This window comes from Chroicocephalus ridibundus, chromosome 1 (assembly GCF_963924245.1).
Source record: "Chroicocephalus ridibundus chromosome 1, bChrRid1.1, whole genome shotgun sequence".
NCBI lineage: Eukaryota > Metazoa > Chordata > Aves > Charadriiformes > Laridae > Chroicocephalus > Chroicocephalus ridibundus.
In genome coordinates, this window is record NC_086284.1 from 503,232 (window position 1) to 575,320 (window position 72,089).

At 43.5% G+C, this 72,089-nt stretch overlaps 1 protein-coding gene and 1 pseudogene across 2 annotated transcripts; both read right to left on the minus strand.

Moving 5' to 3' along the window:
• The window catches only part of LOC134511276 (N-acetylated-alpha-linked acidic dipeptidase 2-like), a 25,539-nt pseudogene extending 17,088 nt beyond the window's left edge, over positions 1-8,451 (minus strand).
• Positions 8,452-17,900: 9,449 nt separating this feature from the next.
• On the minus strand, positions 17,901-45,878 carry LOC134511333 (putative N-acetylated-alpha-linked acidic dipeptidase). Of its 2 annotated transcripts, XM_063325105.1 has the most exons (19): positions 45,743-45,878; positions 44,219-44,327; positions 41,246-41,432; positions 40,356-40,457; positions 37,296-37,421; positions 35,239-35,425; positions 34,410-34,503; positions 32,165-32,263; positions 30,975-31,060; positions 29,859-29,978; positions 28,428-28,510; positions 28,072-28,135; positions 27,470-27,537; positions 25,368-25,459; positions 24,460-24,550; positions 23,400-23,664; positions 22,118-22,199; positions 20,293-20,385; positions 17,901-19,249 (listed from the first exon to the last, which is right to left on the minus strand). In XM_063325105.1, the coding sequence occupies exons 1-19, from the start codon at positions 45,858-45,860 to the stop codon at positions 19,060-19,062; spliced, it is 2,256 nt and encodes a 751-aa protein (XP_063181175.1). In that variant the 5' UTR covers positions 45,861-45,878; the 3' UTR covers positions 17,901-19,059. The 2 variants fall into 2 exon arrangements, with proteins under 2 accessions (XP_063181175.1, XP_063181184.1); XM_063325114.1 differs by lacking the exons at positions 24,460-24,550; positions 25,368-25,459.
• Positions 45,879-72,089: the final 26,211 nt, after the last annotated feature.

Consider the following 72,089-nt stretch of genomic DNA (forward strand, 5'->3'; position numbering starts at 1 on the left):
TATGATTCTATGATTTTATGACATACAGGTAGAATTTAGTCTTCAATAGGAAAATTAATAAAATAATTTTAAGCAGCTTTTTACTTTGCATCTCTACTGAAAATAGATTAATTTCTTGTGCCACAATAACTTTCAGCACCAATTTATAAAATGCTTGATGGCTCAGGGTACAGATCTTTCACTCACCTTTCGCAGGATAACCTGGCGTTAGAGGGTCCCCAGCTCCATTCTGGTTTAACACATTCCCACGCTGGGCTCCTCCACCTGGAAGGTTCCAGCCGTTTGGATAGGGATCTACTCCTGGGGCGCAATAGTCAGCAGGATCTGAATAAAGTATGATCCCTTGGACTCCTGCTAATATGGCATTTTTAACCTGTGAAAACACTTGCTTTTAAGAAAGGGCTTTTTTTTTATGCAAAAAGAAATCTGAATGTTGCAATTTACTTTCATGGGGATGTAGCTTTAGAAGTTGTATATGTGGAAGAGGGAAAATGACCACAGACTCAGCAGAAAATCAAACCACAGCAAAACACAGTATGTTCATTATTTGCATCACACCTTTCGTCATAGCTCAAGGCTATGAAATAAAGCACAGGGAATGAAACTGAGGCACAAAACCTGACCAATATCCCCACTGTCCCACTATCACCAATTTTGTCAGAATTGTCTAAAGTCAAAAGAATTAGTTATTCAATCTCTGTGCATCAGACTCCTTGTCAAATACTTACCTCTTCAAAATACTGCAGTTCCATGGATGAAAAGTATTAAAAGCCCTGGCTCTATGAAGTACTCAGTTCCCTAAACTAATCTCTTGCAAGAACTGCCTAAGGAGTTTGCAGTCATCTCAGTCTCGGGAGATTAATGCATTCATCTGTTTTTATTGTTTTGGAAGTTACTCTTAAAATGCAGCCACAATGGACACATTGCAGGTGTCCTTCTGCTCATGTGTTCCAACTTACAGCCTTCCCTAACTCCCACCGGCTCTACCTTGAGCCCTCTCTGACCCACAGAGGGAAAAATGAAACACAAGCCTTACTTTGTTTCCTCTGAAGATCTTCCCATATCTGGCAATGACAATCTTTCCTGTACAGTTAATTCCCATTTCATGCTCCAGCTTAAAAAAATCTTCAGTGCGGCCATAATTCACATATACCAGATCTGCCTGCAGAGAAAAGCAGTTTCACGGCAGCTGGCCGTTCAACCAACAATATACCTGTTCTCAGAAATACACAGTTTTATTCACTATGTATGATATAGTTATTTTTTTGCATTTCCATAAATGAGAACCAGTGCCCATAACAACAATAGCAAAAGATTTCCTTAATATTCTATAGGATGCATTGGCTCAAACTCCTTACCTTTCTATGTTACCCTTCACTTAACAGCAACCCTATAAACCGAGGTTGGAAATGAAGCCAATGCACTTTGCTAAACTGACAAACTTCTGTGGCCATGAAAAAATAGTGGTATCTCTTGCATACACAAACACTATTATATGATTTCATTCATCTGCGCAATGCAAAGTTGTCTCTGACTCGCTCTTCCGTGATGAATGATCAGATTAAGTGAGTGACTTTTGTAGCCTTTGAAGACATTCACTTAGTCCAAAATGTCTTCCAAATTGATTTATATATTGCTATTTCTACTTGTGACTTCAGCAAGTCCTCTCCATACGATTGAGTAATATGGAGTAACCTGAGGTGTACCCAACATTTTCCATAAAGATAAAAGCTTTTCACTGGTTATGTGATTTGCTCTTTTTGAGCTCTTTTTCTAATAGGAGACTTCTAACCTTCACACAATATGCGGCCTAGCTGTCCTTACGTGTTTTCTTATACTAATAGTTAATTAAAACTACTACAAGAAATCTTTTGAGAAGTTGGAGCAATCCATCCCAGCAAGTGTTTTGCAATAGATGACTTCAGCTAATAATACTCTTACATAATTTGTTTTTTCTTACCTCTAGCACACCTTGTGCTGAAAAAGCATTATAAGGTGGCAGTATATCAGTAACATTTTCATACCTCTGTGGAGGTGGTTCAAACAACAACGTATTGAAAATCTATCAACAAATAACAGAAGTCTTTGGTCAAAGACTCTACCTCCAGGCACGAGTTCATACACTAAGCTTAGTTATTGCCAATGATATGCTAGTTTCCATAAATTGTTAGTAAAAAATATAATTCTAACTAGCGCACATAAGTTCAAACAAAAAACCAGCTAGGGATACATAGCTGAATTGTTATAACAGAGCGCAGGTATGAATACAGAGATAGATCACTTGTCAGAAGGCACTGCCTGAACCTAAGCAAAGAAGTGGCTGAAAATTGCCAAGAGGTGGTAACAGTAAAAAGACACCTAGTTCATGCATGCCATCACAGGTGTTTTTTGTGATTACTCTCGCCTGTATTATAATTCCCCTCTTCACCTCTTTGCTAGTTACGCCCCAGTTAAACACGCTGCCTTTCATCACTATCACTCATGTAACACTCCTGTTGCCTCAAGGTTCACGTCCACTTTCTCACCTTTTGAGATTATAGCTGAGAGACTGTGTTAGGGAGTTTCTGGAATAACTTCTCCATTCTTTCACCTCTAAGCTCACGTCATCCCCAAGCACACATTCCTTAGCTTCTACCAGGGTTCTTCATCCCTACCTATGCTTCTCTAGCAGTCCCATCTCCTCTCCTCGCTCAGGCGCCATGTCAGATTTTATATTTACTTCTTTATTCCCATGAGTATACAAAACGGAGAAGGTGACTCTAGACCGCCTGTACATTATTACTTCCAACACTAACTTAGGAGACACCACTGGAAGCCAGTAGGATCAGGTTCAGATGAAACAAGGCAGTGCTTCCTACAATGGATAGCATCCGTGTGGCATTCCTTACCTCTCAGCATGTTGTGGAAGCAAAAATTATACACGTGTTCAAGCAGAGTTTGGACAGGTAGTTGGAAGAGAGATCTAACAAGGGTCACTAACTGCATAAATACCTGGAAAAGAGGTCTAAGGAGGATTCTTAAAGAGACTAATTGCACCAAGTTCAGAGAACCCCTGACCCGAAAACAGCTGGACACTGGAAGGATTGCATGCCTTACATGCCTTTATTTGTTCTTAAACTTCCCTGTGCAGCCACTCACGGCTGTTTATGGCAAGAGGATATTAGCCTAGATGTATCCTTAAGCTGAACCAGTAGGGCCAGTCTTACACCTTATAATCTGTTGGTGTTAATTGCAGCCTCTCCACACATCCGCTTTCTGCTGTGTGAGACACTGAGATTTCAGCCACTCTGCTGTTCTGTTACACAGTCTGCAAAATCATTTCTAAAAATGCGTTCCCTTTGCACTGGATTTTTTATCATATTATAAAACACATGCTGGGATGAGTGGATGGTAAAACAGAGGAAGACACTCTTTCTTTAGAGAAGTCTTAGATAAACGTAGTTTAACCATTAAAAAGGTCACCTCATTCCCTTGACCGTCAATTACTGAGATGTAGTTTGGCTGCTTTTCATTTGGATATGAAAGCAGCACATCATAATGAACGAGTTCTGCTGAATCCAGTCCAAAACCCTTCCACTGGCCTTGAATTTGTTCGGCAAGTAGAAGATTCTGTTCAGTTCCTGCGAGGTGAGGCAACTGCGTAAACGAGCTAAAATAAAATAGAAAAACGCAAGTAAGCAGCAAATGCAGAGAAGCACAACAGTGAACTCTGATCAGTGTGTATAAAGCTTATCTTCAAGCTACACACGTGGAAAGTAAGGTTTTATACTGAAAGTCTGAGCTGTATAACATGATCGTTTATCAGGGTCTGCACCAGCATAAGCACAAAATGTAGTCAGAGCAGAGGATCTTTCCTGAGGCCTTAAGATAAGTCAGCTGAACCTTTCTCTTTGCATAACAGAAATAGCCACATCTACACACAAGCAATGAAAATCAGTGCCAAAGACATTCAGCTAAATAATATGAACAGTGTGCAAGGAGCAGAAACAGAGAGAAAAAAGCTACACATTCAGAAAGCAATCCTCCAAATAACTCTGGTATCTGATTATGGGTTTGTCCATTTTTGGCATAACATGTCCTAATAAGTTTAACTTGAAAATCATTATGTCAAATTATCTGCACAGATTTGTTCTTTTTTTCTTAATCAAAAGCCTGAATAATAAAAGCTTTCTTAATAACATTTACATCCAGATCAGATGTAACAAATAATGGTCATAAATAGTCAGAAACAATATCCAGCCCCTCTGGGCTACCCTACAGAAATCTGACTACAATTTGTTTGGCCCGCTGAACAACAGTTATGGTGAACGCTGATCAGTCAGCTGGGTACCACGCACCAGCTTCGAATTCCCAACAGGCTACTTGTTAATGGCTGCCCCACAGATGTCAGATACCGTTAATTACCATTAATTAGCGGTACCAAGTACCATTAGTACCACTTCAACTTGTCAGTTCAGACTGTTTTCAACCAGTGTAACAACTTGTTCTTCAGTATGCGCTTCTTCAGCTTCCAAATGGGAATGCTGCAGGAGACGATGTCCAAAGCCTCGTTAAAGTCAAGGATGTTTCAGCCACTGTAACATCTCCACGGATACATATAGACAGTCATTTCCTTACAGAAGACCATCACCCTGGATCAGGGTGATCATATAAACACATAATAAAAAAACGCTGACTGTTCCTAACTGTCCTTTGTGTTTGGAAACAGATTGTAGAAGGATGTTTGGTCACCCTTCCACGGATTGAAGTAAAACTGACCTACCCATAGTGTCCCCAGATTGTCCTTCTTGCCTTACTTAAGGATGGGCACAACATCAGCTTTTTTCAGCCACCAGAACTTCAATCACCAGAACTTCTCATAGACAGCAGCCTTGCAGTCATAACATCCAGCTCTTTCACGTGAATCCAACCTGGCCTCCTGGATTTGAATGAATCTAGGTTCTTGATGTAGACCACGACCTTCTGCTCTCTGCTTTTGTCTTTCCTTCTCTTTAAACTGTGTGGGTATGCACCAGGGTTCGGAAGCAACCTTTGACAAAGCTTGTTACCTGTCGTCTTCTTGCCTTTTAATTGTCTAGAGTATTCTAAGTACCTTTTAATTCCTTAAGTACCCTAGCTTAAAAACTACATATGCCACCAGGAAAAATAGACTGAACAACGTGTGATGCCTTTTTTCAATTTTTCCCTTCCAGTTTCATCCTTTCCAGAGCTACAATTCAATATCAAGGTGTCTGCACTTTCTGAGACTCAAAGTTTGTTTTCCCCACTTGATAAAAACAGATTTAGTAGTCTAAATAACTAAGAATGGGGATCAAAAATTCTTAAGTTCACATTTTTTATGCTTTTAACAAACTTTCTGGATAGTGTATTAGGATAATTTTTCTGCAGTTCCTGCTTTTTATTTGAATTTAGGGGGGAAAAAAGACCAAACCAGTATAAAACATGTGGCCCATCATCAAAGCAAGCAGACAAACCAGAGACCATACATACCCTATGGCCAAGAAACTTTAGCATAATTGCAGAGCTATTTCATGCTGCCATCAATCTCCGTGTTGCCTGGACTCTCACTCAAACATTATCTTCAGAAACTCTCAAGCTACTGAGAGGAACAAGTACAAAATAAGATAAGGCCTATAGACTTAAAAAGCTAATTGATATTAGAAATGAAACCTTTTAGTTTAAGAATAAATGTACAGAGATAAAATTTGTCAGCAGTCCTTTGATGTTTATGATGCAGTTGCTGACTTACATACTGAATATCTGCATGTTACTAACCAGAGGTTTTATTTGTTTACCTTTTGTGTGAATATATTTGTTCCTCTGTAGAAGATATAAATATGCACAAGAATGATTCTTTTTTCATTTCCAGTGAAATACACGGCAAAACAAGAAGGTATTTCTCTATCCCTAGCATTTTAGATGATTTGAAAGAACCACGTGGATGCACTAGGATGCTAAAAAAGCGTATTTAATAACAATTGCATCATGCAAGACTTAACCAACCATACACACACATTGCACTGGGACAGGGCCCGTCACCACCTGAAACAGAAGACAGGGAATAACGGGACCTCAAGCACCCAATTAACAGGACATTATCCAGCCTGGCCACACTAAAGGAATTATCAGTTGTAACTATACATGCAACTCAGCGCCAGGCAAACTTTGAAGCATTTTGAATATATTCATTTTCTACTTCGACTAATTGGGTTATTAGCTACTCAAACTGAAAGTCTAAGTGGACGCTGGACAGATTATCAATCAAATGTAATTAATAGCAATCAGCATACCCCAACCACAGCAAAATCATCTCGGTCTGAGACAAAGCAAAGTTATGTGATGTTAGAGTTTCGGACGCTTGTGAAGAAAAACCAGACACTTACACGGCATTAAATCAGGACTACAGAAAATCATACTAAAAAGCATGATACGCACTGGCAGTAACGCCCCTTGAGGGAAGCACTCTTAAGAGTACAACCACTCCAAAAGGTAACTGCAAAAATAGGGAGAGGAGGACAGAAGGGTTGTGAGTCTCTCCCTTCTTGTACAAACCAAATACTTCCAAAGCATCTAAAGAGCTCTGCTCTCACAGGCCGTTCCTTGGAGCTGATGTTATCACTTTCTGGCTTTTGCAACTGACAAAATTATTCCAAAACCAAGCTGCGCAGGACTTACCGGAGGAATTGCTAGGTGTTTTCTGCTTCCATTTCAGCCACAAGTTTCTGTCTCACATTTTAACAGACATCGGATGAGTCGGGTGTTTTCTCGGTCAGTTTTGTAAACCATCCTGAAAATTTGAAAAGTTTGAATTTGAAAAGCTTGCTGCTTAGGAAGAACCTCGGTCCTCAAATATTTGAGCCCATGTGCAACCTAAAGTACTGAACAGTCTCCCTAAAACCACGACAACGAACAGGGCTTAGAGCACCCTCTGTCAGCGTTTGCTGGTTCAAACATAGAAGTGAAACAGAGAAGTTAAATACAGTTCATTGACTGAACTGTCAAAAAAGGGACATATTAAGAAGAGCACACCCTAAATATCTGGTAAATACAGTCCCCCTTTTAAGGCAGATTCACCTCTCATTAATTTTAAACTATAGTTTAAATTCTCAGTTAACTGTTTGCAGTGGAAAGATTGAACTCCTGATACTCATGATGAAATTCCCTTATTTAATTTATACGTATATTTAAAAATACGTGCATAAGAATGTTTAAGGTGAAGGTCTAAGACTCAACAGCCGCCCTGCCAGTTACACATCTGGGGAACGGTGGGGTTAGTCTATTTAATAACTAAAGGAATAAAGCTAACTGTGACCCTTGTCAGTTTGAAAAAGTTAAAGATTTTTCATTTGCCATAAATCTGAGAGAGCATACCAACTACATGAATTTGTCTTTAAAAAAAAAAATAAAATCCTTTTACAATTCTAGCTAGAAAAATCCCAAACTGTGCAAACTGTAATCACAAAGCCGAGTGTATGTGCTGTCACATGCACAATACATATGATCCGTTAGACTTAAATGCAATTGTAGGAACACTCGGAACATAACAGTGATACTGGATGGGACCAAAGGTCCATCTTTCCCAGGATTCTGTTTTGGAGCACGGCCAAAAGATGATGTTCAGGGAAAAGGGTAAGAATAGCTCAAGTATCAGAAATTTGCAGCTCAGGGATCTCCTAAATCAAATTAATAGTTTTCATATTTAATAACCTTCATGGATTTTTCTTTCATGCTTTAGCCTTAGGTGTGTGCTACAACACAAGTTTAAAAAGCACAGATGCAGACATGCAATTTTAGACTCAAAATCAAATGCTGCAAGTGAGTGCAGAAAAGAATCTAGTGTTCCAGTGAAGTTCACTGCACATAATGGAAAATTCAGCAACTCCACTCTTGGCTGTCAGTCAAAACTCCTCCTCCTCTACGTTCTGCCTTTTAATTTCTGAAATAGCAACTGAACAGGAGCATTTAAACCCATCTTCAGCAAAAATCAGGAAATACAAACAACAAAAAAATAATCCTGGAGGTTTTACAGTCACAGAAGTCTCAGACTCTTCTATTAATCTCTCCTTTTTGAATGTCTGACTACCCATTAGACTGGTAATTACCCATTACCCATCTGACTACCATTGGACGCTGTCAGTTCACCAGGGCTCTTCTTGGGCCGAAGCACGCAGCCGTAATATTCCTCACTCCTTAAAGACCAAAACTGCTCGGGAGAACAACCCTTTAGAAAAACAGTGGGACGAGTATTTTACAACACCCCTGAGAAGCAGGAAAAGCTCCCCGATGGGGAGTTAATCACAACAGGAGTCACACGTAAGTATCTGTAGAGGGCAAAGCTGCGGGTGGAGCCCTGGGCTCTCCGTACTCACCTGCAAGAAAGCCCAGCAGGAATCAGCCCAGCAGCCCGCGGCAGCCCAGCCACGTGCAGAGGGTGCCCCTGCTCCTGGCCATATGGGCACCGGTGGCCGTCAGCTCTGCAACCTGCACAGAGGGCAGGCAAGCAGCTGCCTTCCTCCTCCTCCTCCTCCTCCTCCTCCTCCTCCTCCTCCCTCCCACAGCCTCAGGGCTGCCCCGGCTTCAGCGATTCTCAGCTCTCCTCCTGCCCAACCAGCCGTAGGCCTTGGATGATGATGATTTGATTTTCTGAGTGCAATAAAACACGCCCGTTTCTTTGTCTCACTCCCAAGACAGCTTGTTTGTAGCTGTATGTGTATCTCAGCATCAAATATGCATCTAGCCTGTACACCAAGCAATGCATAAGGGCTAATTTCTCCTAATTATCAGGACTTTCTGGTTTTGAAAGTTCCTGTTTTAGGCTTAATCACAATCAGTATTTGTTCCAGTGGAAGCGGCCAAGAGATGAAATGGAGGAAGGGAAAAGTTGTTTTCTCTTTACCAAGGAAGCACTGAATTGCTCCCCTTTGTAATCCGTGGTTACATTCATCCTTGGCAAGTGATGAATACTTAGAGCAGGTCAGAATATAATTGAGATTAGCCAATGGAGCCACTTCAGACGTCATCCAATTTGCTACTGAGAGAAGCTGCAAAATTATTTCTTGCATTTTCTAGCTTTTTGCATTTTGGATTACAAGGTTTTTAGGATTAAGTTTCCCTTGTCTAATTCAGCCAAATCCAGCACCCCATGGGAAAGGACACATCTTCAGCCCAGGGAAGAGTCAAGATACCTTCACAGAATCATAGAATCATCGTGTTTTGTACAAACTTACCCTGGCCCTGCACATCACTCCCTGCTGGTGAGTTCCTGCACAGCTACACGGAAGCCAAGCCTGATCTTTCTGGAACTGAGGACCTGCCCATTTGAGACCAGTTATCTGGCTGAAGGGAGGACAGCTTTTCTGGGAGCCTGGACATGCTCTGAGTTCTTACCACTCACTCCAAAAAGAGTCCAAATTAGATACATCTTGCCAAAGAAATGGCAGTGCTCCGAGTATCAAAACTCTCTTAAATAGACTAGGTTGAGCTGAAAATATTCAGAAACAGCTGAAAAGACTGGTTAACGTCCTAATTACTTCATTAAGGTTTTTCAGAGATCAGAGAAGAATTACACCACTTGGGCATTCTGCACCAGTCACAGACACTGTCTTAAGCGTACATCTGGATGGTTTTGTTCAGACCCCCCATGCCCCCCAGGTGCCCGTACAGAACAGATATGGCCCTCTGGAGGTAGATGAGGAGGGAACTAAGGATACTGATAAAGCCCCATCCAGGGAGTCGCCAAAGCAGCCAGCTCCACGCATTAAGACTGCTGCTGTGAAGAGCAGGAGGAGGGCAATAGTCATAGGGGGGTCCATTCTGAGGGGAACTGAGGGTCCCGTATGCAGGCCGGACCCTTCCCACAGGGAGCTCTGCTGCCTCCCTGGGGCCCGTGTTAAGGATACAGCCAGGAAGCTTCCTGGCCTGATACGGCCCTCCGATTATTACCCTCTTTTGATCGTACAGGCAGACAGTGAGGAGCTGGAGAGCAGAAGTCTGAGGGCAATGAAAAAAGATTTCATGGCCTTGGGACGGCTTGTCAAGGGTTCGGGAGCACAAACTGTGTTCTCCTCTGCCCTTCCAGTTGTGGGGACTGATGAACGGGTGAACAAGAAAATCGGACGGATCAACACCTGGCTCCGAAACTGGTGCTACGAGCAGGGCTTTGGGTTCAGTGATCATAGTTTGATCTGCAGGACGCCGGGCCTGCTCGCTAAGAATGGGAAAACCCTATCCCAAAAGGGGAAAAGGGCACTAGGCTGAGAGTTAGCAAGGCTCATGGACAGGGCTTTAAACTAGAAATGAAGGGGGAAGGGGATAAAACCAGGCCCACTAGTAATGATCCTAGGGATAAGGGGCCAAGGATGGGGGTGAAAGCGGTAGCCCACGTCAAGTGCATCTACATGAATGCACGTAGCATGGGCAACAAACAGGACGAGCTGGAAGCCGTTGTGCATCAGGACAGCTATGAGGTAGTTGCCATCACGGAAACGTGGTGGGATGACTGTCACGACTGGCATGCTGCGATGGATGGCTATAAGCTCTTCAGAAGGGACAGGCAAGGAAGGAGAGGTGGGGGCGTGGCTCTGTACATTAGGGAATGTTTTGATTGTATAGAGCTAGATTCCAGTGATGGTAAAGTCGAGTGTTTATGGGTAAGGATGAAGGGGAAGGGAAATAAGGGAGATGCTGTGCTGGGAGTATGCTACAGAACACCCAACCAGGATGCGGAGACAGATGAAGTATTCTATAAGCAGCTGGCTGAAGTCTTGCAATCGCCAGCCCTTGTTCTGGTTGGGGACTTCAGCCGGCCGGGTATCTGCTGGAAATATAACACAGCAGAGAGCAGGCAGGCTAGGAGGTTCCTCGAGTGCACGGAAGATAACTTCCTGACACAACTGGTAGGTGAGCCTACCAGGGGAGGTGCCTTGCTAGACCTACTGTTGATAAACACAGAAGGACTAGTGGGAGATGTGGTGGTCGGAGGTCGTCTTGGGTTTAGTGATCATGAAATGGTCAAGTTTTCAATTCGTAGTGATGTAAGGAGGGGGGTTAGCAAAACCTCCACCTTGGGCTTCCAGAGGGCGGACTTTGACTTGTTCAGGACACTGGTTGAGAGAGTCCCTTGGGAGACGGTCCTGAAGGGCAAAGGGGTCCAGGAAGGCTGGACGCTCTTCAAGAAGGAAATCTTAAAGGCCCAGGAGCAGGCTGTCCCCAAGTGTCACAAGTCTATAGGGCAGGGAAAATGGCCAGTCTGGATGAACAAGGAACTTCTGATGGGACTTAGGAATAAAAGGAGGGTTTACCACCTTTGGAAGAAGGGACAGGCAACTCAGGAGTAGTACAGAGATCTCGTTAGGTTATACAGAGAGAAAATTAGGAAGGCAAAAGCCCAGCTGGAGCTCAACTTGGCCGCTAACATTAAAGACAACAAAAATAGCTTTTATAAATACATCAACAGAAAGAAAGCCAGGGAGAATCTCCATCCCTTACTGGATGCTGGGGGGAAAGTTGCAACCAAAGACGAGGAGAAGGCTGAGATACTTAACGCCTTCTTCACCTCTGTCTTCAATAGTCAGACCAGCTATCCCCAGGGTGCTCAGCCTCCTGAGCTGGAAGATAAGGATGGAGAGCAGAACAGCCCACCCATAATCCAGGAGGAAGCAGTCAATGATCTGCTTCTGTACCTAGACGTACATAAGTCTATGGGGCCGGATGGGATTCACCCAAGAGTACTCAGGGAGCTGGCGGGAGAGCTCACCAAGCCTCTCTCCATCATTTATCAACAATCCTGGTCAACAGGGCAGGTGCCAGATAATTCGAGGGTGGCTAACGTGACGCCCATCTACAAGAAGGGTCAGAAGGAGGATCCGGGGAACTACAGGCCTATCAGCCTGACCTCGGTACCAGGAAAGATCATGGAGAGGATCACCTTGAGTGAGCTCTCACGGCAAGTGCAGGGCAGCCAAGGGATCAGGGCCAGCCAGCATGGGTTTAGGAAGGGGAAGTCCTGCTTAACCAACCTGATCTCCTTCTATGACCATGTCACCCGCCTTCTGGATGCGGGGAAGGCAGTGGACGTTGTCTATCTGGACTTTGGTAAGGCCTTTGACACCGTCCCCCACAGCACTCTCCTGGAGAAGCTGGTGAATCATGGCATAGACAAGTTTACTCTTTGCTGGGTAAAAACTGGCTGGACGGCCGTGCCCAGAGAGTCGTGATTAATGGGGTGAAATCCTCTTGGCGGCCGGTCACCAGTGGTGTCCCTCAGGGCTCAGTTTTGGGGACAGTTTTGTTTAATATCTTTATCGATGATCTGGATGAGGGGATTGAGTGCACCCTCAGTAAGTTTGCAGATGACACCAAACTAGGTGGGAGTGTTGATCTGCTGGAGGGTAGGAAGGCTCTACAGAGGGCCCTGGACAGGATGGATCGATGGGCCACGGCCAACTGTAGGAGGTTTAATAAGGCCAAGTGCCGGGTCCTGCATTTCGGTCACAACAACCCCAAGCAGCGCTACAGGCTTGGGGCAGAGTGGCTGGAAAGCTGCCTGGCAGAAAAGGACCTGGGCGTGCTGGTGGAGCCAGCTTAATGTGAGCAAGCAGTGTGCCCAGGTGGCCAAGAAGGCCAACAGCATCCTGGCGTGTATCAGGAACAGTGTGGCCAGTAGGAGCAGGGAAGTGATGGTGCCTCTGTACCCGGCACTGGTGAGGCCTCACCTCGAGTGCTGTGTTCAGTTCTGGGCCCCTCTGTACAGGAGGGACATTGAGGTGCTGGAGCGTGTCCAGAGGAGAGCGACCAGGCTGGTGAGGGGTCTGGAGACCAGGGCATATGAGGAGAGGCTGAGGGAGCTGGGCATGTTTAGCTTGGAGAAGAGGAGGCTGAGCGGAGACCTCATTGCCCTCTACAACTCCCTGAAAGGAGGGTGGAGAGAGGTGGGTGTTGGCCTCTTCTCCCAGGGGAATAATGACAGGACCAGAGGAAATGGTCTGAAGTTGTGGCAGCGGAGGTTTAGACTAGATATTCGGAAGAATTACTTTACTGCAAGAGTGGTCAGGCACTGGGACAGCCTGCCCAGGGAGGGGGTTGAGTCACCATCCCCAGAGGTATTTAAGAAACGTCTAGATGTGGCACTTCATCTGAAGGGCAGAGATTGTAGGTTGTTTGGTTGGACTCGATGATCTTAGGGGTCCTTTCCAACCATGAAGATTCTGTGATTCTGTGAAATGATAAGCATGTCCAGGTCTGTGATTTTTTTTTCCTGTCATTTCCCAACTGCTCATAAGCCATCACAAATTCTGAACAGCAAGGACTTTCACACCAACATATCACTTGACATGTACAAACCAGATGGAATTCCGCCTACAGAATTTATAAAGAACGAGCATATTGGTGTATTATTAGCATTTCTATAGCACCACAGGTGTATGACTGGCACACAATAGACAGTAAAGTGACAAGGGCTTTTGCAGATTACTATCTAAATCAGACCTCACATGATGATAACATCAGTGGAGGAAGAAGGTAAGAATAGCAACAGTGAGAAAGTATAAAATGTATTTATTTCTATGCCTACATCTTTTTAAAATGATAAGGGCATCAGCTATGCTGAGGTTAAACAATAGCAGCAACCAAGCAGCTTCTACCACTTAAAATACAGTGCTAGTACTCTTAGTTATTGGTTGTGGCATGTTCTTACATTCCATGGATTGACCACCAGTGGAATATATTATGTTCTGTCTAAAGGCAAGTATAACACACAGTATAAATCTATGCCTTGAATTATGCGCCCTCCACAACAGGACAGGGGCAGGAAATAACATAAAAAGCTCATGTGTTGAGATAAAGACAGGGACATCAATTGCCAATTACCATCACGCTCTTCGTCAGGCGTAGAACGTCACATATGTATTGCTTGAACAGATTACTAAACAACTGCGCAATCAACTGTTTTAAAGCAAGCTGCTCTCCTTCTCACAAATTGTTGTAGGCCTACTCCAGTGTTGAATAAAGCCACATTCTGAAAACTCCTACTTTCATAAATTGGAAATTTGGGGTTCTTTCCAGCCCTGAATTCTTGAAACATTTATTCTTCTCTCTTAGCTGAATAAGGGATTACTTGCTGCTCCTTCCATGAACCTGCTGTAGCAGGTCCAGAGGAGGCCACGAAGATGATCAGAGGGCTGGAGCCCCTCTGCTGTGAGGACAGGCAGAGAGAGCTGGGGTGGTCAGCCTGGAGAAGAGAAGGCTCTGGGGAGACCTTACTGTGGCCTTTCAGTACTTAAAGGGGGCTTATAAGAAAGACGGGGCCAGACTTTTTAGTAAGGCCTGCTGTGATAGGACAAGGGGTAATGGCTTTAAACTAAAAGAGGGTAGATTTAGACTAGATACAAGGAAGAAATTTTTCACGATGAGGGTGGTGAAACACTGGCCGAGGTTGCCCAGAGAGGTGGTGGGTGCCCCATCCCTGGAAACATTTAAAGTCAGGTGGGACGGGGCTCTGAGCAACCTGATCTAGGTGAAGATGTTCCTGCTCACTGCAGGGCATTTAGACTAGATGATCTCTAATGTCCCTTCCAACCCAAACTATTCTATTCTATTCTATTCTATTCTATTCTATTCTATTCTATTCTATTCTATTCTATTCTATTCTATTCTATTCTAGAGTCAGCTTGATCTACTGTGGAGGCCAGTGCAAGGAATGACATTACTACACAAGAATTTTTGTTGTCCCTCTTGGATCATATCTATTTTATAGATAGATATTTGAAATTGCTTACTGATACATTGCAAAAGTACCCCTGAGCTATCTCATCTACACACTTCCTAGGAAGATGAGAAAAACAGGATATAAAGGCTAAATAAATACCATTCACCCAGGCAAAACCGAAGCTTTGGCCTGATAACAGAGTTTATAGATGCTGCTGGCTTCCCTTTTGGAAGGGGGAACAGGATGGAGCAATCCAGACGCTTCTTAAAGAATGTGGGGAGAGAGCAGCTAGAATTAATTTTTCCAAAAGAAGGGAGGAGGAATAAAGCCACTTCCTCCTATTCTGGCCTCCATTTTCCTCAGTGCCCGGGCTGTAAGTGGGGGTTCTCTTTAGCATTGTTTTGCTGCTCCTTTCTTGTCCCTCTCTTTTTGTTCCTGTACCTCCTTTGTTTTCTCCCCTTTGCTGGTACTACCTGTTCCAACATATGCAGCACAAGGAATGCAGCATCTATCCTGCATGTTCACTGTTTTCTGAGGCTTGGGACATGGCCTAAATAACCCACTATACACACTACAAAATCACAAAGCCAACATTGCCGTATCATGTCTTACAAACGCTCCTCAGAATAACTGGAGCCAGAGAAAAAGGAGCCTGACACGGTGAGATCTGAAGTACAGCATGCCTGGTATGGAAAGTCACCTCTGTGAGGAGGTGGAAGAAGCTGCTCCAAACCAAACCTCACCTCATTCTTCGCTGTCAATGAGCATCTCACTTAGCAGCCCAGGAGAGAGCTCGGAGCTGTAAAGACCATCAGTATCCCGTAAGACTCATCTCTCTCTCAGTCACTTCCCGACCAAGTCGAAACCACATCCATCAGCCACCCTATTCTTTCACAGGGCTTTTTTCCTGCTAGAACTAAGGTATTATCCGTGTGGGATGCTGCTAAGACTGCTTCTCTGACAATAGCTGGGTATTTTCTTCAATGCTGAAAATACCAACCTTAGCCTAAATTTAATCAAAGTTAATACTTGAGGCTGATGGGAGATAAAACCAGTTCTAAGTAGGCACAAAAATTATGCAAGACAAGCACTGTGAAAAGATTACTAGGAAAAGAGACTTCTTTTTTCTGACCAGGTGACAAAACTGAAAAAAGGTCCAAAACACAAACTCCTGAACATACAGTACTTCTTCAAATTAATATCACTATTAAAATTAGCAAGAAAATGATGATTTACTGCATAGGCCTTATATTGAGCTCCAGAAGGGTGAGAACTGCATATGTTGAGAGTGAAAACAAGAGTGAGGTTCATCTGAAGACAGCAGAACTTGAAGATAGCTAGATATATTCCACTTAGTTTAAAAAAAAAAAAAAAAGTATCCCTGGTAAACTCAAAAAGCTCCAGAAATGGCGAAGATGCACATGCCAAATGCAAAACTAGCACGCTTCCGTGGAATGCATAATTACGTTAGGCAGCCAATTAGCAAAACCAGCAACAGTACATAAAAATACGTAATACACAGAACGAGGGCTTGCAAACTGTAGGTTGTAGCTGCTCAGCCACTGGGCCCCAAAGGTTATTATCTGCAGCAGGAAAGATATGCTGCTGTTGTGCTGCTTGACCTATTGTTTGACTAAAGGTTGAACCTGTGGCTTGAGAGATCAAAGGGCCCTGGTTTGTGGGAAAGGCAGCTCTTGCAGGAAAAATGGTAAAAGGGGAATGCTCAACCACAATTTCAAATCAGTAGATTCCTTCTGACTCTGCCAGCTGCACAGTCCCCCCAGAACTCTCTCACGGCCTCTGCCGTCTATCTGACTACCAGATTAAAAGGGTAGTCGATTTTGATGCTTTGAGTTGGAGCCTCTGTTATCTTGAACTTCAAGAGTCCATTATCAGATTCCAGCTAAAATGAAGTTTACATTGCTGGCAGCTGACAAATTCAGTAACATCCAAGATGATGCTGGACAAGCTAAGGATAAGAATCATAGGGGCTGTCTCAAGAGAAGTCAGCTCCAAGTGTCAGACTTCTCAGAATGGAGATCAGAAAAGCTTTGTGCTGGCAAGTGAGGGGTAAACACTCCCACCGATAGCATGGAGTGTAACGTCTTTGACTCAAATCCCTTTGATAAACGACTGGGTTAGGTCTTGGGGGAAGAGCTGGACTGAGTCCATCCGAGGATCTTCTTCTCTCAAAGTATTAAACAAAGCTCCATTTGCTTTTAAAATCCAACTGCTACAGATTGTGGTTTGCACTGAACAAGGATGGGTCAAAAAGCAGGCACAAATCTGGGAAAAGTCACTGGGCAATTTGAATCCCACCTTACCAAAACATCACGTAAGCCATGGTGTTACAGCCAAACTTACGGGTGCTTCCTCTCTCTGGACCAGTTAGCCCTGAATTTTGTGTGCACAGGAGAACAGACTCAATAGGAGAGAGAGAACGTCTGTCCCCGTACCCTACTGCCTGCAGTGGTTAGGGGACAGCCCACTGATTATTTTCTTTTAAATGGGTGTTGCTGTGGTTTAAGAGCGTAACTATCTCTACATTTTTTGCGGTGCTGGATCCTAACATTGTATATTATCTGCCAGCTATTGCCAAAAAGGGCCCTAAATAAACTTAAAGGAAACAATGCTATGGTTAGGCCAGAGAGTAAAAAATTATGTCTTCTGGACTGAGAGAAAAAGTTGCTGAGGAAGCTTACAGGTCATTTAGGGAAAGATCTCAACAGTTTTGCAGACTGGTGCTTCAGTTCTGGATACTTCTTCCTCAGCAATAGAAAAATATTATTTTTGTATCCCACCTGGTCAACAGAAGCTGTTTATCGCTGCCCCCCTCTGCATGGTGGATGCGTGTTATCATTCCCTTGATTGCTGCAGACAAAATCCTCTAGGTTAGCTGAAGATCTAAACCGACGATCTAAACTAACCTGACCAATTTTTTCAGAGGTGGATTCGCCATTGGCAAAAGGAGCAGTGGAACAGCCAGAAGCAATGGCAATGTCTCCCATCAGCACAAGTAGATTTGGGGGAAGACATGTCTCCGTGGTTTTACCCCAATCGCTTTCATAAAAATGTGAAAATAACTGAGCAGTAACTGTGGGTGTAAGAGCACTTCCCATTATCTAGAAAACTGGATTATTTTATGAGAAAGATCAACAGTTAAGTAAAACAACGACTTAATTTGTAACTTGCCTAAAGCGTTTTAATGTAAAGAGTACAAATATTTATGAATAAATGAGGTTTTATAGAAAAGAAAATATCTACCATGACATTGAAATCCATTAGATCGTGGGACCCTCTTCTAAGGCATGGCGGAGGCCTCAGCTGAAATGACAGATTCAAACTACCCAAAATATTTGCTGTGCAAGAGGTTAGTAATCCTGTAGTGGCAGAGTGGCAGATGAAGAGATCTGATTTTTTGATTCTTCTCTGTCTGATCTCGGTCGTCCCATTGTAGTCTTTTGAGCAGACTGTCATAAGAGTAAGCTGCACACCCAAATCAGAAATATAGACCCTACTAAGATGCTAATAATTTCTTATCCTTTCAAACTAAGGACATGACAAATTTTCTTTGCTTCTCATTGTCTTCGTATTAAAAATACCTTGATACAGACGAGGTATAGCAGGGGTAGATTTTGGGTAAAAGAATAAAAGTAGGTCTTCTTCTCGAAAGACATGATTTGTGAGATGATTATACGTCTGACAAGAGGTATCACCTTGTTTTTCCCCCAGTGACTAGAAGGCTTCTTGCTTAGTTTTATTTGCAAACAGCTGCAAGACTCAGCATGTGAAGAGAAGAACGTCATGGATGAGTATTCTGGGCTGGCTGCCCAAAACTTGTTATGATCATTACACATCTCTCACACAGTATGTGACGGTTTTCCCATCTTCATACGTGATTCTTTGTGTAAAAGGAGAGCTGAAAGGGCTATCTATAATTACACAACTCCAAGGCAAATAATAAAAAGTCAACAACAAAATTAGAAACCGATAGAAACATGAAATGACTTCTGGTTTCCTAACGCACTATGAGTAGTGCTATAATAATTGAGCTAGAAAAATTCTGAAAATAAATCCAGTAGTTAGCAATTCGTAAAATATGAAGCTGAGAGAAAACATGAAACTTTTGCACTCTCACTTCAGAGGTTATCCAAAGCCTGATCTCTCTGAATGGAGTACATTACCTCGTTAACATTGCCAAATGCATTCCGCTTGGGCTTATTATTTGCAAAGAAAAAGATTTTTTGGATTATGTGTTCTTTGTAATAATCTGCATAGTGTTTTTAAATGCTCCATTTTCAAGGCTTCTGCGAACTGTCATACGTAGTCTTCGTTGATGATTACGTTGTTGATATTTATGCTACTTCTTTCAGTGTCCCTGCTGCTGCCTGTACAGTGAAGGCTGCAATGGAAATCTGCCTCTTAACTTCTTCCCAGGCTTCATGTTGGTCAGCTTTGTTTTTAATGTCAAACATGGCATCATAGATCCCTGGGAATGATTCTCCTGCATACTTGTTATGGCTGCTTGGAGCAAAGATGACATGTCTGTGGGGAAGTTGGGGGAAAAAAATAACAATATTCTACATTAGGAAAATAAAACATATTATTTTCTGAATAAAACTAATCTGTTTCTGTATCATCAGTTAAATTCTTGACACTGAAGATCTAAATAAATAAGATTATTGTAGCAATAGTACCTACAATCTATGAAGCAAGAAAATAACATAAGCTAAATTATTCCATGTGAATTCCAGAACTTTATAGATAAGAAGAGTTGAGATAGAAGTTGACTAATGTATTCTCCTTTCCCTCATTTTAGATGAAATAGAGAGATAAAAAACCAGCCAGCTTCTTTTCTCACAGATATACACAATCTCCAACAGATACAGGCACGCTTTGAGGTAGGAAAGCTGATGCTTTAACAGAAGACTGTTCTCAACAGATTTTTAATCAGAAGCTACGAGGGGAACAAGGACTTTACATCGTAGAGTTCTCTTTCTACAGTTATTTTTTAGTGGAACTTTTCAGTGGAAAGATTCCTGTTCTGAATTATGCAGAGTGGTAGGAGGGCCAAAAAGCTAGACTTGGCTTGACTATTCTGCCTCTCAAACAACATTTACTTCTTGAACTGGATGAGAGAACTACTGAATTCACTTCACTGCTGTTGAAGTACTGCCCTCTACACTGTATTTGCTAGCATGACTGTTCTGCTACAATCAATCAAATTGTAGATACTTCAATTATACCCTATTTCACTTTCAAATCGTAGTAACGATCCTTTACCACTGAAATGACTTGAACTGAGTCCGGGGTGAAACTTTTAGATCTGTTTAGAAGCCCACAGAAATCAGTGGTAATAGGTTTACTGATCTGAATAGGCTTCCAACAAGACTTTTCCTCATTCTGCATAGTGTACCTCACTGAAGTTTTCCCTAATGTTGTCTTCCCTTTTCAATTTTATTTGTCCTGTTTAATCTACTTTTACCACGTTGAATAAAATCATTACAATTCCATTTAGAGACCTGTAAATCTTAAAGGAATTCTTATATGGTACTCAAGGCGGAAAGTGAAAAATAAGCCCTTCTTACCTATAGAATGGCCTGCCAGGTAATCCAAGGGGATCAATAAAAGCCCTTTCTAGAAACATGAGCTGATCATTTAGCGATCTGACAGCAAGTAGGCTAAAAAGAAAACGGAGGAATATGTTAGCTACAAAGTGTTTGGCCCACTCTCACCCCGTGCCTCCATGTACACAGCTCGGGATTTGTGAAGGACAGTAGATCCAGGATGTTGAACTTAAAGTGTAGGCCACGAGACAGCCCAAGTCAGATAACCTGCAAAACAGAATTATGCTGTTCTGTACTGTGAGACAGTCTGAAAGTCTCTTAAAGCTGTTTTTAAAGGCCAAGGAATAGTGTCAAAGAAGACAGAGACTTTCAGGCATTTTCTCTCATGTTGCACCTTATTCCTTTAGCTCGTTTTCATTAGGATGCTTAGGCAGACCATTCTCTTCTTTTGTACCACAGTTTTCTAAAGAACCTATTTTCCACAAGGCCAACCAGCTGCAAATTACTTCAATAAAATAATTTATTTTTATGTAAAACCACAACATCTGAGAAACAGGAACCTTGTGATGTTAGAATCATCTTTTGAATCATCCAAGAACCGTGTTTTTCCAACGTCAGATTGTAAATTCCCTAGAGCAGAGACCGTCTGTGTGCTTTGAATAGCTCTGAGCATACTACTGATGCTTAACAAATACAAGAACTGTGAAGAAGATTATACTGAATATATGTGGGTTTGGTAGTTTACATCCGAAGGAACTTATTGTAGCACTTCAAAGGCACTCACTAAGGAAAATGGTGACATTTATATCGCTGTAAGCCTGGAGTAACTACCATCAAGGAAACTTTTTCAAGTTTACATTGGTGTAAATGAAAATTGAAACTGGTTCGTTGGATTAAAGCTTAGATTTAGGCCATCCATCAATTAAACCATTTTGAAAATGCCACATACATGTCATATGTCATAAATGTCATATTTTACAGAAGAAATTTTTGTTAACTCATTTATCTTGAAAGTTGCTGCCATTAAAAAGATGGCTTTTATTCTCACTTAGTCTTCCATAAGGGTAAGCGTATGGCTAAATTATATTCTTCCCAAGAAATGTAACATACACATATGGATGTGTATGTTAATGGATAAAGGAATATGTTAATGTTAATGTTAATGTTAATGAATAAAAGGAAATGTGATTTCTCATTCTGGGCATGGCCTACAAAGAATAAATTAACAATTAAGTCAAGTGCCAATTAGACCCTTTGGCATAGGTGGTGCATAGAAATTTTGGGAAAGCTCATCAAAAAGCTTGCCACAACTACAATCACGGTACTTCATTGGTGTATTGTTTTTTTTCATTAAGTATTACCATTATCTTGAAAACTAGAGTGCTGGCAAAGGAAGAGCACAAGTCAACATTTGTTCTTTAATGGTAATCCAGTGACAAAATCCTAGGATGTGTTTCTACTTGGAGGGAGTTACACACCTGAGCTGGCTCTGCTCATGCTAACCAGCATTCTAGGCACATCCATGTACCATCCTGGCACTGCTCCTCAATTAAAACCTGACAAGAATTGACATTAATTACCTTGGACACTTTTCAAAGCTAATATGGCTAGATTCCCAGGCTCTGCAGTGTCTCTGATGTCCAGTAATTCAACATTTCTAGACTTTGTTTCCTAGAGTAACCAGATCCTTAGAGACAGGAACCCGTAAGGACCTATGAAACAAATGACTGACGTCATTTGTCGCCAAGGTTATTGGGGGGACTAAATGCAAGGGAAGACCATGCCCTCTGAGCCCAGAGGACTACATGGAGTATTTTACTGGAAGAAGAAAAAGAGTTAAACTTACTTATTGATATCTATTTGTTGCAGTCTCTCATGAAACCTAGCCGCAACTTCTGTAAAATTCTTCACAGCTGAAAACAGAGCATCTGGAGGGAGCAAGAAGGAAGCATTTAACTTCAAATTCTGAAGAAATCAAATTTCAAAATTCTTCAAATTTCAAAAAGCAAATTCTTCAAATTAAAGCTTTATCTTTCCCTGTGATCATGATCTGCCAATTCTCACTGAATAAAAATCAGATGACCCCCTATTCCTACATTAAAAACTATGTAATTCTGTGAAAATGTGCCTTGGAGACAATAGAAATCAGTATTGTTGTGAATACTGCTTATTGCTTGCTACCTAAAGAATGTACATAAATACCAAAAACTAGAGCATGTATTGCCAGAATCAGACTGTTTGGGTAGGTCTGAGATTTTATAAATCCCCAAACCTATGTTTTATTGGTATGTCCCTCCACACAAACATTTTTGAGAAAGTCTGAGTGTACGTGTCTATGTGTGTGTGCATGCACGCACACGTATCCGATATTGGTCATAAGCAGCCAAGTCCTAAACTGAATAGTATGTAATGTTGCCAATAAAATAAAGGCTTCTCAGGCAGGAGGCATATTGTGAATCCCTATAACATGAAATAATATTTCACATGCCAGCACAAGATCCCTATTGTTGCATAGGGATGAACCATTCCTGCGCGACCAAGCCCCGAGGCAAACTTCTCATGATGCTTGCGCTTCCCATCACATGCCCATAAACTGAAACAAGAGAACTTTTGACTGGAGATAACGAGAATAGTTTTAATCCTGAGAACAGTCAAGGACTGTGGTCCAGAGAGGTTCTGTAGTCTCTGTCCTTGGAGGTTTTCAAGACCAGATGGCATAAAGCTCTGAGCAACCTGGTCTGACCTCACAGCCGACCTGCCTTGGGCAGGTTCACCTAGAGACCTTCTGAGGTTCCTTCTAACATGTTATTATCCTATGATCAGTGTTGCACAGAGAACTACCCAACGCTTTTTTTTCAGGGACCAAGACAAAGATATTTTGTTGGCAACACTGGTGAACCGTGCACAGATCAAGAACATTCGACTCTAAGCGTTGGCAGTGGCATAGTCTCTAGACAGGCACGCTAGTGACAAAATATTCAAATTTCAAATTATTAGAGGGTGTGGCTCTTGTTTTATTTTCTGTTCATGCAGCACAAGGTAAATACCAGGTCACGACTAAGACATACATTGAGATAGAACATTGGTAGCATTAACAGAGGAAGAGTGTGATGAAAGACTGTACGTACCAAAGGATACATTGTATGTTGCCAGTTCCTCTTCATGGTTCCTTGACAAATTATAGATGATGTGAGCATAGGTGCTCACAGCTGATGCATAATCTCTACAGTCAAACGGAAGCACAACGGAGTTGGCCAATTCAAACACCAGCCCTCCCCGTACCTGAGCTACTGTCAGATGATTCTTGAAACTGGGATCATAAAACCTCTCCACAATTTCATAGGTTTCATAGACACTGTGGTAAACTGGATAGCTGCTATATTTTTCTACATTCTGAAACAAACCCAAACAAAACCATTACTCAGTTGTAACTTCCGCTTTGCTTGAAAACCTTTGCTGTGGGATTCAAGGCACTGTAGAGTTAAGTTTCAGGTCGCACTAATCCTATGCAGCCACTACAGACAGTCAAATGAGAAGAACTGCGCAGTGGTGGCTCTCTTAGATATCAACCTGTGGAAGATGAACAGTCATTTGGAGATGCCCCTCTCCACTGACCATGTGCAGAGCCTAAGAAGATAGCTAAGAACAGACACATAACCTTTAACCGGCTAAACAGAGGTGAGACTGCCCTGCCTCTCTTTGCTTGGATCTCAACAGTCGTTTCTCTTTGTGCCTTTGAATATGCCTCTTCAGAGGAAAAGGCCACATTGAGTAGATTGCTCCTCAAACATTTCTCAATTAGCCTCACCTCACAGTATGCTCCAGAGTCAAACCCATACTTTCCATAAAACACAAACCATTTTGAATTCAAAGCTCCATAAGTTATTACAAATCATTCAAAAGTCATCATAAGCCATTCATAAGCCTTCAAGAACCACAGGTAATTTTGAGCACATCCATGTACCCCGAGCAAAGTTCCTTTTGTCTGACTGACACCAAGTTGACCATTCCTATTTATTAAATATTTGTGTTGTAGTAGCACAGAGTTCTACTAATGAACTGGGACTCTACTCTGACACACTAAACTGAACTACTCCAAAAAGCTGGCAGTCTAAATGGCTCAATTACAGGTGACGTTATTCAGGCAGTTACAGGGGGGAGACAAAATTACTTAAGACACAGACTTACCCAATTTTTACTGTAGCGTGCTCTGCCTGAAGCAATGCCAAGACGTTGAAAAAAGACTTCAAAGTCATTGCCAGAACCCAGTTTATTTATTCTTTTAACAAGAAAGAGGAAAATTCCTTGAGCGACAATACTTAAAGTATAATTTTAGTTCACTTCCTAGTACTGTGGTAATTATTTATTCTGCAGTCGCAGTCACTAGTCTTTCCCTAGCACTCTCGTTTTATCAATATACCACGAATTGCCTGTGACCCCTACATTACATGCACCTCACCAACTGCATTCTCGGAGGAGCAGAGTCATCATTCTCAGGGGCAGAGAAATCAAACTCTCAAAAAAAGAATTTAACTCACTGTCTTTAATCATTGAGAAGACCCAATGACCTTCCTCTTATTGAACTTCCACTATCCGAAGCTCTCAACTCAGAGAAAACACAACTGTACTGGCATGGCTCCACGGAATAGAATCAGTCTTTGAGCTTCCATAGAGAAACTCTGGTAATTTTGAAGGACAGTGTTGTAAAACCTGTCTGATGTGCTCCCCAGCCACCCAAACTCAGAGGTGTTCCAGGAGGCTGGAGGCGAGTGCAAGGGAAAGCTGCTGTGATTAGCACCTTGTGTGCCTGCCGCTGGGTTGTGCATACAACCCTTATTTGTCTAAATCTCTGTAAACTACATAAGCACTTTACTTTTCATACATAAAGCTTCCTGTTCGTGCTACAAAGGCAGGTTCACAAAACTGTAGTACAATAGCGTATCAGCTGCAATCAATAAAACCCTGAAATTTTTACCAGCTGAGGATCACACCATTTCTTTTAGGAGCTCAGTTTTTCAAGTGGTATTTCTTTAAAAACCACACTCTGCAAGTTACAGTAACTTTTGGCATATCGTTTATTTTCTTTTGTCACTGACCTGGGGACGTCTTTGTATTCTCTTGATGGATTTTTTTTATACCAGCTCTCATAAAGAGTTTTTCCCTCAAACCCCTCATCAGGACTTGGTATCTAGAAAAAGTTTATTGTAAAAAAAGACAAAGGGTACAATTTCAAATGTTACCAATAATCAGGTAAAGTATACGGCTTAGGGCAATTAATAAGTCACAGTCTTAAGTCCCTTAACCTTTCTGCATTTCCACTGTAACATTTCAAATGCATAGCATTTTTCAGAGGAATAGTTTATTGGCTAAAAATAGGTAATTTTCAATGGAAGAAAACACAGGGAAATCAAAACATTTCAAGTCAATATCTACATTCTGATATTTCTTCATGAGATTTTCAGCCATTTAATTTAAATATCCAACATTAAAAAAAACCTCTCAAAACCAAAACTTTTTGTTTCACTTTGCCAGGAAATATCAAACAATTTTGTCTTGGTTTGATTCAAAATTGTTTCTACCATTTTAATTCACAAAAATTATTTTCATGGGTGCAGCAGTAACCTTAGAAGGGTAAAGCGTATAGTGCTTGGTGTTAATGTCATCATAGCTGCTACAGAGCTATCCATACCATAACCATCCTAAAGTTCATTCCTATCACCCTAACTACCTTCCAGATTACTGAGCAGGTTAAACAACGTGGGTATTTTATTTTTTCATCTTTCCTTTTTATTGGTCAGCTGCTGAGGTTTTATTATCTTTAATCTATTAAAGATTATTAATATCTATTCTATTATTAATATCTAAATCTACTATCTAAGAATCCGCAATAGAAATAAAAAATCAAACTAACATATTTGGTGTTTTGGTCATGAAGCTAACTGTTCATAGAACAGCGTTAACACTTTTTGCCACAGATTAACCTTGGATGGGATCACACAGGACCTCCTTCCCGATCAGCATTCTCTTCAGACATCAGCCACCAACAAGCTGCAATTACGCGCATTCTTCAGCCTTTGTCGCTGCTTCCCAGCTCCAGGATGGGTTATGAAACCATGTATACTGGTATTTAGGCCAACATTTGGTGCCCAAACTAAGACTTTGCTGACCTGACTTTCTGACTGTTCTGAATACCTGCACTTAGCACAGGTTACCACGGGAACTGCAGGTGATCTGCTCTTCTGCAGTTCAGGGCAGAAATATCTTTATCTGAGCACCTAATTTCAACAGAGTTAAATTTTATTTGTTGCTTTTCAATTGCCAGCAAATTATTACACTGAATTACTACATATCCTTTACCATTTACCATTACCATTTACCACCTACCATCCTGTACCAGTACAATGGCAGCTTCCAAGAGACAACAAATTAACAACCTTGGAAAAGACAGATGACTGAACATATACAAGCAGATGAAGACAGATCTAGTAGATTCACAGAATATATACAGTAGCTGAATGTACATTATATATATGTATATAAAACACCAACACAGAAAACTAATTAAATGTTCATGCTTTAATGCAGATGAACAGAAAAAAAAACCAACCAGAACTAAAAAGCCTTTTAGTGCCAGCCTCTAAGACTCACTCTCGAAGCAAGGAACATCTTACATCTAAGACGGTGAGGTTATTTCCTGAGAAAGGTCCCTACCTTTTAATTTTGTGTGCCACAAAAATATGTGTGAGAGCATTGTGTTCAGAGCCAGTGAAGCACATTGATCAAACCTGTCACATTATGCTAAAAACAACACTGTGGCAAGCCTTATTTCTTCCCCTGCCTAAAGGGAGTCAGAATCTCTCACTGCCATGGGCACCGTAGTAGTTGGACTGGGCAGCCAGGTTTGTGCTTGTTTCTGTCATCTGGCTCATGGCATTTTTTTATTCTTTTGTTCTTAGAAAGAATACTTTGATAGGAGGAGTGGAAAAATCCCCTAATCCTGAATAACTAATAATTTAAAGGTGTAAACTTGAAATCCCTTTGCTGCCCCTGGGAAAAAGCTCCAGTCACTTAACTATTGACTTACAAGGGGTACTGCAGTCAGAAAAGAAAGAAACATCTGACACTGTATTTTATACACAGAGCCCCATCCAGTAAGTGAGCACTGAACATGCTGGCTAGAAATTTCAAGCGGTATTACCTCTTTAGTAAGACTGTACACCAGTCTGTACATCAGTGGTGTGCAATCCACTCGTAGGGTGTAGTTTCCTGAAAAAAAGGAAAAATCATTTATTTGAAGAAGCAAGTTCTACTGATGCCATTATTTGTTAATAAGAAAGTGACTAGAGAACTACACTCTCTACAAGGAACAAGCTGATTCTCCCCGTAGAAGAGTTCTGGGATCTTGGCAGTGCATTTGGATTGGTGAAGATGAATTACAGCCCAGCTTTTGGGGCAACCTTAAGAGCTTTTCTTATGTCCCTATGTTTATTACGCATGTTCTAAGAGGAGAACCTGACTCTAAAGAGTTCCACAGAAATGCTGACAGGGATTCAACAGTTCTTGTCCCTCCCCATGACTTCCCAAATAGTGTAGCTACTGTAATGGACTTCTCCCCTGAAGCACCAGGAATATCTGAAGGATACTTTATGATTCTGGATCAGTTTCCCCCCACATCTACTCCCAGACTAATGCAACAACACTATCACATGGAAGCTTTTATGGATCTCCAAGCCAAAGTGCCTCCAAGTCACCTATATATACCATCACTACTCCGGTCAAAAACCAGTCAAAGCTATGTACCTTCGATGGAGGAATCTGCATTGATATACGCCACTCCTCGTGCTTGCAATACTTTGGCATTTTCCTATGAGAAGAAAAAGAGGAAGAAAATGCTGTGGAACACTTTTTTTTCCTAAGAACTATTTTCCCATCCACAGAAGTAAGAGCCGTTTCAGGGAAAGACATCACGTACTGCAGGGAAACATATATTCTTGGTAGTTCAAAAGGAAACTTATGAGTGTGTGTGCGTGAGTGTGTGTGAGTGCGTGTGTGTGTAAGGAAGAGAGAGGGAGGGAGGGACGAAGTGCTGCTTTCTGGTACAGACTTCTCAAGGATCTGCCACAGTGAAAGTTTCTCTTTGAACACTATTGGTTTACCTCAGCCCACTCTGTCGATCCTAACAAGCCAAATTCCTCTGCATCCCAGCTTGCAAATATCACTGTTCTCCTTGGCCTCCATCCTGCAACAAAAGACCATGAAAACTGTATTCCAGAAATAAAGACTGCTTGTTACATGGTGACTAACATGACAACAAATGTCATTTGGGGGGAGTTCATCTTTTATCCCCATCTGTGGGGAAAGAGGTGTGTTTAAGGAACTTTAACACCAACTTTTTCACTATCTAATCTAATAATGGTTTGCTAATTTTGTAGCAATCTCACTTCTGCTTCAATATTGTGCCAAATAATGTATTCTTTTTCACTTCTCAGCTTTAACGGCAAGAAAATTTTCTAAAATTTAAAACTCTGAACAAGCAAAAATAATTGTTGAAGAAAAGCTTTTCTACTGGTTTTGCTCTGTCCAATTTAGTGGACGCTGCATACCAGTGTCTACTTTGACAGAAAAGTGTCTGACATCTTTTCATATCTATTACTGAACTTCTTCGACCTGTCTCACAAATGCTGGATTTCAAAACTTAAGGAATTCCCTGTAACTTTGACAGATCACCTTCAAAACAAAGATCTTTCACTTGAAGTGAAATCTGCATCCCATTTAAACTCAGGCCAAATGAAACACATTCTATTGCCCTGCCTCTGTAACCGCCCAAAGTTTTCTTTGAGGCTACTGGAATCTTCGTCTTTTGCTCCCTTGCATTCCAAGGGCAGTTTCCCCTAATACCCAATAAGTGGGAGGGAATGGAAAGAAAACTAAATGTCAATAGGTTTTAAGTGCAATGGTTAGGCAAAGAAAGCTCCTTTAGCATAGTACGTGAGCTGTCAGAGCTTCTTTGCGTGGGATGTGAGATAGGGAAATGGCATTTGCACTGACAGCAGCAGAAACTTGGTACAGCTGGCATTTGTTCTTATTCTAATGTAACTAGGCGTGAGGTATTTTTAACCGTTACCTCCTCCTATGTTTGCACAGCTCATTCTCTGCATTCCACAGACACGCTTTATATATTCTTGGGTCTGTCTCCAAACCACAGTCAAGTGCTGAGAGGGTTCTCGATGTTGCCTCGATGAAACTTTGATCAGTCCACCGCTGTATTGCTTTTACAGGGACACTGAAACATCCAGTCTGACCAGCCTCAAATACACAGCCATCAATTGTACTTAAATGTCATATTTATTTCAGTAGCCCCAATTTTGTGTTTTGTCTTCCTTTACGTGTACCTTCTCTTGAGTAGAAGTACCTCACAGATACGGAAGTTGTAACTGGAGCTAATTAACAACTGCAGAGCAGCGTGCTTATTCAAGAGATCAGAGATACAGCTGTTTAATTTTAAGCATGTGCTTAAATCCCAGAGAAATCAATAGGCACTGCTGAGAGCATTGATTTTGGTGTGCTTTATTCTTTCATTACATTACCTTTCCTTTTCAGTTTTCCAAAGCTCCTCACAATCTCGTGAACCACAGCTGCCCCACTCTGAGGATCAATGCCACCAAATACCCACGAGTCGCGGTGGCCTCCCAGGATGACATATCTGTCTAGAGAAATTAATGATGGAGGTTTACCTAGAAAAACTTTTTTCCTGCCATAGAAATGCTAATTGTAAGTAATTTCTAATTTTCCATGTAGGTATCAGGCAACAAAGCTTAACAGTTTATAATAACATGATAGGCAAAAGACATCTTAAATCTCCAAAGACGTTCTTCTGCATTTTCAGCCAGTGCTAAAGAATTTGTCAAACACAATAACTTGATCTCATAAAACCTAAAACCTCTTAAATTCCATGTTACTTCTGTTATTAGAAATACTGCACCTGTCCTCTAAAGATAGAAGCATCTTTCCATATTTTACAATAGTGTGCTTCATAGTGAAGTTGATCCACTAATTATATTATACAGCATGCCAACTCGCAACATTAAGGTGTGCTGAATGCAGTATTTCTCTGAATATATACATTGTCAATCATAAAAAGAGTTGTCCAATCACGATAGAGATGTGATTAATAAGGTGAAAGTCAGACTAGATCTCTGTGCTACCATAACATGGTTAAAGTTGTGTGTCAGGCAACAGGGAAGTGCTGCAGTTACAAGTTAAATGATGTTATCATCATCCTAAGGATGTCTGTATGTCTGGGCTTTCAGACTGTAAAATCACCCTGGTTACAAGAGAGTGTAAGACAGACAAAAAGTCAGTAGTGGTGGATGTGATGTCTTCAGACGGAATGCAAAATCCATTCCCCTGTGTTAGCAGGGAAGAATATCCACTTAAGAATATTCTTTCAATTGCGAAGTCACTTGCCTGAAGACAAATATTTCCATCTTGGTTATGACTCCCCATTGAAAATCAGCATTTACAGTGAAACTGCTGACATACCCTGAACCACACGAAAGCTGGTGCAATAAATATTTCAACTCCAATGATCATGTAGTGCAATATTTCAGAGAAAACTATGTTCTCCATTTCCCCCTTGTAACTATGAAGTGCGTGTAGAGGTCACTGGACGCTCGCATCACACTGAAGACAAATGACTTTACCTGGTTCCACTGTGCCTCTGATGGTACCGATCACATTGTAAATCCTCCTTACTTCGTTGTTGCTATGAATGTGCATTTTCACCTTTCTAGTGCATTGGGAAGAAAACCCAAAGAGAAAATCCACCAGATTAGATAAGAAAACATCTTGACGCCTTTCAAAAGTGTACAATATAAATTGTAAGGAAAGCATTTTGGCCAAATTTATCCTCCGTTAAACCAAAGTAAATCTGAAAAGATTTCAGTGTAGTTTTTTTCTGGATTTATACTTGTGCAATTGAGAACAGCTTTAGCCCTTGAAAGCTATGTATTGTTATTGATGTCAATAGGATTTACAAGGGTAACAGGCTCAGAACTCCAAATTCAAAGATTTTTTGCTAGCAGATAGTTTTTAAATTTGGAGAAGTGAAAGAAAAATGAAAACCATCTAATGTTAGAAAGATAAATAGTTCTCATCATCTAGAGGTTGGTGCAAATTAGAACTGACCCCAGCACAGGCAATATTGATGTGGCAGCTCAGGCAGCAGAAAATCAGACAACCTGAGTTGCAACAAGAGAATTTGTTTGTTTATCTACAACACGGCTGGAGGTGCAACAACTCATCCTCAAGGGCTGTCTGTATATTTTTCAGAAAGAATTTTTCATGTGGTATGACTAAGCCACAGGGAGGTCAAACGGTTCATATGAAGTCAGTACAATAGCTCAGCCAATATTGAAACACCTGGACTTTAGTCCTAGACTGTAATTACTAAATCAGGTTAAAAAAATCGGAAGCAATAAAAATGACATTGTAGTTAAAGCTTTTTTTCTGGAAAACTTGACTCGTAGGTTAATACTGTTTTATATAAGGCAATAGGTAAGACCGGAAGCTGGACCTACATGAATTTTAAGAAGACAACAAATTCAGTTCTCAAAAAAATAATCAGTTTCATCAAATAGTTTGTCAAAGGTTAGATGCTTTTCAAATGTCACTGGTTAAAGACTATCTGGAAACTAAAGCAGTTCAGTCATATCCCTCCAATCGAGATGTACTTCTACTGAAGCTTTGCCGTGAGTGCAGTTCAGCCAAGGAAATGGTCATAATCAAAGGAATGACGCAAATAACCCCAACTACTCTACCTTTCGTCAAATTCTATTGCTCTACCTGTTCTTCTCTGATCCCAAGCATGCTTTCCTTATGAAACAAAACTGACCTTGTGGAATAATCTGTTGTGAAGCCAGGACCCACGCTGTAAGATACATTCAAATTTCCTTTCCAGCTACTATGCGGCGGTGCGTGTCCTCCCATATTACTATTATGAAAAAAAAATTATCATTATTAGCTACAGACATCTTACAATAGCACCAAACACGAATGAGGAACCAGGAATCACACTTTGTCAGGTCCCATGCACACCAGTCATCGTCTTTGTCTCATACAATTTATACTACAAGTTTCCACAGGAGAATAATCTGTCTTTTTAGCTACATTAATACTAATAAATTAACATAGAGGAATAGTCCTGGGCATTGAGATCAGCCTGGAATGGCCTACAGCTATCCTGTTAGCCTCCAAAGGTTTTGCATACAATCTGCCTCTTGCAAACGCTCCCTGGAATCTCCTGCTACGTTGAACTGGATTTGCTTTCGAATAAGCAGAGAGTAACTTGGGCCATTCTAACCGTTTAACAACATAGACAGTTTCTGTGCCTGGATACTGTTCGATCTGTCAGCACAGACAGAGTTGATGTGTTTCAAAGGTGTCTAAAACTGCAGAAATGTGACCAGTCCAAGCCACCTCTTCTTGTTCCATTGTCAAAGGTGAGATGTTTTTTTCTCAGTTAACAAAACTGGAAATGCAATAATTCAGTGGATCGCAATCACCCATACTTATTCACCTATTCTAAAGGATTTATATTTTTGACACGAACTTGTGAGAAACAAAAATATTAAAAAGTATGTTGGATGTTCTGGTTCTTATTGGGCAAAATATATTTATTGTAAATAAAAGCATGTCCTTTACTGCAAATGCATATTTTAGTCAAGCTTTACTCCACAGAACACTTCAGCATGTCTTTAAGTCCTTGGTTTATTTTCTTACATAAAAATGTGATAGCAGGAATAACCAGAAGTTATGATTTCTCAAGACAAAAGTTAAAAAAAAGACACAGTATTTTTAGAGGATTTAGATTTCATTTCTAATTATGAAAACCAATTTCTAGAATTATTTACAAGTTATTGAAGAGAAATATCTAGCTACCTCATATTTATATATATTATTCTGCTCTACCACTACCAGTTGGCAGTGGAAAAAAGAGTTTTTTAACTTATACCTTTATCATTATGAACAGTTATCCTCATAACAGAGATGACCATAAAGCTTTAAAGAAAAGACAGTTTGGACATATATTAGTCCGTAAAAGCTTGGGAGGAAATAGGAAAAACACTAGAACAGTGCTAATGAACATCAGGTATGCAAAGACACAAATATAGTAAAATTCTGCCTCATATAAAAATATCTAGCTTTAATACTTCAGAGGAAACCTGCACTGAGAGACAAGATAGAATTAATTTTTTTTTTTTACTCCGTATTCAAACAGAGGCATCAAACAGAGCAGAATGATTGCTCATGTGATTTAGATGTAAAATTCCTACACAAATACACACGCAAGATTAAATTCACTTATTGCCCTAAACACTTACGCGCGGTGCTGTTGCCAGCCCAGGCGTTTCCTGCTCTGTACCTCTGCAGTTGACAAAGATGATTATTGCTACATTTTTAGGGGAACGATACACTTGACAACTCAATCACATCTTAGTTTTTTCAGAGAACTTCTTTGGTTTGTTGAGATAATTACGAATTCTAATGCTGCCCGCTGGCAAGCTGGTAGCCTGTCGTCATGTCACTTGCATGTTTTGTAAGCACACTCAGCTACATGTCTACTAAATCCCCCATAACACTCCAGAGTTTCCTCAGTGTCCTTATATTAGTTTGCTAGCATCGCTTCATATTTCTGCAGCACAATACACCTGATGAGAGAAAGCACACGCCTTCATCTAACGGAGGACAGTGTAGATACTGTCCTATCAAACACACACGGCAAGCATTTCCCTGGACAAATGAATGACTTAATTTGCGGTCTTTTTCACAGGATGGGTATCATGCCATCCTCAAAACTTATGCCTTTATTCAAACTGAGAGGCACTTTATAACTTCAGTATACCTGACTGATCATGATATATTGCAAATGATCCTGATATGACATCATTGCAAACGATATCCGATATGTAGTAATAGACAACATGTTTGCCTTCTATGGAGGACCTAATGGGAAACACACACTATTTCAACAGCTACGACAGAAGCACAGTGCAAGTCTTCTCCCTGTCTTTTCAAATACTCTCATAACTTTCAAAAAACAGTCTGCTTAAAATTCTTCATGTCTCCAGTACACTTACCGCAGCAATGACTCAGCATCATGATAGCCAATGGGATGAACTGGAATTTTTGGGAGACCTACAGCACTGTCTTTGTCTAATCGATAGGTGTATTCTGAAAGCAAAAGACAGTTATTTTCATATTTACAACTCTCAGAAGGAATCTGTACAATTCATAGCACAGTCCTAACGCTGGAGTCAGGGATAATCATTTCACTTTCCTCAAAGTCAGGCTGACAGTTCTTCAGTGATTTCCTTCTTTATCAACATGTTTTCAGAGAAACACTAAAAATGTTCTCCAATAGTGTCTTCAGTCATGCATTTAGAGCGTTAGGTGAAGGTGATGAACCAGTGGGAAACAGTCATCTTCTCAGGAGCCTCAGCTGCAGCCAGGTGACGAGTCCCAGTATGAAAGATCTCCGCGTTGCCAGTGGGGGCTCTTGTGGAGGGAAAGCAGCCCAAATCCTGCAGAACAGGAAACTACAGAAGCAAAGCAACCTGTGGGCTGTGTAGGCTGGCTCCTTGCTGACTGACTGATGAGAAACAGGAAGAGAAGACTAGGGCTTCAGCTGTCCAACGCTTGTGTCACGATCTCTGGGCTAACTTGGGTATGTCTGTGAAGTTAAGCAGACCAGCACTGCACTGTGTAACTCCCTTAACATACCCTCGCTTTCTCTGATGCACCTTTTGCAGAAGTGGCCTACTGATGTGAAGCCCAATCTGCCTCTTCTGAGCAACAGAAAGACCAAGAAAAAATGTGGTTTTTTCCAAGGGAACGAACATCCCCATTACCTTCCCATCCCTTCCTGAAAGCAGACCCTCAGAGTATGACTTCTTCAGTGTCACTCACCTTTTGCAGGATAACCTGGTGTCAGAGGATCCCCTGCCCCGTTCAGGTTTAACACATTCCCACGCTGGGCTCCTCCGCCTGGAAGGTTCCAGCCGTTTGGATAGGGATCTACTCCTGGGGCGCAGTAGTCAGCAGGGTCAGAGTACAGAATAACTCCCTTGGCACCTGCCAGTTCAGCATTCTTCACCTGCAAAGCACATCTCCGGTCCCTATCCAGTCCTTTATAGCTTCACACAAGAGTTCAAGGGGCAAAAGAAAGTCGTATAAATTACAGTGATTATTCCTCAGGGCCTTTTACAGTGCCTGGGCTAAGTAAAGGGCCCATTACTGTCTCATAGCAAAAATTTCCTGAAAATATATATGTGGATATCAGGTTCCATAAGAAAGTAAAAGGTTTTCTGTTGCTCTGCATTTTAGTTAGGAGATAACTGCATTAACGTGGAACGCATCCTTCACACTACTACTACATAACCTGAGTTTATATTCTGTCATCCAGACAAATACAATCAACTGACTATCGAAAGGTACCCATCAGGGATGGAAAAAGCTGTATCACATGGATGCAATCTTATCTTTCAGTTAGTCATGTATTTACCTTGTTTACCTAAACGATCTCCTGAGATACCTCAGGCTTCAGACTACACAGAAACATTATTATTGGAGAGCTTGAAACTGTCTTTGGCTGTGAACAAGCCTAACTCCAAAGGGGCCTCTTCACGAGGCTTAGGTTTATTACAGCAGAAGCACGGACCTGCACGCTATTTTGGTTTTTAAAAGTGTTCTCACACGACTTTATTATTGTATAATCCTGGCTGGTAGAGAGTGAAAGAAAATATATGTCATTCTGACATCCCAATCTGTTTTGCCACTAGATAAGACAATGATGTATAGTGACTGAGTGACAACTAATCCTCAACAGTTTTAAATTTGCATATTTTAATTCAGAAACACTATAGCTTTTTTTCAGGAAATACAGTACTTGCCTTAATCCTCTATCCTATTCTTGCATACCATTCGGAAGTTGGAAAATCACAGTACAGTTCTCCAGATTTTATACAAGCTACCGAATTCTTCAGTATATAAACAGTCATTAGAAATGAATGAACAGATCATCCCTTTGTGTCAATGAGGGCATGTAATTTCTAAACCACAGGACAACTGCCCCTCTAGATACTAATAACTCTGAGGTGTTTGTATTTAATTTTAATAGAAGATTCATAGCCAGCAATACCTTCTTCAATTTTTAAGTCTTTTCCATTCAGATAGTATCTTTAAGAGTGGTAAACAATTTAGTGAAAATATTGTCTGAGCTAGAGTGTGAGTTACATGTCACTTTTCACTGGTGTGTGTACGTACGTATGTAAACCAGTGAGTTACCCACTTAAAAGCTCACAGGAGATTACCCAAGAGCATATAATAAGAGCTGGCATTCCAGCGAGGAGATTCAGTGTTTGATACCCTTAGGTAACTGAAAAATGCAAACTATAGTCCTGCCACAATTAGGGTCAAACTAATTTTTGTACAAGAGCCAAACACATTTAAATAACTTGAGCATAAGTATGCACATGATTATGTACTTTCCTATCAGGCCATGGAAACATGCAGAAATTTGTAGCTTAAAAATATTTATATGATAGGGACATTGAATAAACACATATAGAATTTAAAATAACCTCCGTATAGTTACAGTCTCTGCCTGGTGTACAGAAACCACTATGAAGAAACATAATATAGGCATCTTAAGGCACAGATGAACCAATAGGGAAGAACAGCCCAGTTCAGAGCTACAGTGCGCTTCCCAAGAATGTTAGTAATATTTTGGAACTCTTTCTAGTATGCAAATACGGAACATTTTCCAACTTATTAACTTTTATCCTATAGATGTATTATATGCGTATTAAATATATACTTTATGTCTTCTAAGAAAGAACCATCTTTGAGCACAGCGCTATGAAAAACCGTTAGGCTAAATTTTCCAGAACACTTTAGTAAGTGTTTCAGTCTCGTGAAATCAACTGAAGGACAGCACAAGTAACGTTTTCACAGAGAGGCATTACCTTATTTCCTCTGAAGATCTTCCCATATCTGGCAATAACAATCTTTCCTGTACAGTTAATTCCCATTTCACGCTCTAGCTTAAAGAAGTCCTCGGTGCGGCCATAATTCACATACACTAACTCACCCTGATCGGAAGAGGTAGAATTTGAAACAAGAATGTCAATGAGCATGTCAAAAGGAGGATGTGATCTAGTAAGAGAATCAGATGGGAACAACGACCTCTGGGACTGGCTCTGGTACGAATTCTTTTTTGATCATGAGACGATTAGGTAGGCAAGTGACTTCTAACGAGTTTATAGACTCCTACCATCCAAAGCTGCCAGACTCTGTCCTTAACGGAGAGTTAAGATAGGACTGCTGAAACAGAAACTTCGAGTAAGCACTCAGAGTGCAGCAATTACTTCTCTTCGTAGTCTGTTTAAGCTGTAGTCCGTCTTGGACAGATGGAGGTAATTCAGACCCAGAGGCCACAGTAAATATTTTATGCAGTAAACTAAATGATGCCAATATCCTATGAAATTCTCAGGACTCGATTATCATTCAATACAGCAGAAGCTACAGGACTGTCAAAATAAATACAACTTGCACATGAAAAAAGTATTCTTCACGATTGTGTTTCAAGCCTGTTATTCAGTACTTGATGCCTGATTCATCTTCCTTAATGTCAGTTACCTAAAGGTTGTGTGCATTGTCTAAGAAGGTCCTGTAGTGCACTCCATAGCCAATGAAGAGCTGGGAAGTCCTCTGAAAACTCACCCTTTCCAGGAGAACTCACCTCAATCCTGTTTCAAACACCTATTTTAGGAAGGAATAAACTGCCCTCTGGATATACCTCTCCTTGATTACACCTGAAAGACTGTTTTAGAGAAAATGCCTATAATAAGCCTCAAAGACTGATTAAGGGAAAATGCCTTTGATACCAGACAACTAAAATTAGGTGACAGGACACTTTTCCTTAGTGCATTTCTCCATATCACCAGAGACCTCCAGAGAGATCTTCAATTTAATTTCAAAAAGGTATAAACTTAAATCTCTTATACCGATAAAAATCGCTGACTAGATATTCAGGCGGTCTCACATTAAGAGCATTCAAATGTTACCATATATAGTCTCATATAACAGATTCTGGTCCTCTGTGTTCAGAGAATAATTCAAAAACACAAGGATTATTCTTGGGGAGGTTTTTCTGAATTTATGGAGTAGTTTTCCTTCTCAGTAAAGTCAAGTATAGCTCTATAGAAGTAGAGCTCTCAAGCTCTAAGTAAGTAAGCAAGTAAGTAAGCAAGCTCTACTTACTTAGAAGTATAGCTCTCAAGAACTTTGATCCATTTCTACCGCTTTCCAGGAAGTTGCCTACTTGCGAGACTACAGTTAGCCTGTGATGCGGGTACTTTACATCCTTCTCCCTTCATTGAACTCGGAGCTTTACGCAGGAATTGTTCGCAAAATTAATGAGGAGAAAGAGAACCTGAACTTGGCAAGTTCCAAATATCTCTCTCCGTAGCTTAGTTCTGGTTTTTTACAGAATGCCTTTTAACACAAAATACATGAACAGGCCTGGGAGAATTCAGAAGAGCCCTGAACGCACTGAGTATTCCCACTGCTGAGCTATATACATGCTCCCTCTTTGCAGCACACGTGCAGACAGCTGCTCACTGGAGAATGTTATTGCTAACAGCGCTAGCTAGGAACCTGGAGCTTTTGTCAAAGTTTTATGCAATAAGGTGAATATAAGCATCACATTTTGAAAAGACAATCTGTCTTTTCTTTTTTTTTTTTCAGAAACAATATTCTTACATCTAATTAAAATAAAATCATTTTCTAAAGAAGAAAGATGCAGCTTTCAGAATTTGTTTTTATTATTTCCATGACTTCACTTTTATTATTTCCCATATCCCATCACTCTCTCTCCAGAAATCAAATAAAGTGGTGAAGTTATTCTGCTTTCTTTGGGGCTATTATGTTATAACACAGTGCCAGAATCCGTGAATTTTACCTTACGTTACTGCAATTCTTGAAATACTCTAAGCTGTCATATCCTAGGGTACAGACTATCTGCTCGGTTCTCCAGCTTCCTTTGAGTATCTGAGGCAAATGAATACAGAATACCTTTTGTTTTCTGGACTTGCGCAGCTTATTAACAAACTTCAGGAAGCACATGACTCTAATACCGGGCTGTGTGAGTAAAAGCCTTGTTAGCAGGTTTCAAAGTCAGATCCAACTTTAAAGCAGAGACTGGACCAGATGACCTCCAGAGGGCCCTGCCAACCTACGTTATTCTATGTATAGAACGTATAGACAGGAAAGATGCTGAGAACAACAACAAAAATTTCTAATCTTACAAAATATTAATTGAAACCACTAATGATCACGGGATAGAAAGCTCCTGTTACACAGGACAGCTTTATAAAAGCAAGCCTGCCAGCTGGTACAAGATAGAAAAGATTAGTGTTAAACTCCAATCACAGCAACACTTTTACCGCCAGCTAGAAATGCTAGCAAAAGCCCTTTTCAAGCATACCGTACACTGTGCAGTTATACCTGTCAGTGTGAGCCTTGGGCAAGCAGCATTTTGAAAATTAGATTGTTCACTTGGCTCCATAAATGTAACAGTCTTATTTGTTCATCAAGATGGGAAACAATGGTGCATAGCCACAGAAATATCAGGAGAAGCTTATAGCAGCTTACAACATTAAATTATTTTATTTTACCATATTTTTTTTAAAAAAGGTAAAAATAAAATCCAGTTCTGTCTCAAACTAGAGAAAAAAAATCAAACACGTATGGGTGCTCAATTTGAACATTGCTCCATTGCAAAACTTCCACGAACATCAGAGCTACGACATTTTTCCTACTGGTGACATGTCAGGTTTTGAACTAAAGCCTAAGACCCAGGAACTTCACGTTATTCTGTACCCCTCTGTGCTATGCTACGCTACACTACGCTATCATATTCCATCTTTTCTATTTCTGTCTCTATTTCTATTTCTACTCCTGTTCCTACTTCTCTTTCTATTTCTCTTCCCACTTCCATTTCTTTTACTATTCTACGGTGTTACCTCAGGCATTCCTTGGGCTGAAAACGCACTGTAGGGTGGCACCACATTTCTAACAGCCTCATATCCTGGAGGAGGAGGTTCAGATAAGGATGTATTGAAAATCTAGTGGCAAAGAAGAAAAGAAAAAAAAGTAAACCAGGCAACATGGAAAAGAAGTACTGCCTATTCAGGCACATTTCACATGCATTTGCAGTTTAAAAGCCTCTAGTTTTAGAACTCCAAATGAGGAGTGGCAACAACTTTCGCTAGCACCGAGCATCCTTTTCAGCATGCAGGCTCAATGTGTGATCTTGCAAATCCCATCTCCACTCTTCACGCAGAATCCTGCTTAAATGAATACAAGGTCCCTTAAGGTGGTCTCAGGACTGCAGAAAAGAGCAGGTTAGATCATAATGGCAAAAAACGCTTGTGTCCTGCTCATCCCTGGAGCTTCTATGAGCACTACAGCTGCTCCGTAATGAAGTGATGTTACTTGTGACAGTCCATCTCGAGGCCTAAACTCTAATCTTCAAGAAACTGAATTTAGCACAATTACCAATACTGTATAATGAATCAATGCAACTAACGATGCTGACCACGGCTGCTTTCCTCTTTCTAAATAACAGAACAATTTTAAAATAATTTCATTACATAAAGTCATTCTCTCACATAATTCTACTTTAATCCATAGATGTCAGTATGCTGTAAGGATCAGGGTAATTATTAGTATTCCTAGCGCATGCATTAAGAAACAAAGATTCAAAATACAAAAGCAAACGGGAACCCCTCGTTTCCATAGCTTTGGACCAGGCCCAACACCACTAGCAGCGCAGAGAGCTTTCCTTCCCAGGCTTCGCAGGTGTATGAAGGTGATTTTGTTCCCTAGCTGCGGAAACTGGTGTTTTCTGTACCTCATTTCCATGCTCATCAGTTATTGAGATGTAGTTGGGCTTGGTGTCATCGGGGTAAGAGAGCAAGACATCATAATGAACCAACTGAACAGAATCCAAACCAAACTCCTTCCACTCAGCTTGGACTTGCTGCGCCAGATGCAGATTCTCCTTTGTTCCTGCTAGGTGAGGAAGTCGTGTAAAATTGCTAGAGAAAAAGAAGCAACAAGTCAGGATCAGGCATTGCAGCTCATAATCAGAACTCCTCTTAGCCTAGCTGGAAATAAACCCATTAAAGATGATCAGACGTATACAGGCTAAATAAGGACCTAGACTCCTCTGTATCCATGAGTCTTACATATCTTATCCATGTCTTATACATAAATTAACAGGTTTCAGTCTGACCTGAGCTACCACAGGTGTTTGTATCTTCCTCGCAGCTGTGGGGTCTTGTCCTCGCTTTGCTCTTTGTCTTCCGGGTGACCTTAAGCCAATCACTCCTATGCATAATGAGACTGACCCTCCTCGTGAAGTGATAAAAGAATTGGGTAGAATTATCTTTGCGTATTTAATTTAGAAATGTGCATAATTAGTCTGATCCCTACTTTTAATTAACTGGATATTCTCCTTGGGTCCTACTATTTTCATTAATTTTGGCACAAATACCAATTCATCTAAAAGTTCACTCTGCGTGTGTCTTGCTGGCAAATAAGAGAGAGTGAGTTCACAGTGGCTTACCAACAAGGAACAGAAAAACTCAACAACTTGTGACTGAAGAGAAAAAGTCATCCCATGTGAATAACAAACAGTGAAAGATAACATAAATAATGAACAGCCCATTGCCTGGAAAAAAAACAAAAACAAAAATTGTCCTGACCATTGTGAAAGCCTAGTGGTAAAATGAGATGAAGAAACTCCCAGGTGAATGAAGTTGTCATCACAATGCCCTCATCTTGTCATTTGACCATGCCATCAACATGCCACAGAAACATGTGTCGCACCAGATGGTGTTAATGAAGGAAATTGGATCTTCAATAAGGAAGGGGTGTAAGGTTGGGAAAAATTTGAATTTTTTAGTTCCAGTGAGAACAAAGACATCAAATAAAGCATTTTGGAAGAACTATACACTTCTGCTTTTGTAACAAATGCTGCTAGATAAAACCATATTCCTTTGATAACGTAAACATCCAGCACCAACACTGTAGTAAAAGTCCCTGCTACAGTGACAGTACCCTTTTCTGGATGACATACTGAACCAAGAGCACACTTACGTGCTATTGTTAGAGCCAATGGCTGTTTTCTGTATGAGTCTGGAATGTTTAAGTCTCACATTTTCATTAAAATTTGACTTATGGAATAACATTCTCTTACATTATATTCCCATTTAACTGAAGATTGTGTTTTTCTTCATTTCCTCTTCTAATCTGTTGACTGCCTGTACTGGTAGTTCTGAGCAGGGACTAAGTATCTGCCATATTTCACCACAGAACTGGACACAGGACAGTAAATGAAGTACGACATTTCCTGTTGGCATGAAGACAGGGAGTTAAGAGGGCAGAAAGCAGTCCTTTTACAGAGCTGTTTAAGAACAGTTGACTTTTGGGGAGCCAAAACACAGGTTAGGACTGTTAAAAAATCCTAAATCTTCAGGTTTTGATGTTTATATAGTCCAGGACACGGCCGTTATGTAGTAAAGAGAATGTACTTTCCATCTAATTTATTTGCAACAGTTTGTGGCAAGTGCACTTAAAGTGAAACGAGTGGGATTGCCACAATCTTATAAACCAAAAATGTTTTTTCAATTATTTAGTTTTGTAGCAAGACAGAAGTTCATGCTATTTAATCAGGCTGGTAATTTAAGGCAAACCTGAATTTGTTGATTGCTCCTAAAATAACTGATACTCTAACACTTTCTTTACACAGACAGTAAATTTCTATCCATAAACTATGACTTCTGGTCCACTACTGACTGGAATAAATACAGCTCTTAACAAATACTACACTCTCCTAGGAGAAAAATAATCTCTTTACAACACCTCTAAAATAAACAAATAATAGTGTATCAGCGTCCTTGTAGTTCAAGCTTCTAAGTTACAGAAACTAAGAAAGAAATGACAGTAATTAAACTGTAATAGATTAAAAAAATCTGTATTATCATCTTCCATTGTTTTGAATTTTCAGGAACACATGTTAGCAGCTTTGCTTTTAGGATTTATAAAAGAAGTAAGGGTACATTTAAAATCAAGTAATTTAAGTACTAAAGGGTAGATGAGATGACAAAATTAGTGGTAAAAAAACACGGTGTCAAAAAAGACTCTAAAGCTTTAAGACTATGAGCTTTATTATGAGCAGTGTAACGTACCGCCAGCTGACTAGCTGGTATCTACTATGTCTGCTGCAGCTATTCATTGCGCAGACAGAAAGAGCCTGGAAACGTATCCTTCTTCATGAAAGTGAGTACAAGGCTGGAACGGCCACGCATTAACACATAAATTTGGTCACAACATGACAAAGTGTGAAGGGAGAGTAGAGAGTAGCAATACAGTATTAAGGCCTAAGCTGTAGGAAGAACCAAAGGCTTCAACACCGGCATGATTTTCTTCTCTCTTACACTGCTGTAATCTGCTGTTTTCTATTTAATCTCTCCTGATTTAAATTCATCCATACAGCCTAATCTGAGGTGAACTTTTTTCCATAAAAATCAATGTAAGATAAACTTTGTTGTAGACTGAAAAAGGACACGTAAGAGAAAAGCTGAACTTCTACATTGTACAAGCGCTCACCAAGGGCTGAGCACGAGCTTGGCCAATTTTTAACTACTTTAACCACTGAGACAATCAAAACCACTGTTTTGTCCATCACAGCTCACTGGGACACATGAGATAAAATCTACGTCCGAGAACCTGTACACCCTCGTCTGTCTGGTGGCATCCTTGCACTGCTTCCTGCTTGGATTTTCTTTTCTTTTGAGTGATTAGTCTAGATATTGCTTACTAAAGAAACTGCTTGATGTTTTCAGCTTTCATTTCGGCCGTAAACGTTGCCTTCATCTCCTCATAAGGACTCACAGATGTCTTCTTTTCTGTGGGTTTTGCAAACCAGCCTGTACAACACACCAAAACACAATAGTAAGAACACCAGAGCAATCTTACCATGACACACACCATCCCTCTTTGGTTTCACCACAAGATTGTCACTGTGTATTTTACCACTGTTTTTATCTCAGCACAGACAAGCAGCCACAATCTACTGCAGGCTGCACAGCGACGGCAGCAGCAGTTGCCCTCACGTGAAGAGAACTTCTTTACCTAGGTAGATACTGAGGGGAATAAAATACTATATTCATCACAGTTATTTTACTGTACATTCTAAGGAGACTTCTCTTTCTTTAGCACCAGAACATCATTCTGTCAGTCCTATCAGTCAGCTCAGCAGTAAGGCAGCAGCCTTACAAAAAAGCACAGCAACACAGCCAGCCTTTGTAAGGAACAGATGTCTTGTAACTCCTTTCTCACTCTCTGGTCTGTCTGGCTCTTATTCTGGAATTTCTCCCTTACTGTGCAGGCATTACCAGAGTAAGCGATGAGAGGAACACCTGGCTAGGAAGAAAGTGTTTCTGACATCTGTTTTTTGCTTTTAAGTCAGAGTTGGGACATGGTGAGTGCAAACGCAGCGGCGGGTACATGGGCAGTGCAAATCAGCGAACCATCGGGGAGCCGAGGGCGGGTGACAGGCTGGCACCGGCGAGGCACCGGTCACTGGCATAGCGGAAGTGTGCCACATGAAATGTGCCACTTCTCTTTCGGCATGAAGAGAGCGATTCAGTCAGGGCTTCCCGATGGCACGAACCCCAAGGACATACCAAAGGGCGTTTCAAAATACAAGTGGCTCTTTTGTTTTCCTTCCTCCCCTCAGCTGGCCCTGAGCCATCTGCGAACCAAAAGGGAGGGAAAACCTCTTGTGGCAGCAACCCGCAGCCCTGCCTGCTTGGGCCGAGGTGGCACATGAAATTAAAGCCTCTTTCACCCCTCCTGTCAGCGCTCCTCCAGCCCCGTATGTGTCTTCCCGCCGTTCTGGTTTGGGCCCGTGCAGTCTCACGGCAGAGGGCTCTGTCCCCTCCTCACAAACCCAGAGCCTCTTCTGGGCAGAACTACTTTATTTAAAAGGAAATCGAAAACCCAGCCGAAAAAGACACTCTCGACTGAAGACCCCTTCTCTTGCGGAGGAGTCAGGAGTCCCTGGAGGGGTCGGTGGCTGGCCCGGACCGGCCTGAGAGATTATGAGGGAAGGAGGGAGGGAGGGAAGGGGGGAGGGAGGGAGTGTCGGCCGGGCCGAGTACGGACCCACCTCGGGCACCCCTGGCACAAAGCCGCGGGCGCTGGAAGCCGCCTGCTCCTTCCCCCCACCCGGCCCTTCCTCAGCCCGGCTCCGAGCCACCTCCCCCGGCTGGAAGGGCCGAGGGTGGCCGGGAGAGCCCCCCCGCCCCCGATGCGAAGGGAGGTTAAGTCCGCACTGTACCGATAAGGAACCCGAGGAGGAATAGCCCCGCCGCTGCTCCCAGGACGACAGCCCAGAAGCGGCCGCTAGCTGCCCTGGGGCCGGCCGGCTCCCTGGCAGCGCCGAGCGACGTCCACATGGCTGCCGGCCCTCTCCCCACCGCTCCCGGCACGGCCCGCCCCGCCGGCCGAAGTCCCGCCGTGGCCCGGCCCGCCCCGGAGGCGGGCGGGCGCTGGCCGTTCGTTGCGGCCAGCTCCGCGGCTCCCGCCTGAGCCCTGAGCCGCCCGTGAGGGCTCTGCTGTCCGCCGCCGCCCAGGGGCAAGGCCGTCCCGCCATCGCCGGCAATGTTGGAGTCCGCCCGGCTGCCGCAGCCGCTGCCCGGGGGGTTGCCGCTCTCTCGATGGACTCTGTCAGTCGATCCCAGCGCGCCCAACCCCCTGCTGCCCTCCCCCTCTTTCTCTCCTGCTCCTCGACACCGTGCCACCCCCTATTTCTTTTAACTTGCTACAGAGTGCGGTGAGGAGGGAAAGCGATGGTTCCCGGGCCTGGCTCTCCCTGCCTGTTCCACACAGAGCAGTGCTGTGCCCTCCGCCACAGGGCACACCCCAGACCCGGCAGCACCAGCAGGGCGAACGTGAGGGGAAACAAAAGCTAAAAGCTGCGGTAAATGATTTAATCGCAAACAGGATTCCAATTAGAATTGATAATTTATTAAAGGAACAAAGGCAAGCAAACAGCGCTGGCTGTGCCGGGAGTCTCTGCCCAACCGAGACACACACCTTACAGACGCCATTTTTGGTTTCTCTCTCCTATACTAATACGTATTCATAACTGTCTCTAAAATGGTTGGCCCTTGCCAAAAATGGGTGTATCCCCCCTCTTACAGGTCACTATGCAGATAACAACAGGAGCGGGTTAAGTTGGTGTTCTAGAATGTTCGCCAGGTGGCTCCTGCAAAACACAGACAGGATAGACACACCGTCTCGTCTGCGGCCATACAGACAAAACAATCAAAGGTCACACTTCACCCTGTGGCCCTAACACTGTTCCACGCTGACACGAATCAGTTAAGCACATTTCACAAAAGCCATCATTTTGAGAGATTTATTCTAAGGAATATTGTACCCCAATACCCAGCACTCTCTGAAAGGCAATAAGGACCCTTCGGACGGGTATGCGCCCCTGTGGAGGTGGGTTGACTACCACCCATTTCTGTGCTCTGTGTTTCTTTCCAGTGTACACAGGTACAATCCCAAAGAGCACGGGTGCACCCCAGCTGCTGGGTTGAGAACAAGCCTGAAACTTCGTACGCTCCTGACTTTGCCGGAGTCTTTTTTTCCACCTCGTAAAATCTCCACTGTATAGTTTTGGAAAAACCTCTCCATTCAGTCGGGTCATCGCATTTGGGAGGAGGTCCGTGATCAGAGGGAAATTGTGCATACAGAGGTGACCTCCTGGGCTCTGCATGGATTTTTATCCTCAGGGGCCTGGCTGAGGTACCAGCTAGGGAGACAGCTGATGTTTAGGTCATAAAGTCTGTAGTTCTCTTGTGTCCATGTCCACATATAGTATGTGCAGCCTGTTTCAACAGCAAGTGCCAGCACTTTACAGGACTGCTCCGATTGCACGACGCTACTTGCTGATGCAGACAAAACCTAAGACTAGGATGAATTCCAGACACTGGACTTTGACCTCATCTGCAGAGCCCACTGCACAAGGAAACTGTAGTACAAGACCACTAGATGAGCCCTGTGGAAAGCAGAAGTGTTGGTTGCAAGGAGCAATACACCAGTGACACAGCAGCAGCATGCTTCAAAATTCTGTAAGATACAAAATGCCTCCAAATGACCAGATAGATACTAAAATAAAATGCCAGTATTTGTGATATTAGTCCCGTGTCCTCCTCCCTGTTGTGCAGAAGCCCTGCTTTTAATGGTTCTCTGAGCGGGGTATTCTGCCACGTCACATCACGCCCAGATGCCTGCCAGGTTGCCCTCAGTGTGCTGGCTGTTGTAGATACCATTCTGGAATGGCCAGCTGTCCCCTATAATATATAGGGAACTTAAGTTTGGAACCGAGCACAGTGAAAGGTTGTACCCCTACCCAGCAGTCTACTTTCCTCCCCCATTCTGTACCTGAAGGGGCATAATGTGCCCGTGTTCACTACTCCACCACTACTTATTGATGGAAGCTGAAATCCATGCGATGTTTAAATTAAGTGGGCTGAAGAATGGAACATGTCTTCTGGTATTCCTAAAAAGATTAATATGGCCAGGGCACCTTTGGGCACAAGAACTTGGAAGAACGCATGGATCAGCTAATTTCTGTTTGAAGCACTTGGAAATTAAGTTAATGAAGCACCATGGGGCTTTTGCATGAGCAAAAGCATATAGCTTTTGATTAATATTCCAGAGGGATGTAATCAACCCCAGGGGCTTATGGCCACGCTTACTCAAGTGAAATAAGAGAGACAGAAAGGAACGGTCAGGAAACGGAGATGGGAATATTGTCAAAAGTTTGGTGCTGTTGAATACTCTGGAACTAATTGACCTGCCCACACCACTTAGAAGCTCTGAATTACTGCTTTGAGACATTTTATATATAGGCTTCCAGTGTGCCTGTTGCTTGGACGGGACATTATGACCCTTAAATACAAAATAGCAGCAGCCAAAGGGCATAAGAAAGCTTTATTCAAGAACAAATTGCAGTCATGATAAATGCATAAAATGTTATCCTTGTTCCTATACAGAATCTTATCGGTCACTTTGCAGCTAAAGCCATTTCACTAAACCAAAAATGTTCAATACACCAAAACTACGAAAAATTAATATTTCTCCTCTCCCTGTGCTTGATCGGAAGATCTTCTACTAATCACAGTATTTTAAGGCTTTTTTCTTATCTCTGAGCTGTGAGGAACATACAAAAAAAATTTTTTTTTTCAATTCATCCACCTGAAGAAACAAACTCACTGGTTTTTGAGATGCAAATCTTAGGCAATGTTTTGGTTAGGATTATCCTTTTGCATACCATTTATCACGACAGTTTTCCTTAGGTCCAACTGAAGCCAATTTAGTGTGACTTAGGTAGGATCTGTACTGGCAAGGTGTTGAGGAACTTATCTGTATGTCAAGGTGCTGTTCAAACACAGATACAATAAGATCAACTTCTGTGGTACTTTCTTTTGATATACCTGCAGGATTACTACTTTAGTCTTTGCTAGTCCTCCAGCCTGTGAAAATGTTGTCACGTTAATTTTCTGCAAATAAGGCTTACAAATATTTCGGGGGAGGGTTCTTGATGTACCTACTAAATGCATGCTGTAAATTTACTCAGGTTTGGGATTTGGGGAAGGGTGGGGCAAAGTTGTCTCAGTGGCAGCTTTTGCAGTAGCCTTTCATTCTCTGAGTCACAAAGCTAGTTTGATAGGTGATCGGGACAGGAGCTTTCCAACTCTTTTGGTTAGAGGATAAAGCAAAGGTGAAACCAGTTATGTCACTTACAGCCCACCGGAGGAACAGCCAGTTTAGTGTGGAGATAACACTACTGTAGTGTCTGAGAACATCTTTTCTAGCTTGTCAAATAAAGGTGTGTTTGCTTACAGCTGCCAGTCGTTGTTACAATTTTAACTGTGAAAGAGTGGACGCTCCAAGGCACAGAGTTCTGCTGTGGAACTGGTGACAGGCTGGCCGAGAGCTTACGTGCCAGGGTTTGAGGGGAGGCCAACAAGGGGACGTCATGGGGGTCAGCTGCTACTGGCTGCTCTCTCAAGATGAGCAAATGGATGAAGTCTTCTTTAAACAACTAGAAGTCTCATGATTACAGGTCCTTCAGCACGGGAGTGGATAAGCTAGTGAACAGGCGGCCCAAAGACGTGGCATATAAATTCTCAGAGCTTTGAAAAAAGGCTGAACAAAGCCCTGTGCAATGTGATCTAACTTGGACGTTAGCTCTGTTTTGAGCAGGAGTTGCTCTGAATCGACATCCTGGGGTCCCTTCTAACATTTTTCTATGATTCCATGATTCTAATGGAGAGCTGCTTGTGGATTAATATGTGATCTGCTTTGTAAATGTTAAAGTCTATGTTTCTCTATTAGAAATTTGTGATGCAGATAGCGAAATGAAAAGACTTGCCTAGCTCCCAAGGGTTCTGTACGATTAGATCATTTATTTTGAAAAACGTAAAGAAATTCATGAGTTCCAAGACTCTCTTATGCTATAGAACCACTCACCAATTAAATCTGAAGTGTTTCTGATAGAAGTTATTGTTACATGCTTCCTGAGCGAATTACATTAGATGTATTGTGGTAAACTGTCAATAGAAGAGCAGGAAATGAAACCTAGACGACTTTTCACCTAGAAAACTTTTCTTACCCTTTATTCTAGGTCCATATTTTCAAACTATTCAAAATAACAGCTTCACACTTTTTAGTCATAGAATATAAGGCAGGCAAATAATAAGTAGGTTTATAACTCATGTTTCCCTTTCCCCTGCTATATACTCTTCTCGTATTTCAATAGAAATTGCATAGCTAAAACTTTCTCAAGGTCCTAGAAATCCTGCTGCTTTTGTTTTTCACGTTATTTCAGTGCTTCTGAAATATCCCATTCTGCAAGGTGCCACATATGCTTACGTACTGGAAACAAGACTTGAGCTTTCTTAATATCTCTCTCCCCGTAGGTCTCTGTATAAAGAAGTCAGAATGCTGCCTCTCTACCTACATGAAGCACTGAGCAATGATAAAAGTAAATGTAAACAGCACCTCCCCAATTTTAATGTTTGGTAGTCAAGTTGATTAGCTTTCTGTGTTGGGTTTGTGCCTTGTCCCTATGTTGCGCACTTAGAGATCTGTGGAGTATTTGAATTGTTGTGATAACATTCCTTCAGCTGGGTCTCTGTTGACTATCAAAAAAAGCAGCAGTGGCAGGGCTGCTTTCTGACTGTAATGGCTTCTGGTGCTGAATTGGCCCGTGGAGGAGTCAGACAACCTGAAGACATGGCAAAAGGTGGCCCAGGGAGTATCTGCCCATTTTGTGGCAACAGAATGTTAAATCAGGTCAAGCTGCCCGGTGTTAATGTCACCAAGAGAATATAAATGACCTGTTATTACTGGAAAATTAACTCCACAATGGCTGAACTGCTTTGAGTTTTTCTATGGATCGAGAACAAGTTTTTACAGAAAGGCAATTTCTTCTGTGCCTGTTTTCATCTTTTTCCTTCCCATATCTTTCACATATAGCAAGCACAGATTCTTCTGGTGGTTTAAGCAAAGACTGGGATGCCAACGTGGAAAACAATTTGTCTTTACTGATAGTGAGTCACAGTTAGCCAATATGCATTCTTCAAATTTTACAGATTAGTGCTGTTGCTGTGCTATCATTGTTATATATCTTTGAATCATAGAACGGTTTAGGTGGGAACGGGCCTTAAAGATCATCTAGTTCCAACCACCTGCCCTGGGCAGGGACACCTCCCACCAGACCAGGTTGCTCCAAGCTCCGTCCAGCCTGGCCTTGAACACCTCCAGGGATGGGGCACTGACAGCTTCCCTGGGCAACCTGTTCCAGCGCCTCACCACCCTTACAATACAGAAATTCTTCCTGATATCCAATCTAAATCTGCCCTCTTTCAGTTTGAAGCCGTTAGCCCGTGCCCTATCATTACACTCCCTGATAAAGAGTCCCTCCCCATCCTTCCTCTAGGCCCCCTTTAGGGACTGGAAGGCTGCTCTAAGGTCGCCCCGGAGCCTTCTCTTCTCCAGGATGAACATCCCCAGCTCTCTCAGCCTGTCCTCATAGCATAGGCGCTCCAGCCCTCTGATCATCTTCGTGGCCCTCCGCTGGACCCCTTCCAGGAAGTCCACGTCCTTCTTGTGCTGAGGACTCCAGAGCTGGACGCAGTACTCCAGGTGGGGTCTCACCAGAGCGGAGCAGAGGGGCAGAATCACCTCCCTCGACCTGCTGGCCACGCTTCTTTCGATGCAGCCCAGGATGCGTTGGCTTTCAGGGTTGCAAGCGCGCATTGCCTGCTCATGTTGAGCTTCTTGTCCACCAGCACCCCCAAGTCCCTCTCCTCAGGGCTGCTCTCAAGCCATTCTCCGCCCAACCTGTAGGTGTGCCTGGCATTGCCATGACCCAGGTGCAGGCTCTTGCACTTGGCCTGGCTGAACTTCATGACGTTCACACAGGCCCACCTCTCGAGCCTGTCCAGGTCCCTCTGGATGGCGTCCCTTCTCTCCAGTGTGTCGACCGTGCCACACAGCCTGGTGTCGTCAGCAAACTTGCTGAGGGTGCACTCAATCCCACTGTCCATGTCACTGACAAGGACGTTAAACAGCACTGGTCCCCGTACTGACCCCTGAGGAACAGCACTCGTCACCGTGGGCTGCCCAGGCAGGCAGGGAGAGCCGGGCATGCCACCGCCGCTCGGCCAGCAAGACACGCCAGCAGCTGCTGCAAGCTGCCGCCTCTGCCACCAGCACCCTCGACTCCTTCTGCCGCGGGCTGGGAACCGGCCAGCAGCACTGCAGCCAGCGGCTGCCTACGGCCGGTCCCACCTGCTGGGGGCATCAACGGTGAGCGGGGCAGACCTGCGAGGGTGAGGACGTTCAGGCCTGCCCAGCAGCTCCCTCCAGCCTACAGAGGAGCAGAGAAGGACGCCGCCCGGGACATCACAAACAAGGTCCTGTGCAAAGTTTTCCCTGCCAGCCATGGACCCAGCCAGCAGCCAGCAGCACCACGGGACCGTGCACATTGCAAGGCTGCGGCCATGACTGAAAGAACAGACAAGGTGTTGGCAGCCAACAGCAGCAAGGCCAGCTCCCTCCAGCCTACAGAGGAGCTATAAAGGACACAGCCCGGTGCCTCACGAGTGAGGTCCTGGCCAAGGTTTTCCTTGGAAGCGGGGGACCCAGCCAGCAGCCAGCAGCACCACGGGGAAGGGCTGAGGCCATGACACCAACATCAGACAAGGTGTTAGCGGCCAATGGAGGCAAGGCTTTTGCAGAGGATCCAGCCATCCTGTCCATCAAGACAGAGTCCCTGGAGGAGCTGGAGAGGAGCTGCCTGGCCCGCACCAGGCGCAGCCTGGCCCAACTCAGCAATGCCACCCTGCAGTGGCAGCAGGACAGCCCGGAGGAAAAGCCAGGGGCCTTGGCCGAGGAGCAGGAGAAGTGCAAAGACAGCAGTGACAAGGAGCTGTCCCAAGGGGAAGACATCAGCATCCACACCATCTGGGTCAACGCCTCCGTCCCGGAGCTCTTCCAGGACACCCACGCTGGTCCCCAGGAGGAGTCCGGCCGGCCCAGCCGCCTGGGCACAGGGGTGGCAGGAGACATAGCTGGAGACCTGCAGAGCGCGTCTCCTGCCCTGGCTGGTCCCACGGATGCTGAGCCGGCAGCTTGTGCCCTGGCCGGAACTCCTGAGCAAGAGGGGCACCGCACGCCTCTGGCTCCCATGGCAGAAGAGGAGGCAAAGGCAACCGCTTCTCCCATCCTCAGCGAGCAGGCCCCTGCAGCAGAAGTAGAGAGCTGGGCACCTGCCCCATACACCCCCCCAGGCTATAAGGACGAGGCTTTAGAGGACACAATCCTGAGCATGGTGAGAGAGGCTCTCATCAATTCTGTGCCTGTGAGCCAGCACTCGCAGGCACCTGCCCCATACACCCCCCCAGAGTACAAGTACGAGGCTCTGCAGGACACAGCCCTGCTCAGGTGAGAGAGGCTCTCATCAATTCTGTGCTTGTGAGCCAGGAAAAACTGGCAAAACGCAAGGCTGCAGCAACAGCAGCAACACCACCTGCAGCACCACAGGACACCGAGTCTGCCTCGGCTGCAGAGCCTCGGGGAGAGGCCAGCGCAGCCCCTCTCATCCCTTTGGCACGTGAGCATGGAGAAAACATGGCTTCTCCCACGTCGGAAGACCACTACGATGAAGCGGCTGCTTCAGTGCCTGAAATCCCTCTGGCAGAAGCCGGCGCTCCGCACTTTGCCCCAGCAGCACAGGCAGAGAGCCAGGCACCTGCCCCGCGCAGCCCCACAGCCTACGAGGCTCTGCAGGACATGGCCCTGTGCATGGTGACAAAGGCTGTGGTCAGTGCTATGGCTGTCATCCAGCACAACCTGGCCCAAAGCACCCAGGCTCTCGGCAGGGACACCTCCCACTAGACCAGGCTGCTCCAAGCTCCGTCCAGCCTGGCCTTGAACACCTCCAGGGATGGGGCACTGACAGCTTCCCTGGGCAACCTGTTCCAGCGCCTCACCACCCTTACAATACAGAAATTCTTCCTGATATCCAATCTAAATCTGCCCTCTTTCAGTTTGAAGCCGTTAGCCCGTGCCCTATCATTACACTCCCTGATAAAGAGTCCCTCCCCATCCTTCCTCTAGGCCCCCTTTAGGGACTGGAAGGCTGCTCTAAGGTCGCCCCGGAGCCTTCTCTTCTCCAGGATGAACATCCCCAGCTCTCTCAGCCTGTCCTCATAGCATAGGCGCTCCAGCCCTCTGATCATCTTCGTGGCCCTCCGCTGGACCCCTTCCAGCAAGTCCACGTCCTTCTTGTGCTGAGGACTCCAGAGCTGGACGCAGTACTCCAGGTGGGGTCTCACCAGAGCGGAGCAGAGGGGCAGAATCACCTCCCTCGACCTGCTGGCCACGCTTCTTTCGATGCAGCCCAGGATGCGTTGGCTTTCAGGGTTGCAAGCGCGCATTGCCTGCTCATGTTGAGCTTCTTGTCCACCAGCACCCCCAAGTCCCTCTCCTCAGGGCTGCTCTCAAGCCATTCTCCGCCCAACCTGTAGGTGTGCCTGGCATTGCCATGACCCAGGTGCAGGCTCTTGCACTTGGCCTGGCTGAACTTCATGACGTTCACACAGGCCCACCTCTCGAGCCTGTCCAGGTCCCTCTGGATGGCGTCCCTTCTCTCCAGTGTGTCGACCGTGCCACACAGCCTGGTGTCGTCAGCAAACTTGCTGAGGGTGCACTCAATCCCACTGTCCATGTCACTGACAAGGACGTTAAACAGCACTGGTCCCCGTACTGACCCCTGAGGAACAGCACTCGTCACCGTGGGCTGCCCAGGCAGGCAGGGAGAGCCGGGCATGCCACCGCCGCTCGGCCAGCAAGACACGCCAGCAGCTGCTGCAAGCTGCCGCCTCTGCCACCAGCACCCTCGACTCCTTCTGCCGCGGGCTGGGAACCGGCCAGCAGCACTGCAGCCAGCGGCTGCCTACGGCCGGTCCCACCTGCTGGGGGCATCAACGGTGAGCGGGGCAGACCTGCGAGGGTGAGGACGTTCAGGCCTGCCCAGCAGCTCCCTCCAGCCTACAGAGGAGCAGAGAAGGACGCCGCCCGGGACATCACAAACAAGGTCCTGTGCAAAGTTTTCCCTGCCAGCCATGGACCCAGCCAGCAGCCAGCAGCACCACGGGACCGTGCACATTGCAAGGCTGCGGCCATGACTGAAAGAACAGACAAGGTGTTGGCAGCCAACAGCAGCAAGGCCAGCTCCCTCCAGCCTACAGAGGAGCTATAAAGGACACAGCCCGGTGCCTCACGAGTGAGGTCCTGGCCAAGGTTTTCCTTGGAAGCGGGGGACCCAGCCAGCAGCCAGCAGCACCACGGGGAAGGGCTGAGGCCATGACACCAACATCAGACAAGGTGTTAGCGGCCAATGGAGGCAAGGCTTTTGCAGAGGATCCAGCCATCCTGTCCATCAAGACAGAGTCCCTGGAGGAGCTGGAGAGGAGCTGCCTGGCCCGCACCAGGCGCAGCCTGGCCCAACTCAGCAATGCCACCCTGCAGTGGCAGCAGGACAGCCCGGAGGAAAAGCCAGGGGCCTTGGCCGAGGAGCAGGAGAAGTGCAAAGACAGCAGTGACAAGGAGCTGTCCCAAGGGGAAGACATCAGCATCCACACCATCTGGGTCAACGCCTCCGTCCCGGAGCTCTTCCAGGACACCCACGCTGGTCCCCAGGAGGAGTCCGGCCGGCCCAGCCGCCTGGGCACAGGGGTGGCAGGAGACATAGCTGGAGACCTGCAGAGCGCGTCTCCTGCCCTGGCTGGTCCCACGGATGCTGAGCCGGCAGCTTGTGCCCTGGCCGGAACTCCTGAGCAAGAGGGGCACCGCACGCCTCTGGCTCCCATGGCAGAAGAGGAGGCAAAGGCAACCGCTTCTCCCATCCTCAGCGAGCAGGCCCCTGCAGCAGAAGTAGAGAGCTGGGCACCTGCCCCATACACCCCCCCAGGCTATAAGGACGAGGCTTTAGAGGACACAATCCTGAGCATGGTGAGAGAGGCTCTCATCAATTCTGTGCCTGTGAGCCAGCACTCGCAGGCACCTGCCCCATACACCCCCCCAGAGTACAAGTACGAGGCTCTGCAGGACACAGCCCTGCTCAGGTGAGAGAGGCTCTCATCAATTCTGTGCTTGTGAGCCAGGAAAAACTGGCAAAACGCAAGGCTGCAGCAACAGCAGCAACACCACCTGCAGCACCACAGGACACCGAGTCTGCCTCGGCTGCAGAGCCTCGGGGAGAGGCCAGCGCAGCCCCTCTCATCCCTTTGGCACGTGAGCATGGAGAAAACATGGCTTCTCCCACGTCGGAAGACCACTACGATGAAGCGGCTGCTTCAGTGCCTGAAATCCCTCTGGCAGAAGCCGGCGCTCCGCACTTTGCCCCAGCAGCACAGGCAGAGAGCCAGGCACCTGCCCCGCGCAGCCCCACAGCCTACGAGGCTCTGCAGGACATGGCCCTGTGCATGGTGACAAAGGCTGTGGTCAGTGCTATGGCTGTCATCCAGCACAACCTGGCCCAAAGCACCCAGGCTCTCGGCAGGGACACCTCCCACTAGACCAGGCTGCTCCAAGCTCCGTCCAGCCTGGCCTTGAACACCTCCAGGGATGGGGCACTGACAGCTTCCCTGGGCAACCTGTTCCAGCGCCTCACCACCCTTACAATACAGAAATTCTTCCTGATATCCAATCTAAATCTGCCCTCTTTCAGTTTGAAGCCGTTAGCCCGTGCCCTATCATTACACTCCCTGATAAAGAGTCCCTCCCCATCCTTCCTCTAGGCCCCCTTTAGGGACTGGAAGGCTGCTCTAAGGTCGCCCCGGAGCCTTCTCTTCTCCAGGATGAACATCCCCAGCTCTCTCAGCCTGTCCTCATAGCATAGGCGCTCCAGCCCTCTGATCATCTTCGTGGCCCTCCGCTGGACCCCTTCCAGCAAGTCCACGTCCTTCTTGTGCTGAGGACTCCAGAGCTGGACGCAGTACTCCAGGTGGGGTCTCACCAGAGCGGAGCAGAGGGGCAGAATCACCTCCCTCGACCTGCTGGCCACGCTTCTTTCGATGCAGCCCAGGATGCGTTGGCTTTCAGGGTTGCAAGCGCGCATTGCCTGCTCATGTTGAGCTTCTTGTCCACCAGCACCCCCAAGTCCCTCTCCTCAGGGCTGCTCTCAAGCCATTCTCCGCCCAACCTGTAGGTGTGCCTGGCATTGCCATGACCCAGGTGCAGGCTCTTGCACTTGGCCTGGCTGAACTTCATGACGTTCACACAGGCCCACCTCTCGAGCCTGTCCAGGTCCCTCTGGATGGCGTCCCTTCTCTCCAGTGTGTCGACCGTGCCACACAGCCTGGTGTCGTCAGCAAACTTGCTGAGGGTGCACTCAATCCCACTGTCTTTTGGCAATTTTGTTTGCTCCTACCTGTTTATTCCTTAAGACCTTCTATTGCAGCTGGAAGAGATTTAGTATGTGTAATCAGAAGCAGCAATCCATTTCAATTCTATTGGTGAACAAGACATAGCAGAATTGAAATTAAAAAAAAAACAAGTTAAAAATAGGCACCAGTGTTATGGACATTTGTGTTTGTTGTGTGATTGCATCGTAATGCAAAATATGAATCTTATTTTTTTAATAGTTTCCTGTTGTGAATTTCATTTTCTCAGAAATGAGAGGCTAATAATTCTCAGTGGGATTTTTTGTGGTCAGATGCAAGAAATAAATATTTGCTCCAGAAGTTTACAATGTCTGCTTCAATTTTTGTCCTATTCAGGACAATTCTGTGGTTGGAGATTTCATACTCTTTTATTTCTTTTTTATTTCTTTTATTATATGGAGAAATTAGAATACTTGGCTTTAGATAACATCATTTTTCCAGGGCAGTTTGAAGCACTTCATGCAGGGTACTCCTTTTAATCCTCACTGAATCTGAAGTACAGAGTCTTTCTAACTTCTCTGAGGTCACTGTAGTAGACAGGAAGGTCTCTGATTTCTCAGCCCTGTATCCTGACCACAAGACTACAATAATTTCCCTGAATCCAAAGCCTGTAGTATTCCCTAAGTCTACATTTGACTTCCAGATGAGGAGCTTACTAGTTCTTGGCCTTTGCAGCTGCTGTTACTGAAGGGCCAGTTGTTCCGACAAAGGTGGTTGTGCACTGCGTGCACGTAGAAAAAATGTTACCATGGAAAGTTCCACTTAACGTATTGTAATTTCTGCTGTCAGTAAAAAGTGGGGAGAGTTTTTTTCCCCCCATTTGTCTGCATATTTCAAGCAATGTGTGTCCTTGAAAAATATCTCAGAGGCTCAAATGAACTGCCCCCCAAACAGACACCTAAATACTTCACTGATTTTCAGTACCGTATACAAATCTGTAGCATGGGCCCAAATCGTAGCAGCCTTATTCTCTAGTCTCTTTAAAAAGAAACTACACTGGTGTGAAATTGGAATGATACACAAGTAAATCAGACTTCTGAACTCTGTGTGATCACCATGTGAAGGACAAATTGAAGTACACTGAACCTCCTGATAAAAAAAGCAATTGAGAGAGCAATAAAAGGATATGCATCTGTAGAAAAAAATATGAGCAAAGGACAGAGTTCAGATTAAAGAGAGAAGCTGAAGAAAGGCAAGGCAAGAAATAAACAACACTTTAAAATAACTCTTGTGAAAGTCCTGCAGTGTAAGGGGAAAAACGCTCTCTCCTGCCCTGACCTCTAAAGAGAATTCATCGGTTCTCAGAAACTCAGTGTGCAAAGGAAGTGCTAACATCTGTTTCCCTATGTTCAGTCAGTGAATTTGATATTGTTTGAAGAAAGAAATTCATTTCAAGAATTCAGTCACGCTGGCTGTCCTACCCAGCGGTGTAAGGAAAGCCCTCTTCTGCTGAGGCTTTTTACTTTAAAAATGTATCATTCTAACAAAGCTTGAAAAAAGCACTAAAATAAATTTATTGAAAAGAGGGTCTGGCCAATTCTAGGGTGAATGAAATTGGATCTGTTGGGTCCACTTCTTCCCTCAGTCACTATGAGATTAATTACTTCAATTGTAAACATCTTTCCTTCTTCTCTTGTTAAGAGATACCTTTATAATTCCAACGCCTTTGTGGTTCAGTTAAAATTACATCTCAACCTTCAAGTATGAGGTCAATGAAATTAGTGACTGAGGAGACCTGCCATGTCTACTTTTTTGTTTGTTTGTATGTGAATGGCAGGCACAAGAGGGCAGGTCCCATTCATGTCTTGGTCTATTTTCGTTGCTGAATGTCATTATCACAAAAAAAGATGTCCTCACACGTGCTTCAGTTGCTATGTGATAAGTGCAAGGCGAACACATTTCCTGCACCTCCATAGTGGAAGACTGAAGTGAAAGAATATATGGCAGTAGGTACACATGGGAATCAGTTGAGTATGACATACCTGAATCTTACTGGTGACACAGAATTCAGCTCCGTCAAAGTATTTAGCGTTACAGCATTTAACTCGTAAGTTCTTGCCTTTTGGCGGCTGCTGCTGGTCAGTGAAATTGGTGTAGACTTTAGGTTTTGTTCCTACAAGTCTACTAAAACAAACCCATTGATAACAACTTACAGGATCTTTCGTGGTTGCTAAGAAGGAGCTGTAAAGGTTTGCTGTTTTCCGCATCCAAAACTGAATATGATAATCTGAATAAAATTGCATTAGTATTCTGTAGAACGTGTGTGACATTTCATATGCTATATTATTAATTAACCTACAGCCTCAGATGGGACTGGTGCTATGCATATGTAGGGATGCCTGTGAAATGTCGCACTGTAACCATACATACCTCACTGAAGGTTTTATATGAGTATTTTATCAAAAGGTGTAATCATTTCTTCCTCGCCTGAAGAGTTTAAATAAAGGCAGTCTGACTTATTATAGCATTCCATTGAGTCCTTGGAGAAATCGTGCTCTATGTTCTAAACCCATAGAGTGAATCCTTTAGACAGTCCTGCAGAGGGGTTTAAAAAAGAAATGTTGCCAATGGCAACTTGTTCTTCTGTTGGAACAAGCCAAAGTTATTTGAAAAGACAGCATAGAAATAGGGAAGCTGAGGAGAATGAATGGAAAGCTTGTGTATTGGTGTTTTGAAAATATAAATTAAATGGCCTTAAATTGCATCAGTCCTTCTTTTGATGCTCTGGGCCACCGCAGTATCAGCTCCCTGGACATCACAGTCAATCAACACCGTCTGATATTGTCTAACAATATTGTCTAGATTCTACAGGACCTATGATGTGCTGGTCCAGGGGTGGTGGGGGTGGCAATGGCTGTAGGGTTGGTGTGCTACTGGGCAAAGGATGAGGACCACGCAAGAATCTTTTGCTCTTCTACATGCAACTACTTTAAGTCTTTTTAGAGGTAGTTTACAGAGAGTAAGTTACATGTGGGAGAGTGAAGGAGAATGCAATAATTGAAGATTTCTGGAAGCAAAATGTAAAAGAGAAGAATTAAATTTCTGAGAATTGCATATCTAAGTAATGAATATATAAGTAATGAATCTTGGAATATATTATACATGTAAATAACCCTGAAAAAAAAGAAAATAGCGATAATACACACACGTTCTTTAAAAATGCTGTTAAGAAGGCACGATCGAGAGATGGGAATATTTCCTTATTTTCCTGTACTATTTACAGTTAGCCACCAGATGGCAACCACCGACTGCCCACCAATCTCAGCATATTCGCCTCCTATTTATTTCACTTCCATAACCCCAGACCATACACCGGCAGAACGGCTTTGCTTTCAAGGAAGTCAGCAAAAAGAAATACAGCTGTAAAATGAACATCACGGGTTTGATTCTTCTAATTTCGACTTATACTTGCTTTATATAAGTACAGCTACAGCATTTGCAATTTGAGAAAGGGAGAAATCAGGCCCGCTGAATTTGTATGTGTGCAAAGATATGCCTATGTAATGCATTTAAATCTGTAGAGTAAATTCATTCTTTGAGAGTTACATTCTTCTCACAGCTCTTTTTCTGGTCCAGTTAGGTAAGGTCAGGTCAGGTCCTCAGCTTGTGGAAAGAGACAATGATACACATTCAATCGAGTTATATTGGCCTAAGCTAATGAAAACAATAGTCCTAGTTTTACAGCATCTGGTGACATGCAACCTACCAATTACACTGACGCTCATTAAATCTCATACACTGAATGTGAGAGATTCTGTTCAACTTTCTTCACCCCCATTCTGTCTTTCCTTCCTTCTTATGCCTTCTTTCATCCCCCATGACGCCTACTGAGTAGGGAATACAGCAGTACTATAGCTTACTTGGAGTATTCCTCCTATGGGGAGTCTACTAGGATGCCATCTCCTTGTTTCAGCCTAGCATTCCACTTTTAACTTATGTTAAAAAAATACCTCTGTTCTTCCACTCTGACATATCAGTAGCATGAAAGCTGAACTCTGACTTGTGTATCTTGAAAGCAGATGCTTAAATTCTTCAGTCAGAGAGGTAATTGTCAGCATTTTGCAGAGATGGAGTTCTGCTGGACTGGACCCTGTGCAAATGTATCATAGGATGGGACCTTCTTAGAAGAGGACTTACAGTCTAAATAGTGTGGGGGAATTATCAACGGGATGAGCTGGGACACATCCCAAATCACAGAGGGAACATACAAAGACCTAGCATTTTAATATTGTAATGCTCTTGCTGCTCCAGTGGATAGTTTGGGTAGGTAGCCTGGGAGGGGCCATACATAACAGAGACGTACACAAAACAAAATGAGGCCTAGTGACTAAATGACATTTTTTTCTTTCCAGAAGAAATCTGTTGATATTCGTGGAGTTTCTCTGTATTTCCTAGATGCAAAGAAAGGCAGAAAATGTCTCTTTAAATCTAATTGGACTTTGGCCAGTATTGACAGTACTGATCTAAAAAGAGTGTACCTTCTACACTGCTACATTTTTATTTGGTCCTTTAAATACCTCTTTCCTTAAAAGAAGGCAAAAAAATATGCCTTCAAAGGAAGTTTAAATCCAAAAGAAAATTTTGCATAGATGAGTGCATGACAGGAAAGGGTGCTGGAACTTCCCCAAAATGGCTTTGTAATGTAGGATGTTGCAGGGTACGGTGCGGGGTTTGTCTTTTCTTTATAGAAAAAAAGAATCAAAACTTTTCACATGGTTGGAGATTTAGGATGTGGTAATGACTGGTGAATCTTGCACTTGTGTAGGCTAAGGAAGTGACAAACCAAGTGACTTTCTTCAGTCACCATGTGGTGTGGACGAACAAAGGGAGAGTTTCCTCCTTACTGCAGAACTACTTTTCTATAGATAAAACTAATCACTCTCCAGCACAACATCCTCGCCATCAGCAAGCTCCTGGCTCAGCAGGTTCTAGTGCCACTCTTGAGGTTACTCCAGGCTGGTGGAAATCAAGTCATGTATAAGCTTAAATGAAAAATGGTATTGGAGTACTGGGGTCACAGTGTCTCTTTAACAGGACAGGGCAGTGTGCTTTTTAACGGGATCCTGTTGGACTGTAAATCTGTAGCTGAAGTGCAGTGCCACAGGCTCTTCTCTTGCTCTTTTTACCTGATGGAAAGGTGCAGCATGGTGGCGGGATGCAGCTCAGGTCAGCTAGTTGTAGCCAACACATTAAATCAGTTAGCAGGACGCAAGCTGTGGTGATGTCCCTTAATGTACCTAGAGGGAGCACAAAGTGAGAGCCATTTGCATGGGTGCCTCATACTTATGGCTTTTCTCTTACACATTGGCTCAAGAAGAGTACAAGAGAACTCGTGGATTGAGAGCTGGCTGAATGGCAGAGCTCAGAGGGTTGTGATCAGCGATGCAGAGTTCAGTTGGAGGCCTGTAACTAGTGGTGTTCCCCAGGGGTCAGCACTGGGTCCAGTCTTGTTCAATATATTCATCAATGACCTGGATAAGGGGATAGAGTGTACCCTCAGCAAGGTTGCTGATGGCACAAAACTGGGAGGGGTGGCTGACACACCAGCAGGCTGTGCCACCGTACAGCGAGACCTGGACAGGCTGGAGAGCTGGGCCGACAGGAACCTAATGAAGTTCAACAAGGGCAAGTGTAGGGTCTTGCACTGGTACAACCCCATGCACCAGTACAGTTTGGGGGCTGACCCACTGGAAAGCATCTCTGCAGAGAAGGATCTGGGAGTCTTAGTGGACAACAAGTTGACCATGATGCAACAATGTGCCCTTGTGTCTAAGAAGGCCAATGGTATCCTCGGGTGCATTAAAAAGAGCATGGCCAGCAGGTCGAGGGAGGTCATCCTCCCCCTCTACTCCGCCCTGGTGAGGCCACGTCTGGACTACTGTTTCCAGTTCTGGGCTCTCCAGTTCAAGAAGGACAGGGAACTACTGGAGAGAGTCCAGAGGAGGACTACAAAGATGACCAAGGGACTGGAGCAGCTCTCTTATGAAGAAAGGCTGAGAGACTGAGGTCTCTTTAGCATGGAGAAGAGAAGACCTGAGAGGGAACCTCATCAATGATTAATAGTATCTAAAGGGTGGGTGTCAGGAGGATGGGGCCAGACTCTTTTCAGTGGTGCCCAGTGACAGGACAAGAGGCAACGGACACAAACTGGAACACAGGAAATTCCCTCTGAACATAAGGAAAAACTGCTTTGCTTTGAGGGTGACAGAGCACTGGAATGGGCTGCCCAGAGAGGTGGTGGAGTCTCCTTCTCTGGAGATACTCAAAACCCTCCAGGACATGTTCCTGTGCAACCCGCTGTGGGTGACCCTGCTCTGGCAGGGGGTTGGACTAGCTGATCTCCAGAGGTCCCTTCCAACCCCTACAATTCTGTGATTCTGTGAGGCTGAAGCAGGGTGATGTCTTCGTTCTGTAAGCAGCTATTTCCGTTTTCTTATCCTTGGTTTTGGTCTGAGGACTGGTCTTCAAAATGGACATGGCTATGAAGTTGGTTCTTAAGTATCCACTTGTCTCAGTTCTACCTTAAACAACAGCCTACACATTTGGAACGCTGCATGGATGAGAAATCACAGGCCCACTTCTTTCTTTCCCACATATTTAATTTGCTGGTAGCTTCTCTGAAAGGTTTTATCATTGACTGCTTCCTGACCTACTTTATTTCACATGTGTAGACCGGGAAGGATTTCAGCTGTTACTGTTCATTCTCTTCTGGATAGAAAAGCTGGCAATACTATCTTTATTTTCATCTTAGAAAAAAAAGAATGTTATTCATGTCCTAAGGCAAGGTCATCATTTGCCTTCAGTTTAGGTAATGTGAAAGAACATGCCTATTAGAGCTTTTTCTTTGAATATTTACTGACAGTCCTTCACTAAGATAAAAGATGCTTCATCCTTGTATCTTCAGGATGTTTTGAGTCCTACATGGATACCCAGATCTGTGATGCCTTTCTGTTTCTAGTCTTGAAGATCAGGTGGTCAAGTGGTCAGTCTTGAATAGCTAAACGACTGTTCATTTCTGTTAGAGCTTTTGAAACTTCCTAGTGTCCTAAAAAAATACAAACCCAAACCAAAACAAACAAAAAAAGCAATTTCACACATCTGAAAGTGTAAAACTGACCCTTGCCGCTGTGAAACAATATCATGAATCATAATAAAAAAATTGTTTTTATTCAAGTTAGTACTGCATGAGAGCAGTGGTAAAACCTGACCTCCTAGAATATATATTGTAAAATTTATAGATCTCTAATAGCTGCTGTATTATAGACTTCTTCACTTTCAGTAGACAGATACGTAGGAAAGAATGAACATGTTATATTGCTATTACTTAAGAGGGACACAAACTATAGAGCGCTGCAGGAACTGTAAATTACTTGCCAGAGTCCTCTTTGCTGCAAAACCAGAGTTATATTATTCTTTGAAAATGCATTTGCAGTGGTACTGTCTGGAATATTTACATTATGAAAGATTCTTGAGGTTGCTAAGTGCTTTGGTTGGGATTGGGAGGGTTTTTTAATGTTAGATAAAGTACTCTTGCAAACTTCTTTATCTGGTATTTTGCTGGGCTGTTGGGATACTTCATCATTTTGTGAATGGAGTCATTAGTAGGGATGATGCTGTGGTGCTTAGTCAGCTACTTGCTTTTAACAGGAGAAGTGTTTGTAAAGCTCAGTTTGACCGTTGGTCCTTGCCTTGATCCTATTGCTTCAGGAACTGGGTTGTGCAAGGACTATACTCTTGGACCTTTTTGATGTGTTCTGTGCTGCCTGGCAACAGAAGAGCTCGGTGGTTATTTTTACCAGATGTTATACATGAGGAAATTCCATCTTGCATATTTGTTTTTTTAGAATAGAAACATCTTGAACTTTTATTATTATTACAGAAGATATCTGTTTATATTCCTGTAAGCGATGTTGGTGCTACTCCCGAGATCACATGAAAATGCCTCTGCCTTTACATCCCCATCAACTGTATCCTTACAATATATGCTCTTCTATCTTTGCCTGCTTCTCATGTGCCACATTGTAATGCACGTTTGGGGGAAGAGAGCGTTATCTAACAACTGCAAGAAAAACCTGTGTTAACACATAAATGGTTCATTATTGCAAGAATTCAATTTGAGAGAAAGCAAAAGACCTTATGTTTTTGTTGTGGTTGTTCATTTGATTTTGCAGACAGGCAAAGGGAAAATCATTCTCTCTGAGTTATGTGAAGGTTTGCATCCTGTCTTTACTCTGGCTCTGGCTGGCTATGTCAACTGGAAAACCATCCCCTGTGTTATTTTCTGGACTCACTCTATAGAATAAACCACGCTCAGTTTTATTCAATTTTCAGTTTCATTCACATAAATGTATAAGGTAGTCCTCAAATTAAAATTGTTTCAGTGAAACAGGTCTTGTTTTTTCACTTATTTGGACTCTTACCACTACGTAGAGGACAGCAGAGCAAAGGGAGAAGGTGATCAAGCTAGAAAAGAAAGACTGCTTCTGCAATCATAGCGACAGCATAGCAATTGTACCTACAAAATTCTGACTGAATAACTGAATCATGCATTGGAACAAAGGGAGGAGGCAGAAAATGAGGCAGGCATAGCTGAAAGGGTCTGTTGAACAGCCTAGACCAACAGCAGATTGGCTAATCAGATTCACTGCCTTGAATTCACCCCAAAATAATTTGAAGGGTAGTTATGTTAAAGGACTGCAGTGTTTTATGTCTGTGATATAATAGAGAAAGCATTGCAGTGTTCCAGGCCAACGGTCTGAAGGACATGAATGGTGCTGTGAGGTTAGAAATGAGCACTGTAATCGCATTAGGTCAAGGAATATTGCGCTGTTGCTTGTACCTGTTTTCTAACTAATGTGTGTGTTTGGTTTCTAAAATACCCTAGGATACTACGACCAATAGACTCCTCTGCGTACGAAATATACGAGAAGTCAGCACAAGGGGCAGAGTCTTAAATCAGAATATTGCCCGCTATGCTGTGACGTGACATCCTTTCCTTCTACGACACAGTCTACCCTATCCCACCTCCACCACTGTCTCGCTCAGACAACCAAGCTCCCCCTACCTTCACCCTATTTTTTCCTCTTTCTACCCATCATTCAGCAATGTACATCAGTGTGACTTAGTTGTCTCTGCAGATTGTTGACAGGTACTCAGACATCAGTCTATTTTATAAATGAGGTCCTATTCCATTTTAGGTCAGCAAATCTACCTAGGCTCAGGGAATTGCTTTCCAGTTGCTCTGTGCTCCTGTAAAAGTCGCTGTCATAAAACTTCACATCAGGAAGATGAGAACATCCTCCCTTCCTGGACAGAATTTGTGCCTTGGTACTTATAAGAGCTTTGAATAGTCTTACTCATTTTTCAAATGATTCAGGAACAGCCCCCCCCCCCAATATTTGACTTTTAATTCTGTGTATATTCAGGTGCTATCCTTGTCCCAATAGTGTCTGAACTCCTTTTAGTTAAAAATCAGACTAAAACCTGATGTCTGTGCGGCTTCCTGTTTTCTCTCCTTGGAGGAATTTACGGTCGTGTATCCTATCCACTGGACCATTAGGGCAGCAATAGTATTCCTGAATTTAATCTTTCTTCACACACTGCCTTGGTAAAGTCTAGTAGTATTGTAGCACTGTTGCATTAAAACCTTTTTTACTTTTTTCTTTTTTTTTTTTTTTTGCTAGCATTCTTGCCTAGATCTGGTCCTTTAAATGTAATAGGCAACTATGAAATGATAAACCTGACCTCAAAACTGCTGCTTGGTTTAGCTTCCATAGAAGATTTCTGTTGACCTTTAAACATGTATTTTGATGTCATGCTTTCTGAATACTTTTCCTGGTAATTTCCAGAGCAGTGATATTTGGATAAAACCTCTTTGGATTGCAGTATTTTCAAGTAAGGGTGTGAAGACAGATGATGCTTAGTTTCTAAATCATGTGCCATTTATTTGAGATGAGTCAGTTACATGGTTAGATGTCTGGTTAGATGTCTGTCTTCTTGCATCCTGTTTGAATAGTGTTTATAGACTTCAGTCTTGCTTTTATTAAAGTCAGTGACAAATCTCAAACTGTAATGAAAGTAAAGCTACACCTCTTTGCTTAGGACTTATTTTAGGACAGTTGCCAAAGCCCACAGATGATATGAAGAAATCTTAAGATGGTGTGGTCTGATGCCACAGTATAAATTCAGGTTTTAAATTTTGTTATATACATCACATGCATACATTTTCTTGGGTGTTTTTTACATAATAATGGTGAAACAGTTTGTTTCATTTAGAATGAAACTTCCCTGTGCAGTGTTTGTAGTCTGCAAATTGCAGTTCTGTGTTAGGAGGAGAGCCAGAAAGTGAAACTACTAAGGAACAAATGAGCAATTCATTTTTAACAGCAATACTGCTTCAAATGTGGAATTGCATAACTGGAGTGAAATCCGTGAAACTAAGAAGCTGGGATTTTTTGTGGGATTAGAGCTCTACATGTATTCCTGTAAATTGTAGTCTGGGTGAGGTTATCCTTCCCATTATTAGGGTTGGCTGGGATGTTTTTTCTAAGTTAGATAAGAGTTTGATTAGGTTTGATAGTTTTTTTGAAGAACAGGACTAACGGCCTTTTCTCTCCAGGATTAATGTGAGTGTCTCATGAGCAGTTTAAGTTTGAAGACCCTGTCACAAAGTCTCCATTATGATTAAAGCTGTCACTAACTCAAAGCCAGGTCAATCTCAAAAATTTTTTCAAATATAATATATCATGCTGCTAACATCTTTTTCTTGCAGGATATTTATACTTGTCATTACAGTAGCTGTCTGAAATGAATAGCGGTAGTGATATCAGTCCTTTGTGAACTTTGCAAAGATATGGTACTTGCCTCTTTTGAGAAAGGGTAGCAAGAGTGGGAAGAAGTTCTCACTGGTCTATATTTGTTTTTTAATCAGTGTTTTTTCTTCTCTGGGCAGTGGGGCACACTATCTGGTAAGAATTTAGAGACAGTAAAGTGCCAGTGTTGCCATATATAATGAAAAGAACTTTTTCCTGCCAAAATAGGGGTGAAAAATATCAATCAGCTTCCCTAAGAGGGCCAGACCCTGGATTTACCTCTTGTCTGTATTTCTGCTTTCTTCTGTTATTTTCCTATTTTTGCCTTGAGTGTCACAATAAACAACTACCTTTTTATGCCTCTTTTCAAGTAGTTTCAGTTCACTATTCAGCATGATTTCTACAAAAAATCGAATGGAAATGAAGGGTTGACTCAGTGCTTAAATCTTAGGTCGTTTCAACCAGCATCTTCATTCTGTAGTGTTTTTCTCTCAGTAGTCTGACTAAACATGATAATTTTTGTTTACAAATTTTTTAAGTGTTCCTTGGTATCAGATGGTTGGGTTACATTTCTGTAATCAATTGGCACTCCTAATCAAGTGCCGTCATCTGCCCTCATGCATCTCTAGCGGTCAGCTATGCACATTGACTCAAACGTGCCAGGAGACAATAAATGATGATGGTTTTGTTCATGAGAGACCAAGTATCTGAGATCTGTTTTCACTCACAGTTTTAAATGGGTGCAGTCCTTTCTGCAGCAATGTCTTTCACTGAAGGGCATGTCCAGGACTTTACTGCCAGTTTATTTAAAGTAAGCTGTATAATTCGAAGCAGGAACCTGAGGCCTGGTCATCCCCTTCCTGGGTTTAAAATTGGTATAAGGGAAAGAGTTCAAAACAAGCAGACTCTCTGCTGCACATTTGACTGATGGCATCAGACACAGTGGGTACAAAAACAGTGCCAGTATGAAAGCCGTGAGTTTATGGAATCATAGAATAAGAGAACGGTTTAGAGTTGGAAGGGACCTTAAAGATCATCTAGTACCAACCTCAGCACTTATGGAAGTACAGAGAGCAGAACTGATGATGTACTTAGATAAGCTCAAAAAAGAGAGGCCTATTGGACTTGACTATCAGTGTGTGATACGCTGTGTGCGCTTTCTGTTACTGCAATGCCATGGATGCTGTCTTGGTCTGTCTGTTCTTGTGGGAAAGATAATCCATCATTGACATTGCCCTTTTTTCCTCTCAGTGTGGCAGAAGGAGCAGAAATCATATCCTTAGTGCATGTATATCTGGGTGAATCTCCCTCTGCAATGACAAACTGGTGGTTGGGCCGACACTGTCAGTGAGGGTTACAGGGATTTTGGAGCCTGGTGCAGACATCTTGCGTGCGCGGAAAGTCAGCAGACTTGCTGCACCTTCAACTGTCCACCAAGTAGGTCTTGCACAGCTGCTGTTAGACCTATTTTGTACTAGGCCCCTTTCACATGATGGGTTTAGAACTGACATGGTCCAGAACTAAAAAAAGCACTGACAAACTTATTAGCTCTTATACCCTAAAGCATCCAGGCTGACTGAAAAAGCTCAATAGTCATTGGAGCTCAGAAACTCCCATCCCAGGTATCTGCTGCAAAATGGCAAACCTGTAAAAATGCATGTGGTAGTTGTTTTTATGTTGCTCTTCGAGTTGGTCAGAAGAAACCTCTGGCACTCTTGCAAGCTTTCTTTGGAGGAGCATCCCAGTTCTCTGAGCACAAGAAGGACATGGACTTATTGGAACAGGTCCAGAGGAGGACCACGAAGATCATCAGAAGACTGGAGCACAGCACCTCTTCCATAAAGACAGGCTGAGGGAGTTGGGGTTGTTCAGCCTGAAGAAGAAGAGGCTCTGGGGAGACCTTAGAGCAGCCTTCCAGTCCCTAAAGGCAGCCTACAGGAAAGATGGGGAGGGACTCCTTATCAGAAGGTGTAGTGAGGAACGACTGAGGGAGCTGGGGTTGTTTAGCCTGGAGAAGAGGAGGCTGAGGGGAGACCTCATCACCCTCTACAACTACCTGAAAGGAGGCTGTAGAGAGATGGGGGCTGACCTCTTCTCCCTGGTGACAAGTGATAGGACAAGAGGAAATGGGTTCAAGTTATGTCAGGGGAGCTTTTGCTTGGTTATTAGGAAACATTTTTTCACTGAAAGGGTTATTAAACATTGGAATAGGCTGCCCAGGGTGGTGGTGGAATCACCATCCCTGGAAGTGTTTAAAAAAAGGGTAGATGTGGTACTTAGGGACATGGTTTAGAAGTGGTTTTTGTCAGGGTACGTTAATGGTTGGACTTGGTGATCTTAAAGGTCCCTTCCAACCTCAGCAATTCTATGATTCTATGATTCTATGATGGGACAAGGGATAACAGAATCATAGAATCATAGAATTTTCATGGTTGGAAAGGACCTTTGAGGTCATTGAGTCCAACCAAACAACCTACAATCTCTGCCACTAGAGCATGCCCTGAAGTGCCACATCTAGACGTTTCTTAAACACCTCTAGGGATGGTGACTCAACCCCCTCCCTGGGCAGGCTGTCCCAGTGCCTGACCACTCTTGCAGTAAAGTAATTCTTCCGAATCTCTAATCTAAACCTCCCCTGCCACAGCTTCAGACCATTTCCTCTGGTCCTGTCATTATTCACCTGGGAGAAGAGGCCAACAGCCACCTCCCTCCACCCTCCTTTCAGGGAGTTGTAGAGGGCAATGAGGTCTCCCCTCAGCCTCCTCTTCTCCAAGCTAAACATGCCCAGCTCCCCCAGCCTCTCCTCATATGACCTGGTCTCCAGACCCCTCACCAGCCTGGTCGCTCTCCTCTGGACATGCTCCAGCACCTCAATGTCCCTCTTGTACAGAGGAGCCCAGAACTGAACACAGCACTCGAGGTGAGGCCTCACCAGTGCCAAGTACAGAGGCACAATGACTTCCCTACTCCTGCTGGCCACGCTGTTCCTGATACACGCCAGGATGCTGTTGGCCTTCTTGGCCACCTGGGCACACTGCTGGCTCATGTTAAGCTGGCTCCACCAGCACGCCCAGGTCCTTTTCTGCCAGGCAGCTTTCCAGCCACTCTGCCCCAAGCCTGTAGCGCTGCGTGGGGTTGTTGTGTCCAAAATGCAGGACCCAGCACTTGGCCTTATTAAACCTCCTACAGTTGGCCGTGGCCCATTGATCCAGCCTGTCCAGGGCCCTCTGTAGAGCCTTCCTACCCTCAAGCAGATCAACTTTCCCACCTAGTTTGGTGTCATCTGCAAATTTACTGAGGGTGCACTCAATCCCCTCATCCAGATCATCGATAAAGATATTAAACAAAACTGTCCCCAAAACTGAGCCCTGAGGGACACCACTGGTGACCGGCCGCCAAGAGGATTTCACCCCATTAATCACGACTCTCTGGGCACGGCCGTCCAGCCAGTTTTTACCCAGCAAAGAGTACACTTGTCTATGCCAGGATTCGCCAGCTTCTCCAGGAGAATGCTGTGGGCGACGGTGTCAAAGGCCTTACCAAAGTCCAGATAGACAACGTCCACTGCCTTCCCCGCATCCAGAAGGCGGGTGACATGGTCATAGAAGGAGATCAGGTTGGTTAAGCAGGACTTCCCCTTCCTAAACCCATGCTGGCTGGCCCTGATCCCTTGGCTGCCCTGCACTTGCCGTGAGAGCTCACTCAAGGTGATCCTCTCCATGATCTTTCCTGGTACCGAGGTCAGGCTGACAGGCCTGTAGTTCCCCGGATCCTCCTTCTGACCCTTCTTGTAGATGGGCGTCACGTTAGCCACCCTCGAATTATCTGGCACCTGCCCTGTTGA

Bases quoted from the DNA above. Each gene is read 5' to 3' on its own strand.
- LOC134511333 (XM_063325105.1), bottom strand. From the start codon at position 45,860: ATGTGGACGTCGCTCGGCGCTGCCAGGGAGCCGGCCGGCCCCAGGGCA. The intron at 41,433-44,218 runs GTAAGCAATATC...CTTTTTCTCTAG, and splicing joins AACATCAAGCAGTTTCTTTA to CAATTTTACACGACTTCCTC. The intron at 20,386-22,117 runs GTAAGTTTAACT...TTTTCTTTTTAG, and splicing joins CAACAAATAGATATCAATAA to CCTACTTGCTGTCAGATCGC.